The sequence below is a fragment of the Ahaetulla prasina genome, chromosome 2, assembly GCF_028640845.1.
Source record: "Ahaetulla prasina isolate Xishuangbanna chromosome 2, ASM2864084v1, whole genome shotgun sequence".
Taxonomy (NCBI): Eukaryota; Metazoa; Chordata; class Lepidosauria; order Squamata; family Colubridae; genus Ahaetulla; species Ahaetulla prasina.
In genome coordinates, this window is record NC_080540.1 from 195424944 (window position 1) to 195497032 (window position 72089).

A 72089-nucleotide genomic window follows, 5' to 3' on the forward strand; every position below is an offset into this window, starting at 1 on the left:
AAATCCGAAGAGCCAGCGCTGTCCGAAGACGTCTCCGTGGTCATGTGGCCGGCATGACTCAACACCAAAGGCGCACGGAACGCTGTTACCTTCCCACCAGAGGTGGTCCCTATTTTTTCTACTTGCATTTTTACATGCTTTCGAAACTACTAGGTTGGCAGAAGCTGGGACAAGTAACGGGAGCTCACCCCGTTACACGGCAACACTAGGGATTTGAACCGCTGAGCTGCTGACCTTTCAATCGACAAGCTCAACGTCCTAGCCTCTGAGCCACCATGTCCCTTAGCTTTGCTGGCTGAGGAATTCTGGAAGTTGAAGTCCACAAGTCTTAAAGTTGACAAGATTGGAGACCCCTGCATTAAAGGAATATTAACTAAAGCAGCAATATTTTCCAGTAGCAAAATTGATTTAAGGAACAAATCAGAAGCTGTTCTCAATATTCAAAGAAGCATGAACAAATTAAATTATCTATCTGGGTTCATGTTCTTCTGACAGGATAAATGGCTCAATGGGTTCAAATAAAATCCAGAAACTGGAGAAGGGGGAACTCTGGGAGAGAAGTGAAGGGAAAGACTTTCATTAGCTCTTGTCCCACAAACAGGTCAAAATAGTTAGGCCTTCTGCACTTTGGAAAGGAGACCAGCAATGAAACAATTACATCTCAGCTAATGCCAGAACAGGTGCCAGCCTGCTGCCACTGACATACTAATGTGATCCAAATGCATTGAATGGCTATGAGGAAAGCTTATGTGCTTGTTTGGGTTAGTTATTTACTAATCAGAAGTGATGGTGGCTGATGATTGTAGGAAGTAAATCATGCAATAGGCATTAACCATTAACCAGTCTTAATCATAGCTTATCTGTTTAATTGGTGCTTGAATAAGAACAGATCTAATCTCCACATCCCAAGGGTCTGATACTCTTTATAGTTGGTAACCACTGTAAAGTTGACAGGATTGAATTTGGGCAGATTTTTCACTGACTGAATCAAAGCAGGAGTCTTGTAAAATGGATTTGAAGTTTAGCCCTTTCCAACATTTCATTAATATTTCAGAGTTTTATATCAATGTGGGCAATTGCTTAATTTGTGCAAATTGAAGTGTATTTTAGTTCAAGAAGATGGCTGATAAAGGAGAAGAACAGAAGGGGAAATTGGATCTTTATGAACAGAAGTCACATAATTTCCTATTGTTTAAAATCATATTGCCATCATTCCAAAATTATCAGTGTATGGTCCTTCTACTGGTGGTATCATTTATATTATGTGAAGGAGAACCTTTTGCCTAAACCCACCTAATCAGCTGCACATAAAGGATGGTGCCTGTTTTGGATCTGGATGAAGAATCACCAGGAAAAACTAGCATGTTCCCTAGACCAGGGGTGTTAAACTCAAGGCCTGCGAGCCAGATGTGGCCCACAGGGTGCTTAAATCTGGCCCATGAGGCCGGCCTGGAAATAGTAAAGGCCCGGCCCACAATGCCTCTGGGAGCCAAAATGTGGCACGGGAAACACACACAGCCCTGTTTTTGCCGGCAAAGTGCTGCAGGAGGCCACCTAAACCGAAAACAGGGTACGGGGGGGCTGCATGAGACCCCCACACCCTATTTTGGCTGGCAGGGTGCTGCAGGAGGGATCCATCCATCCCATCTCTCTCCCAGCCAGCCCACAGAGGAGAACTACAATGCTGATCCGGCCCTTGAATCAATCCAGTTTGACACCTCTGCCCTAGACTGAGTAACTGAAACAACATCCTGGTAACATCCGGTAATGGCAAACCACTTCTGTACTGTAGTCAAAATACCCCACATGATGTATTCATGAGTAAAGTTTAACTCAAGGAAGCTAGAACTCGTTCATAATCATCTAGAGAAGATTTGAAAGTTCAAGCACCAGGCTAGAAACCAGGAAACCAGGAGTTTGAGCGCTACCTCTGATATAAAACCAGTTGGATGACTTTGGACCCATTCCTCTCTCTTAGCTCCAAGAAGAAGGCAATGGTAACTTCTGAAAAACTGCAGGGACTAGTTCAGGTGGTCACCAGGAGTCAACACACACTCAGAGGCATCCCACAAAAAAAGGGGGGTGAGATTTAGGCTGCAATTGGACAGAAGCTTCAGGTCGAAGTGTGCAACTTCCAAAATTAATGAATAAATGAAGTTTTAATGTAAATTGCATGATCTGTGCACATCCTGGTGCTAACCTAAAGGAATCTTGCCCTGCAAAAAATAAGAAGAGGGGAAGGGAATTCCAAGGGTTGACTTTAGAGTGAGGATATCCCCAAAAGTCGTTTCTACAACATGGCGCCCTGAAAGACATTTCTCATCTAAATTTGAATTGAGCTGGATTTAACTTCTTCTACTTTAATGGTTAAGCAAGCAAGAATATTTTAATTTAGCACAAAAAAATAAAGTGGTTTGGCACCAGTTGTGTCTTCCTGAGACATTTAAATCGGAGAGGAGATTTTTTGTTTTGTTTGGTTTTTGCAAATGCACCACTGATTTCATCTATACAGTACTTAACTCCTCCACCTCTCTCCAATTGCCTCTATCGGTTTCATCAGATCTGGCAGAAGGGGCATGCTCCAGGTCCTGTTGATTAAAGAGTGTCACCAGATGGGTCCCGGGAAGTGGGCCTTCTCTGCAGCTGTGCCTGCACTTTGGAACATCATTCCTGCTGAGATTAGATTGGTCCCAACCCATTTGGCCTTTTGCAAAGCTCTTAACACCTGCCTTTTCTCTCAGGAATGGGGTCAGGAAGTGAATGAGCTCGTGAGTTATACAAATTTATGGTTAGTTGGTTTATCCTAGGCAGACATTTTTCTTTTACTTTTTTATGTGTTTTATCTATTGTGTTTTGTTATTGTGTTGAAGTTTTTATGGTGTTAGCCACTCAAGAGTCATTTTATGTGAGATAGGGAGCCATATAAATTTTTAAAATTTACAGCCCATGAAAAATATCATAGGCCTCGATACCATCCTGTAACCGCTAGATGGCTCCCTGAGTTTTGGATAGTGGAAAAAAAAATCTTTTATGACAATACATTTTATTAAGAGGAGTAAGCTTTTGTGAGATGCAACTAGCTTTATCAGATGATGAATACATATATATTATGGATATAGCAACTCTGATCAAGTGAAGTCTGGAGCAGGGGTCTCCAACCTTGACAACTTTAAGACTTGTGGACTTCAACTCCCAGAGTTGAAGTCCACAAGTCTTAAAGTTGCCAAGATTGGAGACCCCTGGTCTGGAGGCATATTTTTTTCATTTAGAAACAAAGATGAAAAAATAATTTCTTGGGGAGGGGGTCCTTGGTGGTCTCTGAGCTTGCTTGTTTTCTTGCAGACATTTCTTTACCCAAACTGGGTAACATCATACGTGCTAGTGATTGATTTAATTAATTTCTGTAGCAGGCTGCAGTTAGTCCAGAATGCAGCTGCGCGGGTAATAGTGGGAGCGACTCGTTGCTCCCATGTAACACCACTCCTGCGCAGTCTGCACTGGCTTCCTGTGGTCTTCCGGGTGCGCTTTAAGATTTTGGTCACCACCTTTAAAGCGCTCCATGGCTTAGGGCCTGGGTACTTACGGGACCGCCTGCTGTTACCGTTGACTCCCACCGACCCATACGCTCTCACAGAGAGGGCCTTCTCAGGGTGCCGTCCGCCAAACAATGTCGGCTGGCGGCCCCCAGGGGCAGGGCCTTCTCTGTGGGAGCTCCCACGCTCTGGAATGAGCTTCCCCCTGGTTTACGTCAAGTGCCTGATCTTCGGACCTTTCGCCATGAGCTGAAAACGCACTTATTTATTCAAGCGGGACTGGCCTAAAATTTTATTGGGTTAAAATTTTATTGGGTTATTTATATTTTTATATTTTAATTTGTTTTAAATTTGGCCACTTTATAATATGTTTGTTTTAATTTCTTTTAATATTGATACTGTGATTTTACTTGGCTGTACACCGCCCTGAGTCCTTCGGGAGAAGGGCGGTATAAAAATTGAATAAAATAAATAAAAATAAATAAAATAAAAGCATATTGTTAATTAGCTTTCCTAGCTGATCAAAGCCTTTAAGAGCATAGAGTATCACAAGTAGCTAATCCTATTTGTGAGGGCTTTGGTTTAAGTAGAGAAAGCTCTCTAAACTTCACTCTCTGCCATTTTAGCACACCTTTTTAAAAATATATTCTGATTCCACCATACACAGATACTGAATTGATTGCTGAGATAGGGTGTAGAAGGAGTTTGAAGAGCAATACACTTGCGTATTAGTTCTGTTCTTGTTTAGAAGCCACTATCACCATCATACTTAGCCAAACAAAGCTTTAGTAGGTATAATTAATTAAAGAAATACCTTATTCTGCCTGTATCTATTTTAGGGTCCTTTGTAGCTGCTTCCATGATATTTCAGATTTGCACCTTGTGAATCTCCATTGATAAGCTTCAGTTCCCCTGCCAGGGTGGTGCAGTGGTTAGAATGCAGTATTGCAGACAAACTCTGCCCAGAGCCTGGAGTTCGATCCTGCATGAGGTTGACTCAATCTTCTATCCTTCCGAAGTTGGTAAAATGGGGATCCAGATTGTTGGGGGCAATATGCTGATACTGTCAATGGAGTGCTATAAAGTATTATGAGGTGGTATATAAGCAGTGGTGAAATGTAAAATTTGTTACTACCAGTTCTGTGGGTGTGGCTTGGGGGGGTAATGTGACAGGGTGGGCATGGCCAACTTTTTTTTTTACTTTTAAAAGCATTTTTTCTACAACCTCTTTGGTTGAAGAGGTTGTAAAAAAATGCTTTTAAAAGGTTCTGGCAATCCCAGCTGAATTGCCTGATCGTCAGAACCTTTTAAAAGCATTTTTTACAACCTCTTCAGCCACAGAGGTTGTAGAAAAAAATGCTTTTAAAAGGTTCTGATGATCCCAGCTGAGCTGCGCGATCATCAGAGCCTTTTTTTTTTTACTTTTAAAAGCATTTTTTTCGGCCAAAGAAAAAATGCTTTTAAAAGTAAAAATAAAAAACTTCTGATGATCGCGCAGCTCAGCTGGGCATGTGGGGGGGGCAGGGAACTACCCACCACCATTGCTACCGGATCGGGCGATCCAGTCCGAACAGGGAGCATTTCACCCCTGTATATATGTCTAAGTACTATTGCTATTGCTATTCTGGCAAAGAAATCTGAAGTCTCTCTAAATATTTATTTCCTTCCCAAAATGGTGTGATTATTTGATTGCCAAACTTTCCCAGTTCATAATTTTCTAAATATGTTGCAATCTTCACCAACCTCCATAAGTATATCTTGTTGGGCATGAGACAGTTTAGTTGAGTGACTATAAATCTCTTGCTTTCAAGTTTGGCAAAAGCCTAAGAATATTGCATGGTGAATATGATTGCCTCTATGTATATATGTAAGTATGTATGTATGTATGTATGTATGTATGTATGTATGTCTATCATCTATCTAATCTATTAAGTTCATGTACTGCCCATTTCACTGTTTGAGGTGATTCTAGGTGGCTAATCCTTCTCCTTTGCGCCCATAAATTAGAATAAACTGTTGAATAAAGAAATAGTATGAAAAAATTGTAGCAAAAATCAGAGTTGAATAATGGTGGAACCTGATGTAGGGAGGCCTGGTATTTATTTTCCTGGGTCATAAAAACTCTGCAGATAGGCTTCTCTGATTTCAGATGAAAAGACAAGAGAGAATGGAAGCTGATTGCCTTTTTTTTTTTTTTTTTTAAAGCAGGTTTCTGTATCCCTTTCTAGGAAGTACTACAGCAAGCAACAGGGACAATAAGAAGAAAAAGTGGAACGTTAGGCCACAGAGCATTTATTTATGAGAAATCTCCCAGTCTGACCCCTTGGAGATAGCTGAAATTGCTTCTTTTTGTGAGAGGCTATCATCCCTGAAATCCAAACAGTTTTCATAAACTAATACATGAAGAATAAAAGTCAAAGCACCAAATACTACGGTACATCAAGCTTGTTGCCCACAGCCAACTTTGTTCCATAAAATAGGAGTAAGATGGACTCCACGTATAGAGACCATGCAGGTCCTGAAGATATTGTTTTGCACCTCAGAAAGGGAGAATCGGTAATAGACTGTCCAGCATGAAGACCCAGTTTTGGGGGAGAAGCGCCACCTTTAGCTCACTCCCATAAATTGGGTCTTAATTGTATATATTGTGACTCTTCTTTCAATAACCTGTTTCAACTATTCTTCCAGAGTAAACCAGGAGCCTACTTGGAAGAGTTGTTAGCAAGCAGTGTCTTATTGCTCAGTCCCATAAGATAACAAATACCTGGCAGGAACATCAGATCTCCCCACCAGAAACTCTACTAGGAACTTTCAGGAATCCATCAAAAAATAATTCATGATGAATTGGACTCCCAAAAACATGTTAAGCATGTTCATGATTTGTGAACCTCAGTTGCTTAATTCTTGCAATGTATTCAGCCACATGTAGTTTAGCATAAGTGGAATCCACCCAAGAATGGTCTTCAGTGGATTCGGGTTGGAATTTTGTATCAACATAAAGCAGTTGGAGAAATCACTGGATTCATTTCCAGCCTCTGAATTAAGCACATTGTAAGCTGATGTTTGTTATCATTTAGAAATGTTTAAGATCTTAATATTTTAAAAAGAGTTGGTGCTGCATGCAAAAGGCCTGCTTCCAAAGACATAGTAATTTAACAAAGGAACTACTTCATCTCTGTGGTAAGTGTCATGCCCAGCTCTGGTTAAACTAATCGGATGACAGATCCAAAAGCACAATAATGTATGGTGAATGCTGGCAAAGAAGCCACCTCTTTAAATCATTCACTTTAAATTTAAAAGTTGTATTTAAGTTTAAATCATCCATTTTGAACTTCCTAAATGTTATTTCTCTATTAATGAGATTTGTTTTTCTGCAAGAAAGGCCTACAGAACTCCACAAAATTCTTATTCAAACACACATCGTAGAAGACAACCCCAATCTTTTAATCTGTAACATTGGCAGATTAAATCTAAGAAATCTCCTCGGTACATGGATTTGATCTGTTTGATATTTATATCTTGAAAAGTTTGTGGCCCATAAACTAATCACATAAACATCAACTTTTATCTTGAATAACAAAGTTCTACAATGCTTCATTTGTAATATAATCCTTTTTTAAACTTAGGTAATGAGTTTTTTTCCAGCATTCTCTCTTTTAGCATATTCAAGCCAGTTTTTTTCATTATTTCTTGCTTTTGCTTTTTTAAATATCAGTTACCTATAGGAGTCATGTTGAACCTGCCTATGCCTTAAGTATCATTTTAATAAATACTTTTTTAAATTTATGCACATCTCCATGTTTTTAATTATCAGCATGCATTCTCAGTTGTTCTTTGCTTGGCTTTTCCTAACACAGCAGTTTCTATTACTTTGGGCTAAAATCACTTAGCCCAAATTTTCCATAAGTTCCAAACAATCCTAGTACAATTATTTTCCATCACAACATCCAATGCCATAAAAAATTGAGGGTTCTTACTTCTGTACCTAGATGCTCTTGATAAGCAATTTTATGGAGGAACTTGTGTTGCTGTCATTTTATGCAGCAAACTAAAATAGGAATGAATGCATTTACATTCAACCAATACTTTTGTAGCAGTGCTCAAAATTTAACAAAAGAATCACCTGACAAATAGAATGGAATCAGAGCAGAATAATAAGCACTCTATTTCATGTTGTCTCAGTGACATCAGTGTAACTTAGTGTCAGACTCAAACCCAAAGGTGAGACAGTGAGATCTACAATATTTGAGTCCAATCCTTTATTTGCTTATACCTAATAGACAGAAACTTGCCAAGCTATAGGTATATATAGGTTGCGCCCCTTTCTTGACCGGGATGCCTTATGCACAGTTACTCATGCTCTCATCACTTCTCGTCTGGATTATTGCAATGCTCTCTACATGGGGCTACCCCTGAAGTGCACTCGGAGGCTCCAGTTAGTCCAGAATGCAGCTGCGTGGGTGATTGAGGGAGCCACACGTTGCTCCCGGGTAACACCGCTCCTGCGCAGTCTGCACTGGCTACCTGTGGTCTTTTGGGTGCGCTTCAAGGTGTTGGTTACCACCTTTAAAGCGCTCCATGGCTTAGGGCCCGGGTACTTACGGGACCGCCTGCTGTTACCTTATGCCTCCCACCGACCCGTACGCTCACACAGAGAGGGTCTTCTCAGGGTGCCGTCCGCCAAACAATGTCAGCTGGCGTCCCCCAGGGGAAGGGCCTTCTCTGTTGGAGCACCCACCCTCTGGAACGAACTTCCCCCCGGTTTACGCCAATTACCTGACCTTCGGACCTTTCGCCGTGAATTGAAAACATATCTGTTCATCCAAGCGGGACTGGCTTGATTTTTAAATTTTTAAATTTTTGGTTTTTTAATAATTTTAGATTGGGGTATTTTAGTATAGGTCAATTTGATGGTTTTAATTTTCGGCCATCTTTGAATATGTATTTTAATTGTTATTTTAATTTTGTATATTATTGTTTTAATCTGGCTGTACACCGCCCTGAGTCCTTCGGGAGAAGGGCGGTATAAAAATCTAAATAAACTAAACTAAACCTTCTAACCTAGTAGGTATCTCCTGAGAGATTGTAAGGTATGGCTATCCTGAACCTCTTTTCCTGTCCCTGCTCCAGTTTGGGACTGTACAGTTTCTTGATCTGGGTCTCCTCCTGAGAAAGTTCCAAGTAGGCAAAATCCTCCCCCTCTGCTGCTGCAGGTGCACATTCCATCACACTTAAGATATGCTTCTCATTGGCTAGATCATGCCCAACATTTGCAGGATTATGATGACGCTTGTTATGTACATATAGAATAAATTCACATTCCAGCAACGGAAAGGTTTGAAATATTAGCAAAGTAACCCATGTCGGTTCCTTTATATTTCAGATGACCTCTTGGTTGCTGGAATGAATCCATGTGGGCTATTACCTCACTTTTCAGATATGTTCCCGGGTCCAGGATGGTCAACACTGAAATATGACAAGACTTACAAAAACTTTTTGCTGACTTGTAGGAAAGTTGAAATGACACAACCACATCCTGATTTAAAACAGAAAAAAAAACCCTGGGTATTTCCCTGATATGTATTCTATATTCTCTGCTTTTAATTCATTTATTTTCTTAGTGCGAAGAATTAGCAACATCAGCCGTACTATCATTTACTATTTAAAGGCAAATGTAGAGATTACATGATGAGGACACTACAGTCCCAAAGTAACAACAGGGAAGTCTTCTGAAGCAGGGGTCTGCAACCTTTGCAACTTTAAGACTTGTGGACTTCAACTCCCAGAGTTGAACTCCCAGAGAGCAAAGCTGGCTGAGGAACTCTGGGAGTTGAAATCCACAAGTCTTAAAGTTGCCAAGGTAGCAGACCCCTGTTCTGAAAGACAGAGTAAGATGTCACTGAAACCTAGAACATTTGAGGCCACGTTTTCTTTCTTTAAAAAAACCAGCATAGGAGATAGCTCAACCCAAAAAAACCATTGATCCTCTCCATTTACCCAAACACATCAGCAGTAATGTCTAATCCCCAGAAACTTTCAATTTGAAACATTCTGCCTTGTCTTCAGCTGGTGCACCTGCAACATCAATCAAAAGGTTTGAAGTGAAGCAAAAGATGGTGTGATAGATCCAGGCAACAAAACCACTTGCAGAGGTAAGATATGTAGATATATATGGCTATTTAAAAGCAAAGCAGGAAGGATGACAGATCACTGAACCTTCCTACTGTAATGGAACATGTACCATCATAACCACTGCTCAAAACAAACTGTTATACACGGAAATATCAAGCCACATCCTGTTGTGCACTACAAGCCCTTCTTTCTCTTTTTCATACAGCAAAAATGACAGATTGATTACCAGTGTGAAAATGTTTCATATTGTAATACGAAAATAATTTACCCAGGCAAAACAAATTATCATTCCTCTCCTGCCAGAAAATAAAAGATGATTTACAGGGGGTTTTTCCCCCATGTCAATTGAGCTGATTGTAAGGGCATCCATTTTAGCATCACCATATAGCCTACAACTTCTTGTCCATCTATGGTTTTCAGAACAATCACACCTAAAATGACTGTCTTTTACAAAAAAACCTAACTGATGAGGCCTCCCAGACAATACTTGGATTTCTCATTTTAGATAATTATATTATGGTAAACTAATGTAACATAAATAAATATGATGACATCACTAATGGAGGAGGAGGAGGAGGAGGACCTGGGAAATTATGCTAGAATGTTGTTCAAAAATTGTCTTCCTTGTTTCTTCGTTGATAAAATTATTCATATATTGCTATTTTACAGACAATTAGTTCATATTTATATCAATGGGCATTGGGAGGGGTCAGAAGACACAAATCAGCCAGCCAAATTCTAGGAGGGTTGCAGAGGGCTATTGTAAAACCTTGACATTACTAAGAAGTATGCCTATGCGGTTAAATTTTTTCTGGTTTGAGAAGCCAGGGGTCTTGGGCACCTTTAACCACCACTCCAATGGCCCAAATCTGCAATGCCGAAATTTCACTATTTTGCCACCTAATATTAGCCATGTGATGTCAGGATGCATTATGTGAAACACATGCTTTCACCCACTATATTATAAGGAAATAAACGTTGGATATATCAAGAGAAAGAGAAAGGTAACTTGAATGCAGTGGGAATGAGAGGGAGGGGGTGTGAACTTTATGTGATTTTTTTTTAAAAAAACAAAGAAATAATACAGTCAAGAATAAATAGATACTGAAAGAATGTGGATAGAATACAAAAATGAGTGATCCAGATGAAAGAAGAATATTGAGGTGCCTCAGTTTTAAGGGCAGATGAATTAGAAATGAATTGAACAGAGATCGTGCCATTTGCATGAATTTCAAAAAAGGAAGAAGTATAGGGAATGGTTATTGCTGTTTTCTTTTAATTTCCTTTTAATCACTATTTCTTACTCCATTTCTACAGCTGCGCAGTTCCTTTCTCAGAAAAGGAATGGGGTATATATATGTGCTTGTATAAGTACCGTATATACTCGAGTATAAGCCGACCCGAATATAAGCCGAGGTACCTAATTTTACCACAAAAAACTGGGAAAAACTATTGACTCGAGTATAAGCCTAGGGTGGGAAATGAGGCAGCTACTGGTCAATGTAAAAAATAAAGATAGAGCCAAGTAAAATAACATAAATATTTATTTGAACGAAAAACAATAAAAGTGCAAAAGGGGGTCCCCAAAAAGAATATGGTATCAAAAATACAGTATCTTTAAAAGTAACAGCAACCAAGCTAACGAGAGCTAAAATCCCTCAAAACTGGAGTTCTCCTCCTCATCATCTGTTTGTCCAAACAGAGCTTCAGCTACTTCAGCTTCTGTGATGTTATCCGCATATACGTTGTCGTCATCACTGAGTTCACAGTCGTCATCATCACTGCTGTCACTCTCATACAATGCGCTGTCTTCACTGCCATCCATAGCATTACTAATGCCACATTTCTTGAAGGCACGTTGCACCATGTCCTCTGGAATATCTTCCCATGCATCACGAACCCACTGTGCTATTAGTTCTATGTCTGGCTTTCTCAGATTTCCAACTTTTGTCAGACGAGCTTGACCAGATGTCATCCATTCATGCCACATCCTTCGCACACGGTCCTTGAAAGGTTTATTTAAACTGACATCTAGGGGCTGCAATACAGATGTAAGCCCACCTGGAATAACGGCCAAAGTGACTTGAGATGACTTTGCCAATTTTTTTATGTCATCAGATGTGTGGGCTCTGAACATATCCCAAACTAACAGTGATCTTCTAGTCCAGTCCCCACTCCTCAAGCAAGAGATCCTATACTGTTTCAGACAAAGGATTGTCCAGTCTGTTCTTTAAAAACCCTCCAGGAATGAAGTGTCCAATAAGGTTCAAATTGCAAGTAGTCCTCAATTTAAGACTGCAATTGAGCCCAAAACGTTGTTTTGTTATTTTTCCCTAACCGTGTATGTATCCCCCTGCCCCCCATTTTACGTCAGGCTGCCATCAAAGCGAAGCACGGCTGAATATTATTATTATTATTATTATTATTATTATTATTATTATTATTATTATTATTATTATTATTATTATCATTATCATCATTATCATCATCATCATCATCATCATTATTATTATTATTATTATCATTATCATTATTATCATTATCATCATCATCATTATTATTATTATTATTATTATTATCATTATCATTATTATCATTATCATCATCATCATTATTATTATTATTATCATTATCATTATCATTATTATCATTATCATCATCATCATCATTATTATTATTATTATCATTATTATTATTATTATCATTATCATTATCATCATCATCATCATCATCATCATTATTATTATTATTATTATCATTATCATTATTATCATTATTATACCGCCCTTCTCCGAAGGACTCAGTGCGGTGAAGTAAGATTCAACAGCGGCAGGAGGAGCTGGCTCTGTGTTTGTGTGTGTAGTATGCGCGTTGGCGCCCTGTTTCCTGGTGCTCTGCTCCTGACCCCAGTGGCAGTCCTTACTCTCTCTCTCCCTCTTTCTTTCCTTCTCGTTCCCCAGTTCAGAGCTCGGACTGCTCTTATTTTCACTCCCCTTTCTTTTCTTTCCTTCCTTACACCAGCCGCCCACCCATGCCAAGGTCTCCTGGCTTTTTCGCCTCTGTAAGCAGCGGCTCGGCAGCGCCCCCGCCTCCAATTGGTTTGGAGAAGGAAAGCTAATTTGCTGATCTGCGCGAGGGTCGGTTTCTTTGCCTCCTTCTTCTTCCTCACTCGGGAGTGAAACGCAAAGTATAGTTAGCCTGAAAAAACTGAACCGTGTGACTGGCGGGAGAGAAGGACGGCGCTGGAGGGGCGGGGAGAAATCGCTTGTTCTTGCCGTATTTCTCCGCTTTCCAAGAGGCTTTTCTTTTCACCTCTTTCTCCCCACCTCCCCAATTTCCATAGGGGAAAAACCCTGGGGAAAACTTGGCAAAAATAAAATAAAATAAAAAGTACTGAGTGCAAATGTTTTTTTTATACTGTAGTTGGAGTTTTCCACGCTTTCTTTCACATTCCGAGGCGAGAGGAGGACGAGTAAGAGGAGGCGAGGGTGACAACGCCCTCCGCCCCTCCGAGGCGAGAGGAGGACGAGTGAGAGGGGCGAAAATGTCAACGCCCCTCCGCCCCGCCCCTCCGCCGACCACCGCCGCCGCCGCCATCAAAAGCGGCGGAAGAAAACGCCGAGGCCAGCCGCCGCCCAAAACGAGCCGGCCGAGCTGGCAAAGCATGCCGGCAGCATTTGGGCTCGTCCTGCCGGCACTTCACGGCCTCCCCACCCACCCACCCACCCCACTGCCGCCGCACTCAATTTCGGCTTTTCAGAGAGGAGGCGAGGTGACAACGCCCCTCCGCCCCTCCGAGGCGAGAGGAGGCAGTGAGAGGGGCGAAAATGTTGAACGCCCCTCCGCCCCGCCCCTCCGCCGACCACCGCCGCCATCAAAAGCGGCGGAAGAAAACGCCGGAGGCCAGCCGCCCAAAACGAGCCGGCCGAGCTGGCAAAGCATGCCGGCAGCATTTGGGCTCGCCCTGCCGGCACTCCACGGCGGCCTCCCCCCACCCACCCACCCCCACTGCCGCTTCGCACTCAATTTCGGCTTTTCGGAGAGGAGGGCGAGGGTGACAAACGCCCCCTCCGCCCCCTTCGAGGGCAAGAGGAGGACGAGTGAGAGGGGTGCGAAAATGTCGAACGCCCCCTCCGCCCCCCGCCCCCTCCGCCGACCACCGCCGCCGCCTCCATCAAAAAGCGGCGGAAGAAAACGCCGGAGGCCAGCCGCCGCCCCAAAACGAGCCGGCCGAGCTGGCAAAGCATGCCGGCAGCATTTGGGCTCGTCCTGCCGGCCCAGCTGCAAGGGTAGACTCGAGTATAAGCCGAGGGGGCGCTTTTCAGCACAAAAAAACGTGCTGAAAAACTCGGCTTATACTCGAGTATATACGGTATATATACGTTTCATGAGCAAATATCAGATATAAGGTTCCTACTGCTGCTCCCTTGATCCCTTGAGATGTAGCTCAGTCGCCCTCCTCAGAGCTATGCCGTGTTTTTGGAAAAGAGGAGGATCCTAACTCTGTGTGTGTGTGAGAGAGAGAGAGACAGAGAGACAGAGACAGAGACAGACAGAGATCAAATTGTTCTATTTCTAGAATTAATATCTTGTTCTAAGTGATAGCAATATCTCACTGCACATGTAGCTCACCATATATCACACTACAGTATGAACCAATTAAGATCAAAGGGATGCCTCCTCTTGAATGCTGTTTCATGTGCAGTAAAATGTGAAGAAGTCCTACTCGGGGCCTCCTCACTCATAGCATTATGAACCAAATACGCCTAGTTCTTGAAACTTCTTAGAGAAAAGCATTCCAGAGCTGCAAGCTCCTGAGAAAGCTTCGTACTTGTTTTGGTTCTTTGGGGCAGGATGTAACTCAACATTGGTATTAGTTAAACGCGATAGTTTTGAGAGAGAAGGAAAAAAAGAAGGTGAAGGAAAAAGAGAGAAAGACAAAGCCAAAGAAAGAGCCAACCGCAGCAGATATCAGACATGTTTACTTTTGTCAAAATATTGAAATGATGTTGCCCTGTTGCAATGCAAGCTGCACCTGTTTCATATCTATGTGCAACATCACAACACATGTACAAAAGAGGCAGTGCTTATAGAAGTATGCTTATACCACAAGCTCCTTCCTGCAGACACCTCCGGCTACTACAACAATAGCAACAACAAAGATCATATACCTGATCGCCTGAACTGCAGGAAAAAGATCTGGGTTACCAGATTTTATCTATATATAATTACAGAGACAGCTTCATGTTCATTCCCATCTAATTGCCTTTGGTTTTATAACACTTTAATGCCAAAATTTATTGAAAACTATTAGATATGTATTTCATTAAAAACTAGGGCATCTTTGATCATTTAAAACAGGAAAACTGTTCAACATCTCCCTCCACTTGTAAAATGTATTTATCTTAGAAGAATTAGTTGGCAAGATTTTGTCATTTTAAATTTGATACCTCTGGATTTACGAATGAAACACATGAAACTCAGTCAAAAGTTTCTGTTAGGAATGATTTTACTAAAAACAGGTAAAGAAATCAAGATTACTGACATGGGCAAAAGTCAACATTAAGCATTTTAAAGACTATTGATTTCAGTTATGATAATTTTAAAAGGTCACAATGCTTCTATCTTTTGCACTTCAATCTCACCCAGTCACATTCAGCAGAATTTGCATGTACTCCTTCCACTGAAAGCATACAGTCCTGCTTCTCACATCCATTTATTGTAACTCCTCCCTTGATGTTCTTTTCAAGGCCGCTGGTTACACCTTCAAGATCATCTCAATGGTCCGGAATCACCCCTCCGTACTTGCTCTTTCCAAGGCCTTTGGTCGCACCCGTTATATTGGTATAGTCACCCTCATGTTCTTATCACATATGCCTGATCCACCCCTGGTAGCCTTTTTTCTCTCTACCTTTCACCTGACACCCATATATGCTCGTTACCGTTCCCCTCACTGGGGTAGACCATCTAGTCTGGGTGGAGCCCTATTCTTGGCTTTACATATTCCCTTTCTGTTAGGAATGATTTTACTAAAAACAGGTAAAGAAATCAAGATTACTGACATGGGCAAAAGTCAACATTAAGCATTTTAAAGACTATTGATTTCAATTATGATAATTTTAAAAGGTCACAATGCTTCTATCTTTTGCACTTCAATCTCACCCAGTCACATTCATCAGAATTTGCATGCATCTGATTATGTGACATCTCTATAATTCTATGGCATCTCCCTGGGAAAAATGACTCTCATTGAATTCAATGGAGGCCATATTCTATGGTGACAGGTTTATGTTCCGTGTAAAGCTGCAATTCTATGCATATTTCCTTCCAGGTAAACATGGTTAAAATTAAAAACAACAACAACACAGGAGACGTGAAAATACTATGAATGTTTCTATAGAGATAGTAACAAGAACAATAAGATAAAGTTGGGAACAACCAAATTTTTTATTTAAAAAAAAAGAATCAGAATGCCATTTCAGACTTTTAAAGGCAAGAATCATTCTTCTTCTCTCTTCAGCATTCATTCAGCTCAGACATGATGTTCCCAGGTAAAAGGCTTCTGTTGTTTCAACTGCCACAGGACTGAAAAACGGAAACAAGGGCATTAATCCTGGATTAAATACCTTATCTTTTTTATTATCGCCACAATATAAAAATACGGGACTCTAGAAGGAGTGCAGAGAAGAGCAACAAAGGAACTGGGGATTGGAGGATAAAATATAGGAAGAATATAGGGAGTTGCAGGAATTTGGTATGTCTAGTTTGAAGAATAGGGGTGGCATGATATCAGAGTTCATGCCACATGGAAGAGGAGGGGTCAACCTATTCGCCAAAGCACCTGAATACAGGACAAGATGCAATGGATGGGAACTAAGCAAGCAGAAGAGTAGTCTAGTACTAAGAAGAAATTTCCTGACAGAACAATTAATCAGTGGAACAACTTACCTCCAGAAGTTGTGGGTGTTCCAAATCTGGAGGTTTTTAAGAAGAGATTGGATAACCATTTGTCTGAAATAGTATAGGATTTAAGCGGGGGGTTGAACTAGAAGACCTCCAAGATACAATACAATCTTGTAATTCTGCAACCATATTATCTCTAGACACTAGAACAACCATTAAAGGCCCATTTCATACATGACATCTCTTTGATTAAAGAGCCCAGATGCAGACTACAGAATTCCCATAGCGAAAAGGAAGATGTTGGAAGAAACTGAACAATCTGCCTTTTTCTTGCATGATAAGTCCTCTGGTCCAATCTCAGTTCCAACGTCTAGCAAGTCTTGGATAGCTGATTCCATAAATTTGTTTACACTACAACTTCACTTTTCAATATCTGTTCTGAACATGGTTTAGATCAGAGGTCTTCAAACTTGGCAGCTTTAACAGTTATGGACTTTAACTCCCAGAATTCTGGAAGTTGAAGTCCTCAAATCTTAAAACTGCCAAGTTTGAAACCTCTAGTTTAGATTATGATAGCAAATATTTTGGGTTTACTTTCCAGAGCTGCTTATGCAACCTTATATATCAGTGATACACAAAGATACCTTTTAGGAATAACTGATGCCTATAGGGAACCATATCAGAGTCTTGTGGAACCAATTGATTTTGACTATCAAATAACAATTGATTTCAGAAATGTTAGAGTAGAACCCTGATAACACTCCTGGCATCCAATGAAATGGACTGGGAGCCATAACATTTTAAGTAATAATAAATTGGATAGATGTGAAGAGCCAGTTTGACGTAGTGGTTAAGGCATCAGGCTAGAAACTGGAAGATGGTGAGGAGGCAAGGGCAAACCACTTCTGAAAATCTTTGCCATGAAAGGGACTAGTCCAAGCAGTCACCAGGACTTGACAGAAAAACAGCCAAAGTTCTGAAGCTGTCCAAAAGCCTGCCTAAACAGACCATGACTATGGTGAAATAAATTTTCCTTCTTTGTCCTAGTCATCCAAGATTTGGGTTCTTTATGGATGCTATTGTCCAGATTGCTATGAGGGAATTGGGTCGTGTATCCACTGTCTTATCTAGATTAGTCTAATTAAAGGCTTTTCCTCCCATTCCAACCGTATTAGAAGCTCACACAGCAGCCTTGTTTTTTCTGCCATGTCCCCATGATTTTCCTTCATCTCCTCCCCAGCACACATGAGTAAGGCAAAGAGCCCTCAACCTCCATCCAGAGTCAAGTTGTCCTCCATCACTAGGGAGGAAAATCCAGGGACTGACAAAGATTGGGAACTGAGGCAGAATCGAGATTGGCAATCATGTTCTGCCGCTTCAAGAATGGGTGAGGAACATTTTAACTCAGTGGCAGGGAAAGATTATAAGAGTCTACAAACAATGGACAGGGATATTGGTAAGGACAGGATAACACATACATGCATTTTTCTCAGGAATTGGATAAACCTGGATGTAAAGAAAATACATTGCATATTACCTTTTTTCTTATTTTCAAATGCATTATAAATGCCCCATACAAGGCACTCTTGAAAATGAGAAGAATATACACCAGTTTTCCAAGATTGGCTTGTCTGAGATATGATTCTAAATGTGAAGGAAAAATAGGGAAAAATAACAATATAATAATTGTATAATTTATATATATGTGTGTGTGTGTATGTATACACACACACACACACAAACACACACACACACACACACACACACAGGAGGAGGATACACTGTTTAGCTCCAGCAAGATAGATAGAGATAGATAGATAGATAGATAGATAGATAGATAGATAGATAGATAGATAGATAGATAGATAGATAAATATAATTGGTGAAGCTAGACAATGTATTCTCCTTCTGTTGGGCTGTTTTCCTCTTCCTTTCTTCTCCAGCACATTTCTTGAATACATGATTTCACAAGGCAAACTATAAAGTATGCACCACATCTCTGCAATATGTTTAAATGCTTAGTCATGGAATATTACCTTTTTTTAAAAAAGAGAGAGAGGAGGAAACTCTTTGAGAAACATATTCTGGAAGCAAAATCTTTCCTTCTCCCAGGTTTTTTTAAGGATGGGTGGGGAGGGTGAATTGTTTTGTTTTGCTTTTACTGAATAGACAGCCTGTTATCTCACTCTTGTCTCCCATCTTTCCAAACTTCAACCCTATATTTTTCTTGTGCAAACCCACACCTGGAGCCAGGAGGAGGAAAAGTGATTGCATATCTGGTCTAATGGGCACTCTCTTTGATTGCATTTTAAAATGTCAGAGAATTTGCTTGGTTTTTTTGGTTTTTTTTACAAACTGTTTAAAAGAAATAAACCATTGCTGATGCTTCACCTATCATCATCCCAAATAGTAGTAATTTGTATTTCATCTGCCCAAGACTCCAACTAAGTCAAAATAGCTTTTGAAAAATGAAGGCATGTTGTTGTGTTTTACGGTAGGATTTTGTTTTTCCTGAAGACAGGGAAATCCTTAGTGATACTGAAATGAAATCTACACACAAACGCCCTTCCCTTTTGGGTTAAATTTTAAAAGTTCTATTCAAATCATTTGCAAAAATTAAATGTATCTGTGAGGAACGTAACATGTTGAATTTTGCCACACTTAATTCAAAGCTCGTTTACAGTTAGGGGTCCTGGAGAAAGTCACAGATTCAGTGTAATGTACATTTGGAATCAACAGACTGAACTTGACTTACCATTTGTGGGGGTCTGGCTATCACATTCTAAAAACAGAAGGAGGAAAATTCTCGTTAGCTATATTTCATCATCACCGTCATCATGTCTACTACAACTAATAAATCCTACACAAAGAAGAAAAAATAAAAAAGGGAGTAAACCTGTGCTCAAGATTAATAGATATATAATTTCTAAAGTGTGCGTGTATGTGTGTTCTATAAATTCTACCAATTTAATATTAGATAGATACATTCTAAGATTCAACAGCAATGTTTCTAAAGCAAGGCACAAAAACTCACTCCTTAAAGACATTGTTCAGATTGGCATTAGAGGCTACATGTAAATATTTTTAAGAGATGATAAAAATGGAAAAATAGTAAAAGAATTTTGCTAGGTTCTGACATTTTGCCTGGGTCATGGCTGTATCAGAAACTCTTAGACACAGATCAGAAAATTATCAAATTTTGCGAATGGATAAATACAACTGAGAAAGAGAGAGAGAAAGTAATAGTTGATTATGAAGAATGAATCAGTACAAAAAAGATTTAGTGTAAGCTATCACATTTGCTTAGGAACTGAACATGAAAATGTTTTCTAATATTTGTAATTTTGTTCAACAAAATATATTTTAAAATGCTCACAAGGGCAGTGTATGGACAATTGCTTTTCTGAAGTTCAGAAAAGCCCTAGAAAGTAGAAATTGATTTTTCTTTCACTCACCTTCTCCAATTATGGAAGCTTCATAACTTGTGCTTTCAGAAGAATTGTAGAAATCAACTTTGCACTTGAAATTATTTTTTGAATTCTGCCACTGGTTCCCAGTGATTCTTAAACGGCTGATCAGTGAATATTTCTTATTTTCATATTTGGGCTCCTCTGTCTTTATTCCATCTGTTATAGACTTGTCATTTAGGTACCATGTAAGGATGACGTGATCTGGATAGAAATCAGTGGCCAAACAAACAATTGTAGCTTTCTGCTTTTTTTCCAATTCTCTTTTGGATGGAGAAAATACGGTCACACTTGGGGGTGTGAGAATGTGTCCCTTTTCTGAAAGATAAAGCAACATATAATGAAAAAGAAGGCAAGCCTCCTCAAGCTATGGTTGACCTACATATGTCAGCCTGCCAATTGCATCATGAAATAATATTGCTGGCTCCAATTTATTTAAGCACAGGCCGTTTCAGTAGAATGAGCTCATTCAGATGCCAGTCATTAAATGTTGAGAATCAAGAAAGAGATTAATTAATTACCATACACCTACAAATCAATCTTGTGGGGATGGCATGAGTTCTGTGGAGAATCAGCAGAAAAGTGAGATGAGGAGGAATTCAAGTATTGTCTCTGTTTCTCCTGCAGCATCAACTACACAAGCATTACTCAAGCCTTGGTATTCAAACCTATACTCAGAGAATGGTAGAACTTCATGTTTGTTTCCTTGTTTGCTATGATTGTTTATTTATTTGTTTTATTTGAGCCAGTGTTGACTCCTGGAAACTACCTGAACAAGTCCCTGCAATTTTTTTTGGCAAGTTTTCAGAAGTAGTGTGCCATTGGCACCTTCCCAGGGCTGAAAGGAAATGGCTGGCCCATGGTCACCCAGCTGGCTTCATGGCTAAGCTAGGGCTAGAACGCAGGGTATCCCACTTTCTAACCCGATGCCTTAACTATTACATCAGACCTGGCCTTTCCTGAGTTTATATGCCACTCTTCAAAATGGGGTTTTCCCACAGAGACAGGAATGGGCTTAGTTTTTATTGTTAAGGCAGTTCAGTCTGTGAAAGTATCCACACTATCTGCCTATCAAGATTCTCATTCATCCACTAAATGGCAGAAACTGTGGGATAGAAATGTTATATGCAGTTGGCGATGTCAACTGCATATAAAGAAAATTATATTTCTATAGATGGCATTTTGCACCAACAAGATTGGCAAAAATGTATAAAGATAGATCCGCTAAATGTTGGAAGTGCAATCAAACACCTGATTCATATTACCATATGTGGTGGACATGCCCAAAAGCTAAAAAATATTGAATGAAAATACATACTTGGTTGGAAAAAATGATAAAGCAGCATATAGACTTGGAACCAGAAATATTTTTATTGGGCATTCGGCCGGAAAAATATGATAAAACGACTATATATTTGATTTTACATGTACTAATTGCGGCCAGAATTGTATTTGCACAACAATGGTAGAATGATGAGATCCCAACAGATGAGAGTGTAATTAAGAAAATATTAGGATGTGCAGAAATGGATAGACTAATGCTTACTATTAAGGACAAAGAAGAAACTGAATATTTTTTGATATGGGACCTATTTTACCAATGGATAGACAATAGAAACAGAAGTTAGAAATGTGGGGACATAAAAAGGATAAATGTTAAAATGGAGATTTGTTAAAGTAGATAAGTTAAATATTATTGTTATTATAGTATTAATGTTATTGCGATGAATGCTATTGTAAACATTTTGATTATGATTGCCTAAAAACAATTGTACCCAGACAACACACTGTTTGATGGAAATTGAATTTTTATATTCAGTTTATATATTTTATATATAAATAAAACATGAAAAAAAATTCTCATTCATCCAGGTCATGGTTGTCCCAAAGTGTTTTCTCAAAAGACAATTGTACATTCTTGCTTTTACTTGAAAATGTTTTGCTTCTCATCCAAGAAGCTTCTTCAATTCTGACTGAAAGATGGAGAACAACCTTGGAGGTTTATCTTTAAGAAGCCATCTATCTTAAGATTGAACAGCCCTCTCTCAACAGGGGGGGGGGGGGATATGACACCACCTATTTCCTGTTTACAACACGGTCCTTTCAACAATTCCAAGAAAGTTCCACACCTATTTGCACTATTCAGGTGATCCCCGAGGGCACAGATAAATCTCCAAGTGGCCTCAACGACTCTCAGAAAGAGATGACGGCAAGGAATAAAAATCCTTCCATTCTCTATCATTAAGTCAGAACTGAAGAAGCTTCTTGGATGAGAAGCAAAACATCTTGAACAAAAAAAAATCCAGTTGCCTTTTGAAAAAGCACCTTTGGTATATCTATCCAGCCCACATTATTAAATAACATCATTTTTTAGAACCTGAGAATGTTGGCCATATAATCAAGGACTGGTTCCCTTGCCCTATATGCCTTTGTAGCTTAATATACATTGAGTAGGGAAGGGTCTAGAGATTGTAATCTAGAGGTACAGGTTTCTCCTTACAAAGGGAATATATTTGTGACAGGGAGTAGTAGCAGTGAATTTACAGGTAGACAAACCCATTGTTGGACACATGAAATCAATCATTACAGGCTGGTTACTAATTTTTCCTTACAGCATAAGATGCCCAGCTGAGTATGAGTTAATGAAAAGGCAAAAGCAATTTTAAGCTGCCTCAGCAAACAAATTAACTCCAAGTCACAGGAAATAATAACTAAACTTTATTCTGCTTTGGTCAGTTCTTGGCACGGCACTACAGACTATCTAAAAACAGTTTCTGAGAATACCAATAAGAATGACCAGGAGGTTTGAAACTATTCTGAACTGAGACAGAAAAACTTTGAGAAATGCAAAAGAACTTGACATCCATCATTAAAAAATATTTTTTCTGCTGTCTTTCTATATTATAATCTCTTTAGCATTATTCAGGTATTCAGAGAGCAACATACTATAATTCAGGGTGGACTAGAAGCCTCAGATCCAAGGTTATAATATGGAGTTAAAAAGTCATATTGTCCTTCCTTATGAATCACTGTCACTGTAGGATAACTATAATTGCATACTGGCCCTTGAAATGTATACCATACAAGTTTTTTATGCCCTTAATTTCATCCTTACCTAGAACAGTAAGCCTGGTTCCTTGACCAAAGTGCAGTTCTTCATTGGCACACAGTGTGTTTTCCATGAATCATAACAAACATCTCACTCAGAAAGCTTTGTGGTTGTGTTAAAATGGTTCTATTCTCTGACCAAAACCCTGATTTGCAACAGTGCTGTTATTTTAAGATAAATGGATTCACCTCTTCACTGGGTACATTGGCTGGAACGAATAGAAACAAAGGTCCAAAGCAGCTGGAAGAAACCAGTTTGCTTAGCTCAACACCATATTATCTTGATGCATGTGCTAAATAATTACTTCAGATCTCCTTTATTCACATAGATCTTACCTAGTACTGTCAGTCGAGTTCCTTGTCCAAAATAGAGCTTGTCAGACACACACAACATGTCTGTCTTATAAATGAAACCTTTAGGAGCAGCTATGTTGAAGGAATGTCTCCTGTTTATTAACTATCCAATCTGCTTTTGAACATTGCCTTGAATCTAAAAGCAACATCCAAAGCTGAAGTATTAAAATGAACCTTCTGATATTATCTTGATATGTTTATGTTGGAAGTTATGCTTCCTTTTTTCTTGGGGCCCTGTTGTTATTTATAGATTTTATATAGCATTGATAGATTTTGTGTGAGTATTAGAGTTTATCAATGAACATTTATTTTTTTTATTGTTAACAGTTGCAGGCATCTGACTTGAGACCATGCAGATTATAAATTCAATTGTTGAATAAACTAACACTTAGCTAATTGTGTGCTTTTATTGCCTTTAACATAATAATTATAAGTACCCCACAGTACCAATTACCCTGTATTAAATAATCCTTTCAGCTGTTCACATTTTCTATTGTCTAATTTGTATAACTAAAAGAAAAATAATAAGCCATAGATCTACGCAATCATAAAAACAGTACTGCAGAAAGAAAGAAAGAAAGAAGAAAGAAAGAAAGAAAGAAAGAAAGAAAGAAAGAAAGAAAGAAAGAAAGAAAGAAAGAAAGAAGTCCATGATTCTTGGTACTGAATTCTTATATATTTAATATAGTTAAGGAAGATGGTATGGAAGAGATTTCTAGGCTCTTCTGTGTCGCCTAGTCACATCACATAAACCTTATTATAGTTCATGGTGACATTCTTACAAATTATTGATCTGTATTTTACAAAGAGAATCCTTCACATAAGAAGTTCAAATGAATACATATATTTCCATAACACATCCCTGTAAGGCAGGCTGAGGTGAAATACTGTAATCTATCAATGAATCAAAGTCACATTTCTTAAGTCCATTGTATAACCCACCATGCTGTCCCCCTCCTTAATTTTCACATAGTAGCTGCTTCCTAAGATCCTACATGTTATGCCTAGTTTTCATAGCAAAGAATCATTGAATCCACGTAAGACCCCACAGCATATAACTTACCTAATACAGATACTCGAGTTCCTGGGCCAAAGCTGAGTTGAGAATTTATGTACAGCATGAAATCCTAGTGCTAAAAAAGTTGCTTCAGCTCAGAGAAAACATCACCCATATATACTAGCAGGAACTTTTTTCCAGTTACATCCTGGGGAAAAAGCATCTTTCGGCTAAATTGAACTCTGATCCAGTTCTTACATGTTTTGATGCAATTGTGCACACATTGTATTTATATCTTTTTGTTATTTCAAAGATATTGGTGGACATGTAGGGAGAGAAAGCTGAACTGGGAAATTAAATGGGGAATTTTGTACTAAGAATGTCATGTCCAGGTCAAAGTGCTCCACCATTCCTAGTGATCTTCATAGAAAGTGTATGATTTCATGTAATGAGCAACTGGAGTGCATGGAGGTCATTAGGATCATTTTTTCAAAAGATCTTATGGCAGTGATTAAAGCTACCCTTGACTAACAAGCTGATAGAGATGAGCAGGAAGGATTTTGGGGGGAAAAATCCACATGCTGTTCATATTCATCTTTGGCTGTCCATGTTGAACCATTGGTTTATTAAAGTTGACACATTTATAACTCCTCCTTCTCCCTCTCTCCTTTTGTTTCCTCCCAGTCTTTAAGGACTTTGCCTTTTGATCTCTGCCAATATTAGCAAGTTTAACCTATGCTATCTCCGGTTCTATTACTAAAGCAATACAGAACCATGTTTTTTTCAGCATGTTTCTACCAGTTTCCATTAGATATATTTCCTTACCCCAAGCATTCAGCTTGGTCCCTTCTCCAAAGTAGGTCTGCTCAGTATTGCACAGCTGGCAAGGTCATGAAATAAATTCCCCTCTGGATTATCCATAAGGAAGCTGATAGGTTTTTCTTCATCCTATTCCGTCAGTTATAATTAGAAAGCTGTTCCATCAAAGTTGGTTCCTTCTGCCTCTAGTTCATAGTTTTTCCAGTGCTGGTAAAACATGAGGAGGACTAAGGCTTGCAGCTAGAAGGCATACACTTTTGTTTCCTCTTGATTTGTCACAGATAGTTAAGGAGCACATTGTCATCTAAGGCCATCTGTTTCCTAAGAATCACTTTCATGCTTTGAGGCTGAAAGCCAACAAAGCAGAAGTCACAACTGTCATCTATATGAGCATGAATTTGCTCTTATGTAAAAACTGAAATTATGAGGGGGGAATGTTTGATTCATGGATGCGTTTGACCATCACTTGTTGACTACAACATCCAGTGTGATTTCTGTGTGCGGGGGGCGGGGGGGTATGGGTCATAGCAAGACAGAAACAGGGAATGGACCCAAACAGAGTATGGAATGGACCAAACCCAATCTATAGAATTTTTTTAGCACAATGGGCCTCTGGTGGCTCAGCAGACGAAGTCTGTCTGTTATTAACACAGCTGCTTGCAATTACTGCAAGTTCAAGTCCCACCAGGCCCAAGGTTGACTCAGCCTTCCATCCTTTATAAGGTAGGTAAAATGAGGACCCAGATTGTTGGGGGCAATAAAAGTTGACTTTGTATATAATATACAAATGGATGAAGACTATTGCTTAACACAGTGTAAGCCGCCCTGAGTTTTCGGAGAAGGGCGGGATATAAATTCAAATTAAAAAAAAAAAAAAAAACACAAATTTTCAGGCTAAACTAGATGTGGCAGCAGTGAATCTATCAACTGATTGATCACTGCAAAACAAGAGTCACTGCGGGGAAAATCTTAGGTGCAACATGAAAAGCGGGAATCAAATTCTTCCTTTACACAGATTTTTGGTTTACCCATCAGTAATTTTTCTCAATCCGTTGTTTTCTCTAGTGGCCAGGACTTCATAAATGGAAATGACTTCTTTAGGGGGAAGAGTAAAGCACAAATAAAGAATTCAACAACAACTTTAATCACTCCTAAGCTTTCAATCTCTTCTGTCTCTCTTTTATAGAAGGTTGGCATAATTTGTGTTGTAATCACCCCTAGTTATATCTAATATTCAATAAACAATTGCCAAGAGAACTATTGATAAATACGAAGAGACAAATGTTGGCAATCAATTCCAACAGAGAACATAGAACGTTAATGTTTTAATCAGATGATTTTTAGAGCTTTAATATGATTTATATTCTTTTAATTTTTGATTGGGGGCTGTCCAGAGTTGGCTGAAAGATGGGTGGCTATGTAAATGTTTTAAATCAATAAAATAAATTAATAAAAATTTCTACATATTTTTACTAGTCAGCCTCAGCCAAGAGGTTATTTATGTGAAATTTGCAAACAATCTTTCCTCCTTAAACAAATCATAGAAACCCAACAGATTTTCATGGGGCTGAAGGGGAAAGAAAGAGAGAACACAGAGAGAGACAGAGACAGAGACAGAGATCCACATATCCTAACATGCATAATTGATTCTTCTCAAGCAATAGAGCCCATGATGGTCAATGAAAGCCAAAACAGATGATCATGAGATTAACACATTTTATGAGGAGGGATGAATGCTGGAAGCAATTTGTACTTCAGCCGTGTGTGTTTAGCGTGTCAGTTACATGTATTTCTTCATTCTAGACCAAGGATTGATCAGACATTCAGTAACATTTTAAGAAATTCAGTCTTGCTTGAAATAATAAGCTATGGATTTTGTCTTACCAAGTACTGTAAGTTTAGTTCCTTTTCCAAAGTGCAGCTCAGTACACAGTGATGAAGTCACCACAGAAAATGAATGGCAATTCTGGTTGGGGCTGTTCAATCTCCTGAATATTTCTCTCTCTCTCTCTCTCTCTCTCTCTCTCTCTCTCTCTCTCTCTCTCTCTCTCTCTCCCCCCATAGCTTGAATGCATCCTCACATCCCAAGTGGGATTCAGTTGTCAGTTGACATGCAAAGGAGGAGAAATACGAAAAAAAACAGCAACCAAGGCTTGACTTCGCTCAGCTTTCTTCCATTTCAAAAGAATCCACGTAGAAAAACTAGAACTTTCTAATTATGTGCATCCAGGATATTCAATATGTAATTAAAATTAATAATATTAATAATTATGTATAATCTTATGATCAGGGTGGATCTTGGTGATCACTAAAATGTATTTATTTTCTTTTAGAAAACAGTTATCATTTTAAACTTTGGGTGTACAATTATAAAATTTTAAAGTTTTTCTAAGCAAGCTGAACCACACACTTCCATTAATCTCATGTATTTAACAGAGTTCAGGCAAGAAATCTTCACAAAGTAATCTTTGGTGAACTTACCTAGCACTGTCAGTCTGGTTCCCTGGCCAAAGTGCAGCAATGTGTTTGACACAGTATTAAAGAGCATTACAACAATATCCCAGAAAGCTTATCAGCTTGAGACAAATTCACTAGTGTGTGAATCATCTCTCATTAACACACAAGATAAGTGTATAAATGAACAAAGTTTTTGGAAAATGTTGGGACTTTTTATCTTTTAATGAGGAGAAATTAACTAAATCAGAGGTCTCTGTCAGTTCAGGTTCTCCCTCTGGGAGATTTTTCTCTTCTTCTATTTCCAGAACCTCATTTATTCTCGTAATCTTGAGTAATTTCAACTAAATCTATTGATCTTTTCTCCTTTTTTCTAAGAAGAATGTGAAGAAAATATCTGGCAAAGCAAAGAGCCACATTCCAGAGGGACAGCTGTGTTGGTCTGTTGTTCCATAATAGCCAAAAATCTTAAGGTGTTTTAGAGACAGATGGCATCATCTTGAAGCAGAACCCACTTCATAAAATATTTACATTATTAACTGCAAATCACATATACAGTCATATAGGCAAGCACACAATGGCCCCCAAACTAAATTAAATATAAGGGTGACTATGATAAATTATATATAGTACTGTTGCTACTTTTTTTTTTCATTTCCTGATCTTCTGGTCATTCTGTTTATAAAGTTTTCTTTTGTCTCTTTATATATCATTAAATGTATCTATCATGCCAACCTGGCATAGTTCCAGGCCCTCAAAAGTTTCCGTACAGCTATTTCATCTTTTCTTCCCAAATAAACTTAGTCTGCCAAAATACACAAAAGAAAGATATAAAAATACAAAAGAGATCCAAATGGAAAACAATTGTGTCTGGATGTTATGAACGAGACAGGAAGGTTGTGTATTAAAAATCTCTTCTGGAAACACTGTTTGGATAACATGTCTGCTCTTGATGAAGTGGAAAGCCATAGGGGCCATTATTGCTTTACATACCTACTGGTATTTTTTCTGTTTATATTTTAAACAGACTTTGCATTGTATCTCTGTGTCCCTTCTTATCCAACACTATCCACTGAATCAAGTTTCAAGAAAAATGTTCTTTGGTCTTTTATGAAATTATTGATTTCTACAGTTATTATTTGTCTCCTAACCAACATGCACACATATCCAGTGTGGAAATTCAGAATAATGACCAAGGTAGGGTCAAAGACTCACTAAATTAGTAGACCGGTGAAATACTGTGGTAATAGAGTAATATGCTTAGACTGCAGCAAGGCATTTGACAAAGTAGACCACAGCTATTTCTTGATAAACTAGAAAAAAGTGGGATAGATAGCATCACCACCAGATGGATTCATAACTGGCTGAAAAACTGTACTCAATGAGTAATCCTTAACGGGTCGACATTTACATGGAAGGAAATAAGTAGTGGCGTACCACAAGGTTCCGTCTTAGGCCCAGTACTCTTCAATATCTTCATAAACGACTTAAATGAGGGAATAAAAGGGGAATTTACCAAATTTGTGGATGATATTAAGCTGGAAGGAATAGCTAACATCCTAGATCCGTGATGGAGAAACTATGGTATGCGTGCCACTTGTGGCACACAGAGACATATCAGTGGGCATGTGAGCTCAGCTCTGGCGCATATGTGCACGCCAGCCAGCTGATTTTTGGGCCTTCTGGGCCACCCAGAAGTAGAGACTGGAAGTCAGCAAGCAGGCCATTTTCGGCCTCCTGAAGTCCTCCGGGTGGTGGTGGTGAAGAAGGCGTTTTCACCCTCCCCGGGTTCCTAGAGCTAGCAGTATGTGGCGGCAAACAAAAAAGCTGGGATACAATACAAGAAAATGCAAACGGACCATTTTTGGCCTCCGGAGGGCATCCGGGGGATAGGGAAGACTGTTTTCGCCCTCCCCAGGCTCCTAGAGAGGCTCTGGAGCTTGGGGACAGCAAAAAACGGACCTATCAGGCCCACTGTGACATCATGTGCCAAAAGCAGGGAGAGCATGGGGGGTTGCATGCGCATGCACGAGGAGGCAGGGCGCATAGAATTATGGATATGGGCACACGTATGTGCTCCCCGTACTTTTGGCACACAATGTCAAAAAGGTTAGCCATCACTATCCTAGATGAAAGGCTCAAGATTCAGATGGATCTTGACAGATTTGAACACTGGGCCCTAAAAAAATGAAATTCAATTTAGAGAAAAGTAAAGTCTTACACTTAGGCAAGAAAAACCAAACGTACACATATAGACTGGATGAAACCAGGCTTAATAGCAGTAACTATGAGAGGGATCTTGGAGTCTTAGTGGGCAACCAGTTAAATATGAGCTAGTAGTGTGCGGTGGCAGCCAAAAAAGCTGGGATACAATCAAGATCAAGTGAGGTACTGATATCACTCTATAAAGCCTTAGTAACACCACACCTAGAATACTGCATCCAGTTTTGGTCACCACACTATAAAAATATGTTAGAAAAGTTAGAGAAAAGACTCTAGAAAAAGTGCAGAGAAGAACAGCCAGAATGATTAGGGGACTGGAGACTAAAACATATGAAGAACTGTTACAGTATTGGGCATGGCTAGTCTAATGAAGAGAAGAACCAGGGGAGACATGATAGCAGTGTTCCAATATTTGAGAGGCTGCCACAGAGAGGAAGTGGTCAAGCTATTTTCCAAGGCACCCGAAGGCCAGACAAGGACATGCAATCTAGAAATAAGGAGAAATTTTCTGACAGTGAGAACAATCAACCAATGGAACAGCTTGCCATCGGACATTGTGGGTTCTTCATCACTGGAGGCTTTCAAGAAGAGATTGGACTGCCATTTGTCAGAAATGGTGTAGTGTCTCCTGCTTTAGCAGGGGGTTGGACTAGATGACCTACAAGGTCCCTTCCAACTCTGTTAATCTGTTAATCTTCTCAACCATATCTTAAACATGTTCCACTTGCTGCATCTCAGATCCTCCTCGCAGGAAGTTTTAATACTTGGTCTTCAATGTTTTGCAAGAGAAATACAGATCAAGACCAAATCTGCTGGTAATACCGAGATAGTCAGGCTCCTGCTATTGCACTGCCTTTTCTATAGAGGCAAGTGTGCAGATCTAAGAATCCTCTTCTATGAAATTGTTCTAGTCAGAAAAGGAGAAGATGCTATTCCCTAAGACAGAGGTCTCCAACCTTGGCAACTTTAAGCCTGGCGGACTTCAAATCCCAGAAAGCTTTGCTGGCTGGGGCATTCTGGGAGTTGAAGTCCTCCAGGCTTAAAGTTACCAAGTTTGGAGACCCCTGCCCTAAGAGACATGGTGGCACAGTGGTTAGAGTAAGTATTGCAGGATAACTCTGCCCATAGCCTGGAGTTTGGTTCTGATGACTCAGTCTTCCATCTTTCTGAGGTCGGTAAAATGAGGATCCAGATTGTTGGGGGCAATATGCTGACTCTGTAAACCGCTCAGAGAGGGCTGTAAAGTGCTGTGAAGCGGTATATAGGTTTAAGTGCTATTACTATTGTTATTTGGCCAACAAGCACTTAAAAATCCTTTGGAATGGGGACCAAGTTCAGTGCCTTACTGCTGCTGCTGCTGCTGCTGCTGCTGCTGCTTAGAGACTAATTATTCAACAGCATACATTGTCCACATAATCCTCCACCACCATTGAAGAACATGATCTTTCCCTCCCCTATTTTATACTTTTTTTCCTTTGGTTACTAGATTGTATGTTTACATAGTCATGTTCAAATACTGCTTGACTTGTGACTGTTCGGAGTTATGATGGACACACAAAAAAGATACTTATGATCCAGATTTGAAGTTCCAACAGCTGCCCTCCCATGGTCATCCAATCACATTTTGGGCACTCGGCAATCAGGCAACATTTACAGCTGTTTGCAGGATTCTGCAGTCATGCAAATGCGACTTATGATATTTTTTTGCTGGAAACTGGTATTTATTTTCGGTTTCTGGCAAAAAAATGCCCATTGTGGACAGTGGGTTCACTTAATGACTGCAATGTTTGCTTAACAACTGCAGATTCATTTAACAACCATCATGATTCACTTAATGACTACTGCAAAAAAGGTTGTAAAATAAGGTTAGTCACATGATGACCTGTTTAACAACCAACACAAGTTGCAACCATAATTCCAGGCTCAGTTAAGGTCCTGTTAGAGGAGAATATTTGTAGTTCAGGATTGAAATGAGAGGTCCTTGGTACTCTCTGAGCTTGGTTATTTTCTTGCAGATCTTTCATTAACCAAACTAGGTAACATCATCAGTGCTAGTAGGAAGTGGGGTTTGGTCTCATTTTATATTCTAGTAGCTTGCCCTGTCAGTATTGGTGGGAACGGTCTTGATAGTTCTTTGTTGGGCTGTTTATTGTTAGCTTGTTTGGTAGTTACTTGACTGGAATATTGCTTATTTCTTGATTGTTAGTCTAATATTAATTTTGGTGCTAATCTTTTTGCTCCGTTTTTGCCTTGTTGATTGTCTCTTTTGAATGGTATGTATTTGTTGTTTATGTCTATGTGCCTGTTGATGGTCAATTTGTCAGAGTGCCAGGTTTTCTCTCTAGCATTTTTGGTTTGGCCGAGGATGGTCACTGTTTCCCAGTTGAAACTATGATTAAGTCTGTCCATGTGTTGTGGAAATTAAGGAGTTTTCACAATATCTTCTGACTGCTAGTTAATGTCTATGAATGCGCTGTACTAGTCTTCTGCCTGTTCATCCTACACCGTGGCTGTTGCAATCCTTATACTATACGTTGTAGATGACTCCTGTTTTTTCTTCTGGGGCTGCTGGATCTTTTGGTTTATTTAGTATGTTTTGGAGGCTTTAGTTGGTTTGTGTGCTATGGCGCCATGTGGTTGTAATAGTCTGTTGGTGTTTTCTGAAATGTTTTTAGTGTATAGTAGTGTTATCCTTTTTACACCTCATGTTGGTTGTGCTATATTGGGTTGAGTGATCAGGCACTTTTGGATGAAGTTACATGAATATCCATTTTGTTGAAAGATGTTGTATAGAAAATTTGTTTCCTTTTTTCTGATGTTCAGGGTTGGTGCGGTGTGTTGGTGCTCATCTAAATAGTGTTCTTACACAGTTTCTTTTATGGTAGGATGGGTTGTTACTTGGTTTGTGGAGCACTTGGTAGGTGTGTATAGTTTTTCAATAGACTTGTGTTTGTAGTTTGCCATCAAACTACACGTCTCCGTTGATGTGAATATCCAGGAAAGGTAGAGTGTTGTTGTCTTCTTCTCTTGTGAATTTTGTCCCTTTGTATATGTTGATGGCCCTTTGTTATTATAACAAAGGTGTCATCTACATACTGGATCCATACTTTGGATTGTATTTGTAGGAGACATAAGAGACAGAGATATTGGCAAAAAAAAAATACCATCCAGTTCTGTACTGTACAATTTACTATGGCAATTAGTTCATGAAGGTAGATACGATATAGTTGGAATAACAGAAAATTGGTGGGATGTAACCCATGACTGGAACATACTGATAGAAGGATACAAACTCTTAAAAAAAAATTAGACCCCATAAAAGAGGAGGTGGAGTTGTACTGTATGTAAAGGATCACTATATTACTATAGAAATGCATGAAACCAAAGATGAAAACCTTCTAGAATGCATATGGGTCAATATAAAATAAAAAAAGAATGACATGGTCATAGGTATATACTATAAGCCACCCAATGAAGCAGAAAAAATAGATGTCCTTTTTGCTAAACGACTAGCAAATATATATATTTGGGTTGGGGGATATATATATTTGGGTTGGGGGATGCGGATGTAGGCCCAGCTAACTGGACTGGGGGCGGTGGGGCCTGGCCGTTTTTCGGCGGTTGGCAGTGGCAGCGCCTGAAGAGGGGTTTATCCCCCGAAAAAGATCACGGTTAGTTGGGGCGAGGCGTGGGTTTGGACTCCAGCCCCCACGGACTTGACGAGCCTTTGAAATCGGCTGATGCATGGGGAGGTGGGCCCCCCCCTCCGCCACTTTGGTGTCGGAGGTGGTGTGGTGTTGATGGCGGTGATAGTAACGCCGTCTCCCCCCCCCCCCATGGCCTTTTTAAGGCCTATTTTACTGTCATCTATGTCATCTTTGTCATCATGCACTTTTACTCTCCACCTTTTGGATTATTTCATCTTTTGAACATCTTTGGACCATCTCTTCTCACCCTCGGACTATTACACTCTTGTCTCCCGGTTTGAGACCTACCATGTAGTATTATATCTGCATTACCATCGTATTTAAAGACTGGTCTGGGACTGGATTCGGCCATCTACATATATTTCCGAGATGTATCTAACGAGATTCTCAGTCTGCGAGATTCCCCCCTCTCTTTTTTTTTTTTTTTTTTTTTATAAAAAAGTTTTATTTTTACAATCTTGTCAAATAATTCATCCAATGTACAGTTATATACAATTAGTCGGGCCTGCCCAGTCACCACCCCCCTTTTTAACCTTCTTCCCTCTTCTACCTTCTTTTACTTTCCAAACCTTCCTCTCCTTCTCTTATCTACCTCCTCTCCTCCCTCCACCCTACACTCTTCTCCCTCTTCTACCCCTCTTCCTTCCTCTTCTCCTCTTTCCTACCTCCTACTCTCTCTTTTTTCCCTCCCCACCGTTCTAAAATGGCAACTGGTCAGACCCGACCCTACATTAATTATATTTATACATCTTCAATAATCCCTGTACATTAACCATCACTCCATCACTAACCTCAACCCCCCAATTCCCTTCCCCTTTACCCCCACCCCCCCTTCCCACAACAAAATGCAGGGTATCAAAACTAACAATCATAATCTAAAATAATTCCTAAATTATAATCTCTAGTCTCTCCACGCTTATTCACACTCTCAATTCCCCTCTCCTTCAAAAATATATCTAATACAAATTATTTCCTAAATTTACTCATATGCTATTTGATATTTTTTTATCTGATACTTATTTTGAATATAATCAATCCACATTTTCCATTCTAAAATATATTTTTCTTGTGTATAGTCTTTCAAGTAAGCAGAGATTTTTGCCATTTCTGCCAGATTTGATACTTTAAGAGTCCATTCTTCAATTGTAGGTAATTCTTCTTTCTTCCAATATTGAGCAATCAAAAGTCTTGCGGCTGTTATTAAGTTCAGAATCAATTTAGTCTCTATAGCTGTACAATCCATAATTATTCCTAGTAAAAAGAACTGCGGGGTAAACTTAATCTTCTTTTTCAAAATATTCTGCATGATCCACCATACTTTAATCCAAAATGCTTTAACTTTTTTGCAAGTCCACCATATATGATAATAAGTAGCATCTTCACAATCACATCTCCAGCATTTAGCCTGTACATTAGGATACATACATGACAATTTTTTGGGGTCTAAATGCCATCTATAAAACATCTTATAAAATTTTCTCTCATATTTTGCGCTTGTGTAAATTTAACATTCCTCACCCAAATTCTTTCCCAAGTTTCCAACATTATTGGTTGCTGAAAATTTTGTGCCCACTTAATCATACAATCCTTAACCAAATCAGTCTCTGAATCTATTTCTACTAATACATTATACAACCTCTTAATATGCTGTTGACCTTGATCTCTCATTTGTTTTAACAAATTATCCTCAATTTGCTTAACACCTAATTTTGATCTAATTTCCATCTAGCTTGTAGTTGTCCATATTGGAACCATGTATAATTTTTCCTTCTTCCCCATCTTTTCTCTAGATTTTAATTGTAACTCCCCCTTTTCCATACAAAGAAGTTCTTTATAAGTAACTACCTCCATCTTTTGATATATATTTATATTTTCTATCATGTGTCTCGGGTTTGCCCATATTGGAATCTTTCCATCTAATTTGTATTGATATTTCCTCCAAACCCTCAATAATGCATTTCTAATTATATTATTTTTAAATATTTTATCAACTTTCTTATCATATAATAAATAAGCATGCCACCCATATAACAAACCATAACCTTCTATATTCAGAACTCTTTCCTCAGTTAAATTAATCCAATCAGTAATTGATGATAAAACAACTGCTTCATAATACAATTTTAAATTAGGCATTTTAAAAAAAACCCTTTCCCTTATATCCTGCATTACTTTTAATTTTATTCTTGGTTTTTTGCCCATCCATACAAATTTACTAATCCCCTTTTGCCATTCCTGTAATTTAATATCATTCTTAAACACCGGTATCATTTGAAACAAAAACAAAAACCTGGGCAAAACATTCATTTTTATAGCCGCTATTCTTCCCAGCAAAGATAGTTGTAACTTCTTCCAACTCTCCATTTCTTTCCATACCTTCTGCCACAATACCTCATAATTATTTTTGTATAATTTAACATTTGAAGCTGTAATATATATTCCTAAATATTTAACCTTTTTAACGATTTCAAAACCTGAAGTTCTTTCTAACTCTTCTTTTTGTTGTATATTCATATTTTTAGTTATCATCTTTGTCTTTTGCTGATTCACCTTAAATCCAGATACTTTACCATACTGACCAATTATATCTTTTAAACCAGTTACTGAGTATATTGGTTGAGATACAGTAACAACCAGGTCATCTGCAAAAGCTCTTAATCTATAATCTTGATGTTTAACTCTAATTCCCTTTATTCGATCGGAACCACGATGTTATTCAGAAGAATTTCTAAAGTTAAAATAAAAGTAATGGGGACAAGGGACATCCCTGTCTCGTCCCTTTCTCAATTTTAAAAGTTTCTGTTAACCCACCATTTACTATTATTTGTGCTGTTTGCTTCTGATATATTGCTTTAATTGCGAATAAAATAATCCCCAAATTGCATTTTTCTATTACTTTAAACAAAACTGCCAATCCAATCTATCAAAAGCTTTTTCAGCATCCAAAAAGGAATGCCGCTGATACTTGGTTGTTTCGTTCCAAATATTCAAGTAAATTTACGATTTGCCTCACATTATATCTCATCTGCCTACCCTTAATAAATCCTGACTGATCATTATGAATTATTTGATTCATCACTGGCATTAATCTATTAGCCAATATCTTGGTAAATATCTTGTAATCAGTATTTAAAAGTGATATAGGCCTATAATTCTCTGCTTTAATACCATCTCGATCTTCCTTCGGTATTAACGAAATAAAGGCTGTCCTCCATGAAGGGGGAACATCTCCTCCCATTTGAATTTTATTAAATAACTCTTTAAGTGGTTCAACCATCTCATTTTGTAAATTTTATAATAAACAGCTGTTAAACCATCTGTTCCTGGTGCTTTACCGATTTTAAGTTGTTTAATTGCTAAGAAAATTTCCTCTGAAGTAATTAATTGATTCAATTCTTCTCTTTGATTTTCTGTAAGCTCACAAATATTTTGTTGTTGTAAATATCTTTCTATCTCTGTATCATCAACCATATCCCTAGAATATAACTTACTATAATACTCTAAAATGCTTTTTAATCAAGTTCTTTTGATAAACTTCCTTACCCCTATATTCTATTTTATCAATCGCTCGTGATTTTCTGTTTTTCCTTATTAAATAGGCAAGCCATCTTCCTGGCTTATTGGCATTATTAAACTTATTATGTTTTACATATTGTAAATTAATTGCTACTTGATCTGCCATCAACATATTAAACTGACCTCTCAATATATTTATTGATTCTTTTATTTTACTATTTCCTGGGCTATTTATCAATAATTGTTCTTTCTTTTAATTTCCTCTTCCAGTTCCTTTTTCTTTTCTGCAATTTATTTTTGTATTTAATATTCATTTGTATAAGATTTCCTCTCATATAAGCCTTACTGAGTCCCAAATCATCTCTATAGATGTCTCTTTTTTCATATTCATAATAAAAAATTCTTTCATTTGTTTTTTACATTCATTTACATTTTGTTCATATTTAAACAAATTCTCATTCAACCTCCATGATCTCCTAGCCTCCTTTTCCCGATCAAATTCAATCCAAACTGGACTATGATCAGATAAAGTTCTTGAACAAATCTTCGTCTTCTTCACTCTAGAATACAAGTCATTAGTAATCAAAATAAAATCAATCCTCGAAAATGATTGGTGCCTATCAGAAAAGAAGGTAAAATCCCTCTCTTCTGTATTATGTTCTCTCCAAATATCTCTTAATTCCAAGTCCTCCATCATTTCAAAAAAAGCCTTTGGTAATTTCGCCCGGCTTGATATCTTCCTTAAGCTTTTTTTGTCTTTTTGAGTATCCAACACACCATTCCAATCACCCATTAATATATATGATTTATAATCCCAAAATACTATTCTTTTATGTAAAACTTGAAAAAATTTCTTGTTGTTGATTCGAGCATAAACTCCTATTAATAATGTCTTCTTTCCTCCAACAAGAGTTCAATAGCAATGTATCTTCCTTGCTTATCCACCTCAATTAATTTTGCTGATATATCCTTCTTTATATATATAACTAAACCATTTTTCTCCAAAGAGGAGGCAACAAAATGTACTCCCAGTTTTGAATTTATCAAATATTTCTGGTCTAAAGATCTAATATGTGTTTCTTGTAAACAAGTAATGTCATTTTAAATTGTTTCAAATAATGAAATACTTTCCTTCTCTTCTGTGAATTCAAACCATTAACATTCCAAGATAATAGTTTAATTGCCATTATCGGCCAAAGGAAACTTTTGGAACACTAGCCGCAAATCACATTTTGCTTTAGGCCTTGCTCCTCCCACTGTTTCCGTTGTAGTAGTTGCCAGTTGTTGTTGTGCCTTCATCTCTTGTTCCTTGCGCTTAGCAGCAGCTCTTGTCAGCCTTTGTTCTTTTGAATCTGGACCCGTCATAGGTATTTCCAACACTTGTAATAAATCTTCTTCCATCGCAATCTGTTCTTGAACCTGCTTCACTTCTCTTTCCTTCACTTCAGTCTCCTTTCTTCTAGCATCCAGTGGAGAAAGACTTCCAACTTTTAATGCCTCAACATAAAATTCTCTTGCTTTTCCAACTGTATTGAGACGATGTACTTTCCCTGCATAATATACTATTATACCAGTTGGAATATCCCATCTATATTCAATCTGACGTTTTTTAAGTTCATTCACCAGGAAGGCAAATTCCTTTCTAGCCCTTAACATTTTTGGTGGAATTTCCTTTAATATTAAAATATCCTGACCAGCAATCTGAATCTTCTCCCCCTTATATGAGGCTTGCAAAATCTGATTTCTCACTGTTCTATTTGTAAAATAAATAACAACATCCCTTGGCAACTTTTTGCCTTGCTATCCAAGAATTCACACGATATATTTTATCAATTTGATAAGCCACATCTGCTGGACGAGCTGCTAATATCTCAGCAAATACTTCAGAAAAATTTCCTTAAATCCTCTTCTTTATTCTCTTTCAGACCACGAATTCTTAGAGCAAATTCCATATTTCTGTATTGTATCAAAACTATTTCATCATCTGTTTTTCCATTTTACTTTGAAATTCAGCCATTTTATTATCTAATTTTGAATTATGTTGCTTAATTTCTTCAACCTCCTCTTCCAATAAAATCACATTATTTGCCAAACTTTGTACTGCAATTACAAATCCTTCCTTAACTTCTTTATTTCCCACTTGAATTTCTGATATCTGCTCTTTCATTTCCAACATCTCCTCAGTTATTACTTTAAATTTTTCTTGCATAAAGTCTTTTAAATTCTCTTGTACCGCCTCTAAGTTCAATGTTCTAGTCTCCACTGTATGAGCTGGAGAGGCACCAGCTGAGGAGATTCCAGAGCCCTTTGTTACAGTAGACTTTAATTGTTTGGCTGCCATCTTCTATAAAATTATTTATTTATTTCCAACTTAATATTCAGTTTAAATCTTCTTAACCTCTGAGAAACACAGTCCTTTAAAGCTTTTTTAAAGCAATATTTAAAAAGAAAATCTCTCCTAGATTCTAGGCAGCAAAGAGTTAAAGAGTTGAAGTAGCAAATAACATGCAATTTACCAAGAGCAGACGGCAAGCTGTGAAAGTATCACTTTCGCTTTCCACTCGTTAACTTGTTAACAATTCGCCTCCATTTTCTTGCTGTTTTCAAACTTGTTACAAAGTATCGGGGAATCGGCTTGGCTACTTGCATAAAGTTCTCCCACTTTCATTCTGTCCGGTATAATCCTTTATTGTCCAAAATAAATCTCGGCGTTTGGTCGTGGTGATTGGTTCCGCCCAAGCAGAAGAATCCTCGGATCTGGAGCTCTTCGGGTTGCTGGAGGGAACTTAACCCTTCAAACCCCTTTTTTCTCAGGGGCTTTAGGGAAATTCAACCTCTGCCCTCAGCTCACCCCTCCTCTTCTCCCGAAGAGAGGGTTTTTCGAACCGCTGGACAGCAGATTTAAGCTGTCCTAGCGATTCCACAAAATCCAGAGGTTGGTGATCGTAAAGATCACCGCCATCACCTACGGTGCCAAACCGGAATTCCCCCCTCTCGTGGACATGGCCCTCTACGTTATCGAAGGCCTACCTTGATGACGGATTTTGGAATCCCGAGAGGTGGCATGCGGCTAAAAAGAGGCTTAGGGGTTTTTTAAATTCGTGTTTTACTAAACTTTTAAATAAATCATCTACGGGGAGGGAAGGATTTTTAAAGGGTGAGTTGGGTGGGGGGGACACCCACGGAGGGTTAGGCTGGTCCCTGCTAGGGTTCCTGATTTGGAGGTTCTTGATACGGAGATAGTTATGGAGGTTAAAACTCAACCATTTATGGGTATGTCCATCAGCACGCTAAGAGGGAGGGGCAGATATGGCGGAAGCGGGGGCTCATATCATGTTCGGGGAGTACACTCTCGCTGTTTGCGAGCGATTGCGTGCTCCGGGCCCCCAAGCTTGCCTCGTTCCCTGAGTGGCTATGCCTCCAGGAACCTGGACCTTCGGTTGATGCTATGCAATGCCAGGTCCGTCGTGAATAAAGCCCCCCTCATAGCCGAACTTATTCAAGAGGGGGGGGCGACCTGATGGACATTTCAGAGACCTGGTTGGGCGCTGAAGGGGGGGTTCCCCTTATCGAGATGTGCCCACCAGGTTTCCAGGCATTCCATCAACCAAGGGCCCAGGGTAGGGGTGGGGGGGTAGCGGTTGTTATTCATGAGGGTGGCGAGGCCCCTCCTCAAGAAGCCTTCCTTGGACCCAGCTGTATTGGCGAATTATCGTCCAGTTTCCAACCTTCGCTTTTTGGCGAAGGTTGTTGAGAGTGTGGTGGCGTATCAGCTTCCCCAATACCTGGAGGAAACTGTCTTTCTAGATCCGTTCCAGTCCGGCTTCAGACCTGGTTACAGCACCGAGACGGCTTTGGTCGCGTTGGTGGATGACCTCTGGAGGGCTCGGGACAGGGGATGTTCCTCTGTCCTGGTCCTGTTAGATCTCTCAGCTGCTTTTGATACCATCGACCATGGTATCCTGCTGCGGTGGTTGGAGGGATTGGGAGTGGGAGGCACCGTTTATCAGTGGTTCTCGTCCTATCTCTCTGACCGTTCGCAGACGGTGTCGGCAGGGGGGCAGAGATCAACCTCTAGGTCTCTCACTTGTGGGGTGCCTCAGGGGTCGGTTCTCTCACCTCTCCTGTTCAACATCTATATGAAGCCGCTGGGTGAGGTTATCCGTGGTTTCGGGGTGGATTATCATCTGTACACTGATGATACTCAGCTATACATTTCCACCCCGAACCACCCCAATGAAGCTGTCGAGGTGATGGACCGGTGTCTCAAGGCCGTGCGGATCTGGATGGGGAGGAATAGGCTCCAACTCAACCCTACCAAGACAGAGTGGCTGTGGGTTCCGGCGTCCCGGTACAGTCAGCTTACCCCTTCGCTGACTGTGGGGGGTGAAGTTCTAACCCCCAGGGGAAGGGTGCGCAACTTGGGCGTTCTCCTGGATGATCGGCTGTCTTTAGAAGAACATTTGACGGCTGTCGCCAGGGGAGCATTTTATCAGGTTCGCCTGATGCGCCAGTTGCGCCCCTTTCTTGACCGGGACTCCTTACACATGGTCACTCATGCCCTCGTTACCTCTCACCTGGACTATTGCAATGCTCTTTACATGGGGCTCCCCTTGAAGAGCACCGGGAGGCTCCAGCTAGTCCAGAATGCGGCTGCACGGGTAATTGTGGGAGCATCACGTTGCTCCCATATAACACCTATCCTGCGCGGCCTGCACTGGCTGCCAGTAGCCTTCCGGGTGCAATTCAAGGTGTTAGTGCTCACCTTTAAAGCGCTCCATGGCTTAGGACCGGGCTATTTACAAGACCGCCTTCTGCCACCGATAGCCTCCCAACGACCTGTGTGCTCCCACAGAGCAGGCCTGCTCCGGGTGCCATCAGCCAAACAGTGCCAGCTGGTGACCCCCAAGGGGAGAGCCTTCTTTGTGGCAGCACCAACCCTATGGAATGAGTTACCTCCTGGGTTACACCAACTTCCCGACCTCCGTACCTTCAAGCGGGAACTGAAGACTCTGCTATTCAATCGGGCGGGACTAGCCTAAATATTATTTTAATTTGATATTTTAGTTTAACTTAGTTTTAATTAAATTTTAAACTGTGTTAATTTATTTATAATTTTATAGTTTAGGGTTTTATATCGGTCGTTTGACTGTTTTAGTTTTAAATTGGCCGGTTAAATATTTCATTTTAAATGTATTTTAAATTTATTGTGTTCCTATGTGTTTTAATAAGGCTGTACACCACCCTGAGTCCTTCGGGATAAGGGCGGTCTAGAAATCTAATAAATAAATAAATAAATAAAATATAGGAAATACACTACAATAGTTATGGGGGACTTCAATTATCCTGAAACCAATTGGAAGACTAATTCTGCACCAAGTGAGAAATCAAATAAGTTCTTAACCAACCTATCTGACAACATTGTTATCCAAAAGGTAGAGGAGGAAACTAGAGGGACAGCCATACTGGACTTAATTTTTACAAATAGAGAAGATGTGATAGAGGGAGTTAAACTGCAGGAACCTTGGGTGAGAGTGACCATGTCATACCAGAATTCACCATAACACAACCAGAAGCAATAGAACATAATGATACCAGAGTCTTAGATTTTAAAAGAGCTGATTTTAATTAATTCAGAAATAACTTGGGAAAGATTCCTTGGATGAAAATCCTAAAGGGGAAAACAACTCAAGAATCTTGGGAAACTCTGAAAAATATGATCATAAAAACTCAGAAAGGGACAAGATGGCTCAGTGGCTAAGACACTGCGCTTGTCAATCAAAAGGTCAGCAGTTCAAATCCCTAGTGCCGCGTATCGGGATGAGCTCCTGTTACTTGTCCCAGCTTCTGCCAACCTAACAGTTTGAAAGCACATAAAAAAGGCAAGTAGAAAAATAGAGACCACCTTTGGTGGGAAGGTAACAGTGTTCTGTGCACCTTTGGCATTTAGTCATGCCAACCACGTGACCACAGAGACAGCACTGGCTCTTTGGCTTTGAAACGGAGATGAGCACTGCCCCCTAGAGTCAGGAACGACTAGCACATATGTGCGAGGGGAATCTTTACCTTTACCTAAAAGCCCAAACCAGCACAATACCACCGAGAAAGAAAACCAAGAAATCCAAGAAGAAACCAGCACAGCTGCACAAAGATCTCTATGACAAATTGAAAGATAAAAAGGAGAAGTACAAAAAATGGAAAGAGGGACACTCAACTAAGGTAGAATATCAGTACATAGGCAGAATCTGCAAAGACGAAGTCAGGAAAGCAAAGGCTCAGAATGAACAAAGACTTGCAACAAAAGTCAACGATAATAAAAAAAGAAGTTTCTTCCAACTTATAAATAACAAGAAAAAAATCAAGGAAATAGTTGATCCACTAAAGAGAGAAAATGGCAAGGAAGTAACAGGCAACAGAGAAAAAGCAGAGCTGCTTAACTCATTCTTTGCATCGGTCTTCATGCAAAAAGAAACTAAAGCCCAACCTACCAAAAACATAACTGTAAAAGACAGACTAGAAACAAAAGTTAAAATAAGCACACAAAAAAAATTAGTAAGAGAACACTGTCTGATCTTGATGAACGCAAATCACTGGGACCTGATGGATTATATCCCGTAGTTCTAAAGGAGCTGTCAGATGTCATCTCAAAACCACTGTACCACATCTTTCAAAAATCCTGGAGCACCGGGGAACTATCAGAGGACTGGAAAAGAGATGATCTGGTTCCCATCTTCAAAAAAGGGGGGAAAAACAGACCCAGGAAACTATAGACTAATCAGCCTAATATCAATATTCGGGAAAATACTGGAAAAGATAATAAGAAAGCAGATCTGCCAACATCTAGAAACAAGTAAAGTAATAACTAGCAGTTAGCATGGGTTTGTTAAAAACAGATCATGCCAAACCAATCTTGTTTCATTCTCCAACATAGTGACTAAATTAGTAGACTAGCGAAATACTGTGGACATAATATACTTAGACTTCAGTAAGGCATTCGACAAAGTAGACCACAACCTACTTCTTCATAAACTAGAAAAAAGTGGGATAGATAGCATCACAGAAATGGTGTAGGGTCTCCTGCTTGGGTGGGTGGGGGTTGGACTAGATGACCTACAAGATCCTTTCCAACTCTTTTAATCTAATGTTATCTAATTCTGGCTAGATCCTATTTGGTAAGCAAGGCAGGGTTTTTGTAAAGGGCTTTCCATGAAATGAATCACTGTGCCCCCTGTGCCCACAATGATTGAATCTCATACAGAAAGACTTCACTTTTCTACTCTATCACCACACCCAGCAGTGAAGTAAAGGTTTCCAGCAAGAGTGACAGCTGTGGAACTGGTGAGAACCTTCAAAGTCTCGCAGGCAGGTGCAGAGCTTCTGAAAGCGCTCTCTGTTCAGAAAGACATAACAGACAATTTTTCCTTTCTCCTTTCTTAGTGCTGTTTCAAACTGGTATCCTTTCTTCAAAATATTCTTCATGACTCTGTTGTGAACAATCTGCCAAGAGATGGACAAGGAGATACCTACCCAGTTTTCTAAAAGGGTCTTTGACCAAAATCAGCTTTGACTGACTGATTAACTGTCTACTTTCCTGGACAGAAAAAGAACTCTCTACAGAGAAGTTAAGAACAACAGCATAAAGATTAAAAAATTAGCTAAACAAGAGGGATATAATTAAGACTGTGTAGTGCATCGTCAACATGATCGCCAACGTCCAATGACGGATATGGCACAAGAAGAAGAAGTGATGAACTGGAGAATCCCTGCTCAAAATCTTGGCCATTTTTCAAGGTGGAAGCAATACAACTAGTCTATCTAACAGTAAACTAACCATTATTGAGGCAATATGAAACATTGAAAAGCATATAAATTTGCTAGGTGTTCTTACAAAATACCTATAAGCACTCATTAAAACCTGGAAGTAAAATACTTGTCTTCTCTGGCTGTCTACTCTGGAATTATTTGTGAACATCTATTGAACTACATGACTATTGCTTCTTAAGAAGCCACATCATTTGGGGTGACATCTAAACCAATCTGATTCTGCTGTTCAGGTGGGAGGAGTTTGAAATTCTCTCCTAATTTGTTGCAAGACTCATGTGACTACCTTGATTTGTAAACATGCACAGTGGCCAAATCATGTAGTCCAGCTATACCATCCATTCAACAGAGAAGTTGGGTACTGCTCTTAAAAACGCTTTAAGTTAATAAGGAAAAGGCAAACAAAAAACAAACGAAAACCGTGGCTGTCACTTTCAAAAACTGTTTTCTTTTTTTTCAAAATGTTGTGTAGCATGGCTAGATTGATGGAAAATCTAGTGCTCGTCTTCCTGGTATGTGTATAGGAGAGAGCAGAGGTGTTGGGAGCAGCACAGTCAAAGCCCCATTCTTTTCTTTTTATGTGATAGAGCTGTGGTCACCATCTTAACTTCTTTTCTCTACCTTCTGCAGACACATAGGAGAGAAGAAAGAGAGAGGTGCAAATTTTGACTCCAAGCTTCCATGTGAAGAGTCTACTGTGATGATTCTTTCAGTGTCTCCTTTGTCTTCTCTCATCCTGTCCTTCATGAGGCAGTTCTTGCAGGGAGCTCCTGAAGCATTCTAGCACTGTGAAGCTAGAAGCACAGAAATAAACGGCAGCATCCTCAGAGCTCATTTTGTTGATTTGCAATGAACAGTGTTTACCATGCGTCTGCTGAATCGTAAAACCTCGATCTTCAAATTCAGCTTCAATGGTGGATTTTAGTGCTCCCTTAGTTATATAACCAATCAGTTCCAGCTGCTGTTTTGCTGCTGTTTGCCGATACCAGTACATCCAGTTGTGATCTATGTTGTTCTGGTAGCAATTCATTTCAATCTGGTCTCCAAGTTGCCCTGATATCCAGGTTGGTTTCTGCGTGAGCAGTTCCTGCTCTGCTCTGATGCAGAGTAATAAGAAGGAGAAATAGAAAGAAGAAAAGAAGGAAGGCTGAAGATGTTGGTAAATTATACTCCATAACATCATAGCAATAGCTGCTCAAAATGCAAGAAAATACAGTTATTTCTTGAATGCTCCTTGCTATGGTGCGGTGTTCCTGATCCAGTTTCTACCCTGTAGAAACTGCCAAACCAATTTTATCCAAACAAAATTTATGGAAATAAAGACTTTCCCCAACCACTTTTAGACTGTTGTCTCCAAACTTAGATTGTTATATTCTCTCCCTTGCTAACTGCCTTTCTACAGTACTTCCCTTGATGAAAATGAAACAAAAAACCATAAAAGAAACAGGTCTCAGTGAAACATCATTTGATCTGTACAAAATATCCTGTTGAAGTGATGAAGGAAACCAAGAAGTATTACTGTCAGGTGGTTCATACTTCCTAAATCCCGCCCTTCCCAAAGTGCTGATAATAGTCCAAGTTTCCTCTTTAGACAGGTCCTGGAAATGTTCATAAATAAACTTTTGAACTTGGTTTTATTTGCCTGTTTTACACAGGCAAATAACACACTACAGCTTGTAATGTGGAAGCTCAGATAAAAAGTCATGGGTTTTGCACTTGTCAATTATAAGGCATCATCCAAGCTGAATTTGAAGGCATGAAGAGGCAATGAAAGATCAGAACTCAGTAGATGAACTGAGGCTGCCAGATTTTGTCCTGGATTGCTGGTTTTTGACTTAAATCATAGTGATGAAAGACTGCATCTAGTGATAGGAATTTTTATTTATTTGTTTGTTTGCTTATTTGTTTATTTATTATGCTGCCCATCTCACTGTCAAGCAAGTGGGAGCTAAATTGTTTATTGAATCTCTCTGTTGCTCGGAAATAACAGTTGCTTTTAGAGAATAATCAATCATATGCAGTCGGGGTTTGAATTCTAAGTATCCTCTGTGTGTGAACATTCTTGAAAGTGGAAATCTCACACAAGCACTGATTACCGAAGCAGGTTTTATAACTGTAACAGAATGGATATATATCTATTTAAGGAAATACATAATAGGAATAAGCAAAGCCCACTATGTAGCTAACTCCATCATGCCAAGGAAGAACCAAAAGGCAAGTATACTGGGAACTATAGCAGAAGGAAATCAACCTGGTAATATTTTAGATAAAGAGGAGGCAGACTAATAGACAAAGAGGGCATCCAAAGGAAATTATAATTCTCTATCTACACCCCCTTGTCCCCTTGGAGTTAATAAGTCATGAGGTGCTGTAGAGTCTTTGGTATTGGCTTCACACCTCCAACTATGTAAAACATTGATTGACAGATCATCTGAAAATGAATACATTTCCCAGCATTCCATTCTCTTATTTCCACCCTGATATGTTTATCTTTGGCAAAGGGATCCTCCCAAAATCTGATTTAAGGGAATTTTAAGTGAATTGTTTTAGAAGATATTGCTGTGCATTGTGTACAGAAGCTTGTAAACCTGTGGCTGGACTGGATTTGACCCAATGGCAATGGAGTATAGAATAGAATAGAATAGAATAGAATAGAATAGAATAGAATAGAATAGAATAGAATAGAATAGAATAGAATAGAATTTTTATTGGCCAAGTGTGATTGGACACACAAGGAATTTGTCTTGATGCATATGCTCTCAGTGTACATAAAAGAAAAGATACGTTCATCAAGGTACAACATTTACAACACAATTGATGGTCAATATATCAATATAAATCATAAGGATTGCCAGCAACAAGTTATAGTCATATCCAATCTGGGTCGGTCACCAGGGCCAGAGGTTTTGTCTTCTCAGCTTTCGGACTCATGTTAGAGCCCATCTTCAGGCAGTTTCTTTTCTGTGTGTGGTATTTATGTGGCTTTTTAGTTGTTGACAACAGGACAGCTCACACTTGCTAGAGAGAAGTTCCCTGAAGATGGGCTCCAGCACAAGTCCGAAATCTCAGAAGACAAAACCTCTGGTCCCGGTGACTGACCCAGATTGGATCCTGCAACATTATCCTGGGACATGTATATTCACCTTCATTCATGACAGTATATGCCTTCTGAGACTGGTGAGATAGAGGGCAGAATCACCTTAACCAAGTTGAATTACACCTTCTTTTCTTATAATGACCCAAAGGACACTTCATTTGTGCAGTGGATGTATTTACTGTCTGAGTTAATTGAAGACTAATTTCTTAGAGACAAATAAGGAGTGAAGACATTAGGTCCCCCTGGAATTATATGCTGCTAACATAATGAAGAGGGCATGGAGAAAATGGGGTAGCATATAGTGTCCTAGAAAAGGGCACTTTTGGAATAGTGACAGATGCTTATCATGTTGCTGAAGAGTTTGCAACTCCAAAAAAGCTGAAAACGTTTCAAAAAATAGAATTTATCCTTAGGGTTAGCAGGCAAGCAAATCTCAGCAAAGGACAGTCTAGTTCTGATCCTTATTGTCTCTATTGCTCTGTTTCCTTTTTGTGTTAAGAACGAAGAAATTTTAAAAAGTTAATTTCAAGAATACTAAATGGAGGGTTGGTGGGAAGGAGAGATCCACAAAAGTAATACATAAACTATTCCTTTGATCTTGCATGTCCGATGCAAATAGATGGTTTGACTGGGATTCAAGTTATGCTGGGATCAAAACCACATTGGTCAAAGCTGCTTCTTGAGGGGTTGTTCAGATCCAGCAATTTGGCCCTCTTTCTCCTAACACCATCAGCCCTGTAACTCTGTCTCTTCTGGTAAATTCATTGTCCTCCCCACTAAAATGCTGTACTCTTCCTCCAATATTACAACAAACTTCATCACTAGAGGTGCTCAGCTAATCTGCAATGCATATGTGACTGTGATTGATCCCACAGGATAGGATGTATAATCATGAAATCACCAAGGAACAAGTATAACATGTAGGAGATTTGACTTTGAACCAAAAAAATAAATTTCTTTTAAACCATTGAAGGATTTTGCTACTGTATATGTTGCCATCTGCTGGCTACAGTGAGTCTTAAAACAGCTTTGGCTTGAGGAACATGATTTAGATCAGTATTTTTCAACCTTAGCCATTTTGAGTTATGTGGACTTCAACTCTTAGAATTCTCCTGTGCATGTGTGGATTTCAACTCCCAGAATTTCCCGTGCTGGCTGGGTGTGGGAAACAGAGCCTATTGTTTTTACAAAAACTACAGAAGACAGTGCCAAATAGCTCTATTCTTCCTCAACTCAATAGATGGACTATGTGCATACTTTTAAAAAAAACTTTCAATTAATATAGCTGAACCCTTAAGCATAATCTTTAATAAAGCCTTCAAAACTAGTTCCCTTCCAAAACTCTGGTCTCTAGCCACAGTCATCCCTATCTTCAAAAAAGGAGATCCAAGCCTAGTTGAAAATTACAGACCTATCTCTCTATGCTGTGTCTCATGCAAAGTAATGGAATCTATCATAAACCAATCCATTACACTCCACCTTGAAACAAACAACCTTCTCTCTAATAAACAATTTGGTTTCAGAAAAAAATTGTCTTGTAACTTACAACTTCTTCATTGCAAAAACATATGGACTACCAACCTTGATCAAGGTAAAGCAATAGATGCAATCTATATAGACTTCTGCAAAGCTTTTGATTCAGTAGTACATGATAAACTACTGCTCAAACTAAAATCCTACGGCATTTCGGGACCTCTTCACAATTGGATAAACGCCTTCCTGTCAAACAGACAACAAGTGGTCAAAATTGGTAACGCTATATCAAATCCTGTTCCTGTCAAAAGTGGCGTTCCCCAAGGTAATGTTGTTGGTCCAACGCTCTTCATACTATACATAAATGATCTCTGTGACCTCATCTCAAGTTATTGTGTTCTCTTTGCTGATGATGTCAAACTATTTAATACCACTAACAATACTTCTACCCTTCAAAAAGACCTCGACTTAGTTTCCGATTGGTCTAAAACTTGGCAACTCCAAATCTCTACCAGCAAATGCTCAGTCTTACATATTGGAAAAAAGAATCCTATCAACAAGTACAAACTTGATAGTCATTACCTTACTGATGACCGTCACCCTGTCAAAGATCTTGGAGTTCTCATATCAAATGACCTAAATGCCAAAGCCCACTGCAACTACATAGCAAAAAAGGCTCTTAAAGTAGTTAACCTAATTTTATGCAGCTTCTTTCCCAAAAACTCTACACTACTAACTAGAGCATACAAAACATTTGCCAGACCTATTCTTGAATACTGCTCATCAGTCTGGAACCCACATCACATCTCTGACATAAATACAATAGAACGCGTCCAGAAATATTTTACTAGAAGAGTTCTTCACTCCTCCAAAAACAACAAAATATCTTATGCCACCAGGCTTGAAATCCTGGGATTAGAAAACTTACAATTACGTCGACTTCAACATGACCTGTGTTTAACACACAAAATCATCTATTGCAATATCCTTCCTGTAAATGACTACTTCAGCTTCAATCGCAATATTACAAGAGCAAAAAATAGATTCAAGCTTAATGTCAACCGCTTCAAACTTGATTGCAGAAAATATGACTTCTGCAACAGAGTTGTTACTGCTTGGAACTCATTACCTGACTCCATAGTCTCTACAAAAAATCCCAAAATCTTCAATCAAAAACTGTCTACTATTGACCTCACCCCATTCCTAAGGGGACTATAAGGGGCGTGCATAAGAGCACAAAAGTGCCTACCGTTCCTGTCCTATTGTTCTCTTTATTATTTCTAATTAATATAGCTATCCATATCCTATATGTGTGTGTGTGTGTGTGTGTGTGTGTGTGTGTGTGTGTGTGTATATTTCATGATGTTTGTCTTTTTTTTACTATGACAATGTTTATGTATACTGTTGTGACAAAATTAAATTAAAAAAAAACAACTATCAATTCCCCCAATTTCCCACCATAAAGGTATTCAGCAAAATGCACATTTGTTTCCACCCTCCCTCCCCCATTGATGTCAGAACACCAGGAAGGCGCCAAGCCAAAGCTGGTGGTTCTGACAAACTGTCTTTTCCTGGTCACATCTACCTGACCCACTAGAGTGGGAAGGCAGTGAATGCTGCTTGTCCCCTCTCCTAATGAGATTGAGAAGAAGGGCCTTGGAACGTCATCATTGCACAAATCAAATTGGCCCCCCACTTTGACATTCTTTCACAAGGTCATGAAGACCTGGTTTTGTCAATAGGGCTGAATGGAATGGAGCACATTGATTGTGATCGCCAGAGGGTGGGTGGTCATTGCTTTTTTGGGAGGGGTCATTTATTATTGTAAGCTTCTAGGAGTCAGTGAAATATTATTAAATAAATAAATTCCTCAAATAAAACCACATCAAAACACTAAACTAAACCAGGTAGTCTTGTTCCAGGCTTTCCTTATTGTCAAGGGAAAGGGATGCCTTCTAGAATTTGGATTTACTTTAGAGTGTAGAAATGTTGCTCTGCAAAAGTGATGGGAAATTCATGTTATTCTTACTTGGAAAGGGCCATCAAGTGCAGGCAATACTTTTTATAAGGGAGCTTGATATAACTGGAACATTGAAAGGCACAAGGATTCAAGAGCTCTGGATTATAACTACAACCTTCCATCTACACAACTCCCTGCTATTAAAATAAAAACAATGATCCACCAAATAGTTTTGAAAATCAGCCTCTATTTATTTCCTATTCTATTAAGGGGAAGCACATGACAAGGTTGGAATAAGAGGAAAGTGGCTGCTTCAGTTAGCAGCAATGGTGTCATGGATCCAGTCAACGTATTTGCAGACTTTGGTGTAGACTCCAGGATAGCCAGGCAGGGCACAACCTACTCCCCAGGAGACAATGCCTTGGAGGAACCCATCACAAGCCACTGGACCACCAGAATCCCCCTGCAAGATCAAAAGAAAGAAGAAGAGTTTAGGGAAATGCTGAGGTAGTTTCTCCTTTGACCTGTTTGTAATGTCTTCCTCTTTTTACTCCACTGTAACAAACTTATGGCACTTGTCCTTGTAGTATAATGGTAGCATTCCCCAGCATTTCTTAATTCCTTTAGTTGCTTCATTTCTCAAAGCGTTGTGGTGCTTCATCTCAGATCTGGAGTCCAACTTCTACATTTTTTATTCAGCTCATTGGGGGTGGGGGTTGTTTAATTTTAATTACCAAGTGGTACTTATTCTGATCTCCTGTTTTCATCTCCTGATAGTATTCATATAATTATTTCTCTATTCTTCAGTGACCCACATCTATTGCTAAGCAAAATCTCTCCTCTTGTCATGTGTGATACGACATCCTTCTCAAACTGCTGTAGGAAGAGTTTTGGGCTGTAAAGGGGATGGCTGGGGTTTTGTACTTTCAGCCTTGCAAAGTTCTGTTCATGTAACTTTACAATAAAGTAGAATTAGATCATCAAGTTGTGTTTCCTTGTTTCCAAGTCTGGTCTATCTGGGAAAGCCAACAGGTACTGAGGGTAGCGGAAAAGCCAGTTTGACATAGCAGTTGAAGGCATAAGACTAAAAGTGAGAAAACCTGATTTTTAGTCCTCCTTTAGAATGACTTTGAACCGCTTATTTTCGCTCAGTCCTAGATTGGGAAGCTTTTTAAAGTATCCTGGAAGTAAGTTCTAGCTAACCACTTCTGAAAATGTTGGAAAGAAAAGTACAAGGACCTGCCCATGTAGTCATCAGGGTCAATATTGACTTGAAGGTGTATAACAATAACAACAATAATCATAATAAAAACAAGAAGCCAAGTGCTAACAAGTGCTTAGAATTAATGCTGGGATCCTACTTCCTCCATACATAAACAACACTGGTAATGTGAAATGAGCTACATTGGAGGCTTATTAATGCAGGGCTAGAAATTAGCCAGAAACAAGCCAAATACCGTTTTTTTCAGAGTATAAGACGAACTGGAGTATAAGACACACCTTAGTTTTTGGGGAGGAAAATAAGAAAAAAGCTGATTAGCAAGTGGATTGGCCTCCCTGAATACCCCCAATTAGCTGTTCCCAGAGGTGAATTTTAGCAACAGGTTCCTTGGTTGTGAGCTCTGTGCCTTGCTTTTTTTTTTTTTTCCCCTGCCTCTGAAACTTCTGAAACTCCGTTTCAAAAAAAACTTTTTTTTCTGCCTCTGAAAGCCTCCGAAACAAGGCTTTGGAAAAGAAGCCCCCAAACAGAGCTTCAGAAAAAAAAGCCTTTCAAGCTCTGTTTGGGGGCTTCTTTTCTGAAGCTTCGTTTCTGATGCTTTTTTCAACCTCCGTTTGAGAAGCTGGGCGGGGCTACATTCAGAGTATAAGATGCGCCCAGATTTTCACGCTCTTTTTTGAGGGGAAAAGGTGCATCTTATACTCTGAAAAATATGGTACCCCTAATTACCCTTTTCCACGTACATCTTGATACAATAGATCATCTTTGTGGCTTAGCAGCCTGGTTGGAGGTGGGGGGGGGGGAAGAGGAACTGGACCACACAAGTGGTGGCCAGTTTGTATGTGCAGCTCAACTCACATGAGCGGCAGGCCAGCTGGATTACAAATTGAGATGTATGCATGTGTGTGCGCACTGGCCTGCCACTCATGCAAGTTGAGCTGCGTGCACATGCATGCTGGCCTGCCTCTCACGCAGCCTGGTTCTGAAAGGACCCCTGCAATAGATACCCATAAAAATGTGTAACCACATGCAGCCTCAGACTGTTAAGGAAAGCACATCGAATAGCTGGCCAAAATATTTTGTGATTGGAGGAAAATTCTTTAAAGTAAGTCTTGCAAACCTTTTTTTTCAAATATATAGACAGCTTTTAAACCATCCATACCTGTCTCCAGTTCAAATAGAAATACGACAAAGATGCTTGTATGCCCCAAACAAAGACCACTATTAAACCACTATGCCCCATTACAAACAGCTGGAAAATACACTAAATCCATGATTTTCTGTGACATCTTTTCACATTTCTCTGTACCATACTGGTCAGAATATATGCATATCTATTATGGCATAAATGTGACATTTGAAAACTGCCCAAAGTTACTTAGGTGAGATGGACAGTATAGAAATTTGATAGAGACATAGAACTTTTTCTCTAGCAATATGATTCCCCTCGATGCCTCATGGGAAAAATTAATGAATAAGAAGATCTAATATAATATGGCAAACTGAACCATTTGGCTTCCAACTTAGTGGAATACTATAAAAACTGGGTGTCAGTTTTGGAAGGCAATTTTCTTTTTGCTTCTTAACTGCCACATATTTTAGCTGGGGAAGTTGGGAGGGGGTTGTTGTTGGAGCAGCAGAAAGTTAATCATAACAACATTCCGTATTCAAGGACTTTTGCCTGCGTCTGATGTAGACTGCCTGAAGATTGTATCCAATTGAGTGTGAAGAGTTGATTGGACAATCTGATGAACTGGTGGGGGGGGGGCAGGGCTGTGAACTGTCATCTAGGTGTGGAAAACCTGGAAGCTTTCAGTTTCGGGTTTTCCCAGCTGTGCCAACATGACATCTCTAATAAATTGGAACTTTGAGGAACCTCAAGCCTCAGAGCTTTATTTCGTTGGGGGTGTTCCTTGGAAACTTGACACTGGGCTCCTGAACCAATGGAAAATGGTTCTAGCTATGAGATGCAAATTTCACCTTCAAACAAGCTTGTTTTTTGATTCTTAGCACTTATTTTTCTCTAAAGAAAAAGGAAAATGGGTGAAAATGCCAACTACAAATGTGAAGATCAAACAATTTGCACATATTATATATAACCCCTTATAACTGCGTGGCTGTTTTCAAACAAAAGCAAATGGGTTGAGCATTTCTATTCTGTTTTGTTTTTACAGATGGTCAGAAGGCTAGTGTCCTCACCTGACAAGAATCTTTGCCACCCTCTAGATATCCAACACAGACCATGCTTTCAGTAATTTGTCCTGGATAAGCAGCTTTGCATGCCTCATCACTGATGATTGGAGCATGCAGACACTGCAGGTAATCAGGGTAATTTACTAGATGGAAACAAAAAGGAAAAAATAAGGAAGATAAGAAGTGAGCAACAGCTCATGAAAATATATGCCTTATATTAACATTTGTATCAGTGATGGGATTCAAGGAATTTAACAACCGGTTCTCTGCCCTAATGTTTTCTTCCAACAACCAGCTTGTCAAACTGCTCAGAAAGTTAACAACCAGTTCTCCCGAAGTGGTGTGAACTGGCTGAATCCCACCACTGATTTGTACTCTTAAAAATTGCCACTCGACTCTTTCTGATTAAAAGAATAGCGGCAATCCTGGAATTCTAGACCAGTAAAAGATTGCTATATGGTTTTATGTAATATGATGTCTGAGATGAAGTGTCCAATTCAATATATCAAAAATGTCTGAAAATTCCCATAATAAAAGGAAAAGTGGAATTCGATGCACCTTCATCTACAGTGCTCTAGAACCATCCAAACCAGCATGCTTAAGTTGGTTCAAGGCTTGTCCAAGAAAAATTTTCTTTTTAATGTTAGGGCTTAAAATTGGAATTTCAGAATAGAGACAAATTGTCACTGAGCATATCTATCCCTGTGAATATTTAAAGCATGTGGTGATTCAACAGTGATTGGGGGAAAAAAACACATTTCTAGATTTAGAAAGTGTTGTTTGCAGAAAACAGACTCTAGCAACTGCAATTCTTCAGTTGTGTACTTGGGAGTCAGAGTGAGTTCGCCAATTCTTGTCAATACTCACCACCTTCACTGAGGGTATTACCCCATCCTGAGACAAGGCAGTAGGTGCCAACAGCTGGACATCCATAGCCGAGGGTGATGGGTGCGACACTTTTGGAAAGTTGAGCCGTTTTTTCCAATTTGATGAGCATGATGTCATGATCCAAGAGCCAAGAGTTGTACTTTGGATGGACAATTACTTTTTCAGCCTTGATGATCTGTTCATCTCCTTCCGGGTTCCTGATATTGTATGCTCCCAGTTTCACACTGAGGCGGCTATAAAATCAATAATGCAAATTCTATATTGGTTGCACTGTGCAGAGTTTAATCTCAAGCTTAGCAACAGTTGCATTCTTCATACCAAAGAAGTCAACGATTTCTTTAGCAAGAGTTCAGAGCTGAAATGGAAACTTTCCCATTGTTCAAAATCAATATCAATTTCCATAAATACAATTGAGTTAGGGATGTATCTGCCAGAATTAGGGCTGTATCTGAACACTCTACTTTCTTTTTATTCCACAAATGCTTGCATCAGACTTTCTTTGCTGATCTTTGCTTATCCTAATGAAATTCTAAACAAATTATGTTTAAAAAATCCCACATGAAGAAAATACCTGTGTTAAAGTCATATTTAAAGCAAAGAAATCCACCTTTAAATTATTGGTGAAGCGTTGTGTTTAACAGTTACTTAATTTAATAAAAGATGCATATTGTGAGCAGTAGTACTCAGATCTTCTCAGTACTCAGATCACAAGCCACAACTTGATACAAGTTCAGTTTGACACCAAGACAAGGAAGGTGGACATTCCCACCCAGAAGAGTTGGACTTCTGGTTCACTGCATCATATTGGTGGAAGAAAGAAATGCAAGAATTTGAACCTCAATTACACTATCAATAAATCTTGCATTTGATTCATAGCAGTCACTGCTACTTTTTTCTAATGGCTTCATAAGCTTTTGCTTTAAAAAAAAACACCACCCAACCCATGAGCTTTCACATACCTTGAAATATCATGACTAGCTAGTCAAGAAAAGTCAAAACACACATTAAGTCCAGTGGTGAAATCCAATTTTTTTTACTACCAGTTCTGTGGGCATGGCGTGGTGTGGCGGATGTGGTCTGGCTTGGTGGGCGTGGCAGGAGAAGGATGCTGCAAAATCCCCATTCCCTCCCCACTCCTGGGGAAAGAATATTGCAAAATCTCCATTCCTATCCCACTCTGGGACCAGCCAGAGGTGGTATTTGCCAGTTCTCTGAACTACTCAAAGTTTCCGCTGCCGGTTTTCCAAACTGCTCAAAATTTCCGCTACCGGTCCTCCAGAACTTGTTAGAACCTGCTGGATTTCATCCCTGATTAAGTCCCCATATATTGCAGATAAAAGTTGGTGGGACTTCATCCAGACTACAATATTGCCTTTGTAATCTGGACAATTGTGGATACAATTTTTATTGTTTTTCAAATTCATGATGATAGGAGAAGTAGATTTTTAAAACTTGTAAATAACTACAATATAAGGTTTAAATAATTTTTGCCGTAATACTAAATAATTATTAATGAAATGTAAGAACTCAAAGTAGGAACCTCAGGTTTTAAAGTTAGACTTAGTCTTAGCTCTAAGGCTGCAGCATAAGTCTAACTTTAAAAACCTAAGATGCCCATTTAGAAACAACTACTTGTTTCTAACATTCTACCAAACATTACTATACAGTACTTAGGCTACAGAGCACTCTTAAGGTATGAAAAAACAGAAAAAAATATTTCTTTGATAGATGGTGGAAAGCTTCAGAATGTTACTAGCTTGTTATAATTTTAGGAGCTAACATTACCTCTTTTTCTTAACCAAAAAGTACTGTCTGCTTGCTACATTTTAATTCTGGGTCAGTTCACTGTCTTTGAAATATCTGAACAGGACTGTGCTATCACAATCTACCATGCAGACATGCATGTGGCTATCTGGTTAAAAAAACATGTGCTTTTTGAATTAATAGCCCTGAGATGTGACTTTCAGATAATGAATAAGATTAGCAAACTGATGTAAGAAATGGAAGGAAAACAGTCTCCATAAGTGCTTTTTATGCAATCTTTTAAATTACTTTTCCACTTAATTGTCATTGGTTCATTTAAGTCATTTACTTTTTACTATCTTAGTGTAGGCAGTTATCATAGGATAGATGGGCATTGATGGGCATTATTTTGATATCAGAGGTGAGGAATTTTCTCTACTTTAGCATTGTTTTAACAATGAAAACAACAGGCTAAAAAATAAATAAAAGGATCAAAACTAGGAAAGATTTTTTCTACGTAAAGATGATTGATGTATAATTATTAGCAAATTTTAGCTTCCTTAGCTTAAAGATATCTTCTTTTTAACCAGAAGTTGCTTTAATAATAATATTAAAAATACTCACGATTGGAAGCAATGAGCAGCTGAAAGAACCCATTGGTCATGGATAAGGGAACCACCACAGATATGGTAACCAACATTGAGTGAAACCTGATAAGGGACAGAATTTCGCCGACAGGTAAATCCTCCAACAATCTTGTCATCATCATCCTCATTCAAGGTGGCAGCAACTAATGAGAAAAGGAATATCAACATGTAGAGCTAGCATGCCAAACAGAGTACATCTTTGAAGGCACAGGGGCCAGTTATAGAAGGAAAGCACATATATGTTTTTCTATATATCATAGCAGTTTGTAAAGGTAGTCCTCAACTTTCAACCACAACCAAGCATTGTTTTAACAATGAAAACAACAGGCTAAAAAATAAATAAAAGGATCAAAACTGGGAAAGATTTTTTGCTACGTAAAGATGATTGATGTATAATTATGTATAATTATTAGCAAATTTTAGCTTCCCTAGCTTCCATTGCTAAGCAAAAGTGAATTTTGCTCCATTTTACAAGCTTTCTTATCACAGTTGTTAAATGAATTGCTGCAGTGGTAGCACGGTGGTTAGAATGTAGTACTGCAGGCTACTTCTGTTGACTTCCAGCTGCCAGCAGTTCAGCAGTTCAAATCTCACCAGCTCAAGATTGACTCAGCCTTCCATCCTTCCTAGGTGGGTAAAATGTGGACCCAGATTGTTGGGGGCAATATGCTGACTCTGTAAACGGCTTAGAGAGGGCTGTAAAGCACTGGGAAGTGGTATGTAAGTCTAAGTGCTATTGCAATTTGTTAAGTTAGTAACATAGTGGTTAAGTGAATCTGGATTCTCCATTGATTTTGCTTGTCAGAAGGTTGCAAAAGCAGTTCACATGACTCCAGAACACAGCAATCGTCATGAAAACATGCCAAATGTCAGGAGTCCAAATTCTGATCATGTGACCATGGGGATGCTACAATGGCCATAAGTGTGAAAAACAGTCATAAGTCATTTTTTTCAATGTTGTTGTAACTTCGAAGGTCACAAAACAAATGGTTGTAAGTCAAGGACTACCTGTATTGCAGCTGCTGAATTCCTATTTCACTTAGTTATTCATTCATTGGCCATGATTTGTCTACTAGCCACTCCCAACATCCTTGATGGCATGGAAGAAAACAATAGCAGAAAAGAGGCATCTTACATAATGACACTTACTAATGGAAGGGTCAAGTACACCTCTGGAGGTATCTTTCCCCCTAATTTGGGGGCACTATGGAGAAGACCTGTCTTGCTTCTTACAAAGGCTTGACTTCAAGCTGACAGCCCAAAATACAGATAGTCCTCAATATTGACCACAATTGAGCCCCAAATTTCTGTTGCTAAGCAAAACATTTGTTAAGTGAATTTTGCCCCATTTTGCAACCTTTCTTGCCACAGTTCTTCAGTGAATCACTGCAACTGTTGAATTAGTAACACAACTGTTAAGTGAATATGGCTTTCCCATTGATTCTACTTGTCAGAAGGTCACAAAAAGTGATCACATACCCATGGACACTGCAGCCATCATAAATACAAGTCAATTGCCAAGCATTTGAATTTTGATCATGTGACCATGGGGATGCTACAAAGATCTTAAGTGTGAAAAACGGTCATAAGTAGGGGTGGGTTCTACTTACCTTTACTACCATTTTGCATCGTGCTCGTGCACGCGCGCTCGCTTTGCTCATGCACACGTGCGCTCTTCTGTGCATGCACAGAAGCTTCTGTGCATGCACAGAAGAGCTTTGATGACGTTTGGGTCAGTGGGTGGATCCTCTATAGAACCGGTCCAAACTGGGGGCAACCCACCACTGGTCATAAGTCATTTTTTTCAGTGCCTGTTTTGGCTCTAGCCCCCGAACCTGGCCCCATGCCTGAAAGTGAGTCTGAGAGTGAGGGGGAAGGGCCGGTAAGGCTTACCTCAGGAGCACCGATTCCTTTGGCCCGGCTCCAGGAGCCAGAACCAGGCCAGTCGGAGGACGTAATGAGGCCGACATCCCCTGATTCCTCCCTTCCTCAGGCTACGCCTACAGACACAGCTGATAACCATATTAATCAAGCCTGGACCGACCCGCGCTTCAGAAGATTAGAGAGGCGGCATCATCAAAGGGAAGGGTGTGGCAGGAGCCCCACCCCACAGGATATATAAGGAGCTTTGGGACTGCTCTCACTTCTATGGGAAGCAAATTAGCTGAACAGTGTCGAAGTGAGCTGAAGTCTTAATCTGTTTGAACTTTTTGGCAGGCAGCTGCGTTTTCTTGGCCAGGACTGATAGGAGCCGTGTAACCACTGGTTGTAGGCCAGCTCATTACTCCAAAGTGAGGACAGAGACAGAACAGTGTAACTTCAAAGGCCACTAAATGATCTGTTGTAAGTCAAAGACTAACCTGTTCCTGTCTCAAGTTATTATATTCTGTGGGTTCCGTAATAATTGAGGCTCCACAGATGTTCACACATAGCATTTATTTTTAACTCACAGAGACCAGCAACAACACAAGAACAGCGCGCCTGCTTTGACAGCCCTTTTTATCTCGGCTGTCAAAGCGGGAGCCAATCAGAACAGAACAAGAAACCATCTCCACCACTAGGGGCCACCACTGCCGGTGCAGGACATAACACAAGTGTTCCTAATTTATGAAGCCTAAATCCAAATATACTGGTGATAAACTGTGATCTACGCTTTCTCAACATATAGGTACTTCTCCAGCCATGTAGTCATGGGTGGCCTTGAGGAGAATGTCAAAAAAAGTAAAAAGTGAGCAGATAACACAATTTTGGCATCTTTACTTTTATAGATTGAAATATAAATAATTTTTATTAGATACTGTAAATTTCTAAAAGAATAAATATTTTGACAGCGAAAAGTAAGGAAACTAAAGAAAAGTAATAAATAAGTGGGGAAAGCTGCAGAGAAAGAAACAGACAAGAAAAAAAAGAAAGGAAGGGAGGGGAGGGAAGAGTTTAACTTTCAAAAAAGTGGCTTACAATCTTCTTAAAAACAGTTACAATTGCATTTATATTTTATCATCTCTCTCTAAAGTTACAACATATTTTCCTTCTTTCCCTCATCTAAACTTTGTAATCATCAAACCTTTCTATACATCACAAGTTCATTTTTTTCTTTTTCAGCAAAAAGTCCATAAGGGGTTTTTGATCACTAATAGATGTAGTTATTGTCCCTCAACTCCCAGCTGCTCAAATAACAAGTCAACCACAAGAATATTTAATTCCCAGGGGTCTTCTCATGTGGAGCAGCTGACCAGAGTGAAAGCGAACAATCACGTGGTCTCTCCTTACCCAGAGAGGCTCTGCTAGACAGAATTGGTCATTTGATCTCTTGTCACCACCACAATGGCATTTCTGCTTCTTCAGAATCATCTTAGTCCACTATGAAGCTCTTCCAAAAGCCCCCATCTTGATTTTTTCATTCCCCTTGCAGACATCTCTGTATGTACTGGTAGTCCTCAAGATACTAATGGAGCCTACCACTACAGTTGCATGTCACGATAGCCATTAAGCAGAACGGCCTCACTTAATAATGAACCTCCTCTCCAGTCTCTCTGATGTAGCTATTAAATGAATGTGAGGGTCATTAAGCAGAGCAGAGATACCTAATGGGAGTGGGAAGCCCTTGGAGACTAGCACAGGCCCTGGTCTGTCTGCCCCAGGCTTCCCAAGGCCTCTCCCTCTCCCTGAGACATCCCATGCTCCATTTCCTGCCCCTTGGGTCCCCACAAGTCTTTTCCCACTCCCACTGGGTCCCCATAGCCTTAGGTCCCATTCCATCAGACCTTAACCCTATTCTCACAATGAAACTCCATTCCCACTTCAAATAAATGATAAGCCCCACTATATTTGCTAAAGAAAAGAGGTACTGAGATAGAAATATAGAAGCCATGAGGAAAACCAGAACAAGCAACACACATATAGAAACCCCACTCCAATAATACCAAAATCAAAATATAAAACTTGATTTATTCTCAACTAATTCTAAGAGGCATTAGAAAGCAGATTTTATTTATTTATTTTTATTTTATTTATTTATTTTGTCACAACAGTATATATAAGCATAAGCACGAAATAACTATACTATATATAAGCATATATATAAGCATAAGTATGTAATAACTATATTAATTGGATATAATGAAAGGAAACAATAGGACAGGAACGGTAGTCATGCTTATGCTCTTATGCATGCCCCTTACAGACCTCTTAGGAATGGGGTGAGGTGCCTAAGTATATCTATAAGGAGCGCAGTGGCTCAGTGGCTAAGATCCTGGCTTGTTGATCAAAAGGTCGGCAGTTCAGCGGTTCGAATCCCTAGTGCCGCATAACGGGTGAGTTCCCATTACTTATCCCAGCTTCTGCCAACCTAGCAGTTTGAAAGCATGTAAAAAATGCAAGTAGAAAAATAGGGACCACCTTTGGTGGGAAGGTAACAGCGTTCTATGCAGCTTTGGCATTTAGTCATGCCGGCCACATGACCACGGAGACGTCTTTGGACAGCACTGGCTCTTCGGCTTTGAAACAGAGATGAGCACTGCCCCCTAGAGTCGGGAACGACTAGCACATATGTGCGAGGGGAACCTTTACCTTTACCTTTTATATCTACATAGACTGTCAGTAGATTTTACCTCAAGTACTAATTGTGATCATGTGACCCTGGGACAGTGCAACTGGCATAAATACATGTGAGTTGCCAAGCACCTGAATTTTGATCACATGACCACGGGGATGCTGCAGCAATCGTTAAGTCTGAAAAAGGGTTGCAAGTCACTTTTTTTCAGTGCCATAGTAACTTTGAACGGTCACTAAATGCATGGTTGTATGTTGAGGACTACCTGTACCAAGCAAATCTAGAGTCCTCTCTTAAGTCAGACATCCAAGCAATTTAATTTAAAGTGAATCCATAGGAATTTCACAAAGACCATTTTGTGTCTCGAGGGAGGTTTCTTTGTCTTTTTTTTTTGCTACGGAAAACCATCTCTTCTTAAGTCATAGTGCAGGGGTCTCCAACCTTGGCAACTTTAAGACTTGTGGACTTCAGCTCCCAGAGGTCCTCAGCCAGCTTTGCTGGCTGAGGACCTCTGGGAGTTGAAGTCCACAAGTCTTAAAGTTGCCAAGGTTGGAGACCCCTGTCATAGTGGACTCAATACAAGTTAGAAAAATATGCAAAAATAACAACGGATTAGGGGAAAGTTTCATGCCTTAGGTTTGAAACAGTACCTCTTTCATTTTACTGCATTTTGCTGCATATGTCCACTACAACATAAAAGACAGTACAAAGTCAAATACGTGTTTTAAACTCACCTGCTGCTCCAAAGAAGGCGAAGATCCACAGCACTTTCATTTTGGATCTTGGTGTCGCACAAATCTGAGTGGAACTTTCCAAAGGGCTCTCTCCCTCTTTATATCCTTCTTAGGGATTTTATCTCTTCAGTCCAAGGCCCCACCAGCTCCCCACTTCCCAGGGTCTTGCACAATTACACAGCTGCACATGTGCTTAAGGTGATAGCATTATTCCACGTGGCTTAAGTCTAAAGGAAAGCACTTGTAGTAATGGAAAAGACAGGCAGGTGCTTCAGTGCCATTCAGCTTGCATGCTAGGTCTTGCCTTGAAACTCTTCCTGCCTTCTTGAATGGTGATGAAACCTTTCAAAGGTCTTTGTTTTGCAAGAACTGGGCCAGAGTTAGCCTTAGAGAGCCTTTCAGAGACAGAGGGTAAAGACATGGCTGCCAAAGTTCAGATCTCAGCTTGGGCCAGACTCAACAGATTGCAGGAAATCTTCCCATACTTATGACGGAATACAGGTTACACTGAAGAACCATTGCTTTTTGTTGCTGCTTGTTTACTCTACACTAAATACACCATGGAAGAGGCTTTTGACAGTTTGCTCTAGTTATTGTCCTGATCTAGGAAGCATGCCGGCAGTTATCCCAGTTCGACAGGTCCATCTTGGTTTTGGGATGGTTGTCCTACCTAGAATCACCTCCCAGACCAAAAAAAACCAAAACTGGATTTGATTGCATAATGTGAAAATTCTGTCCAATTAGTGTCTTATCCATCTGCAACAGCACCATGACAGCCATCTGCAACAGCACCCTGACAGCCACCCATGGTTCATAGGATTCTTCTGGTTTTCCATAGGTAATCTGTCCGCCCCCAAAACTTCCTGGTCTTGCCCTCACATGTGATAAGAGGAAGGAAATATGGGCATGGCCAACAGCACAATTTATAGGACATGGAGACCTGTTGTAGTCTGCTGCTTGAGTGATGGCTTAAAGCAGGGGTCTCCAACCTTAGTCACTTTAAGACTTGTGGACTTCAACTCCCAGAGTTCCTCAGCCAGCTTTGCTCCCAGGGACTCTGGGAGTTGAAGTCCACAAGTCTTAAAGTGACCAAGTTTGGAGACCCCTGGCTTACAGAATAGTGAAGTGATTGTCAACTTTTAGGATCTTAATTCCCACTAAGAGAATTTAGAACCACTGTGCTTTATTCAAGGGTGTGATTTCTACAGTTATATCCCTTGGTATATTGATTACTTATACTAAGCGTTGGGATATATTACATGCAAATAAAGCAGTGTTTGGTTCACAAATTTACATGTAATTAACATTAAGAGCCAGTTTGGCATAGTGGCATTAGGCTAGAATCCAGGAAACTATGAGTTATAGCTCTGTCTTAGGCGTAAAATCAGTTGGATGACCTTGGGCTAGTTCCTTTCTCTCAACCATTAGAACAACGGTGTCAAACTCAATTTCATTGAGGGCCACATCAGGGTTGTGTTTGACCTTGGGGGCCAATGTGGATGAGGCCAGCTTGACGTCACTCGTGTCGGGGGCATCTGTGGTGGCCTAAGCGCTCTGTTGATGAAAATGGGCTCCCGAGCTCTGTTTTCAGCCATGATGGCCTCCTGCTGCCAGCAAAAATGGAGCTTGAGGGGGCACATGCTTGTGGTGAGATCTGACCGGATCTATCCGGCTCACGCAAGGTGGTAGGGCTAGCAGCGGGAGGCTCCGCTCACCTGCCGGGACATCATTATGTCCCATTTTTTACCCTCTGCGCATGCCTTCTGCACATGCGCAGAAAAGGTGCACATGCTCACATTTCTGATCTGGTACCGAAGGTAAGTGCATTTCACCACTGGCATATGCCCCCCCCGATCTGTTTTCACTGGCAGAGGGCAGCAGGTGGCCATCGCAGCCAAAAACAGAGCAGCCCTCCTAAGCTCCGTTTTCACTAGCAGAGGCACCGTGGGCCGGTCTTTTCTTTTCTAGGACAGCCCAGTGGGCCAGATCTAAGCACTGGATCCGGCCCGCAGGCCTTGAATTTCACACCCCTGTTTTAGAAGGAGACATGATTGAATGAAAGAAAATAATAAGCGGTATAGGTGTATCCTCCTAGGATAAAATAGAAAAAGGTAGGGTTGGGGGGGAAAGGATGGGCAGTGGAACAAAACTGTGATTTTTACTATAGATGTAATTTTAGATGCTGGCCTAAGAGAGAAAACTTTACAAATACAGTAGAACCTCTGGTCACGACCATAATTCATTCCATAATTTTGGTCGCAATCCGATTTGGTCGTGACCCAAACCTAATTTTGGAAATTTGGCGCTTACATAAAAAAATGGCATGGAAGGGAGACGACTTCCGGTGTCCAGAGGCAACGGTCGTCTGGAGGCTTCTCCTGCCTCCAGTGCCCGAATCCGGCCGCCGCCGAGGCCCCCAGGGGCCAGGTGTTCCGAAAAGGACACCTGCCGCACGGACGGCTCGCCAGGGGTCTCCCAGCCGACATACAGGACTGGGGGGACCGATGCTGGCGCGTCCTAGGCTCGGCGGGGTTCGGAGGCCACGGGCCACGGCCATTACTTTGGTCGTCGCCTGGGCCGCTGTGCCCGGTGACACCGGGGCTTTGGATTTATAACTGCAGCAGCCTGGTGGTGAACAGGGAACGGAGAAGAATTGAGGAATGGAGAAGGGAAGGGGATATCGGTAAACGCGAGTGGAGTGCTCCGGAGTGCGGGGGGGTTTTTCTCCCCTGCGGCTGGAAGGAGCACGAGTTATTCTGGAGAGAGGAGAACTTAAAATAAGAAGATTACCGGTTTTGTGGAGCTCTGGAGAGAAGAGGTGATGGAGAAATTTAGGAGGGAGGGTTTGAGGCCCCCCCTCCCTCTGGGGAACAGTGGTGGCGTCCAGCTTCCGCCTTCACTATGAGAATTTTGATGACATCACTTCCCTTCGGCTTCCTGGTTGACTAACTGTACACTGGACTCGTTGCTCCTGTGAGTGCCCCCTGGTGGATCCGGAGGAAATTACAAGGATACTGTGCTTGCCTGAGGATTTTGAATTTTTTTTTTTTTTAAATGGCAAAAGGTCAGAGACCAACTGCTGGAGAGATGGAGAGAATTCTGGAAAAGTTATCCAATATGGACAAGAAACTGGATGATTTGCAAAGAGGCCAAATGGAAATAAGAGCAGAAATTGTGACTATCCAAAAGGATTTAAAGGATACTCAACAAGTCTCAGCAGAAAACAAGCAGAAAGTGGAAGGTCTGCAGGTGAGATGCGGGCAGTGCAGAAAAGAGAGGAGATGACAGGCAATGCTGTGCTTGGACTACAGATGGATAAAATGTCTTATTTCCTTAGGTTTCAAAATTTGGAAGAAGTGGACCAAGAAGATTTGAGAGATGTTGTGACTAAATTGTTGGGAGAATTTCTTGGGAGAGGTGTTGATTTCATGAATTGGGATGTGGATCGAGTTTATAGAGTTAATTCACAATATGCACGCATGCAGTTCCCAGAGAGGTTCATGTCAAATTTGTGAGAAGAGAGACGAGAGATGAAATTCTTAGAAAACATAGGAGTGGGGCACTGACTTACAGGGGCAGGGAGATAGCCATTCTGAGGCAGATTCCCAGACAGGTACGTGAAATGAGAAAGAAATATTACTTTTTGTCAAGCAAATTGTACCAGAAGGAGTAGGCTTCAGATGGCTGATGCCAGAGGGATTGATGATTTTCCGGGAGGGCATTACGAAAAAATTAGTACAATTGCGGAGGCTACGGCCTACGTGGAGGAATACAAAGCCTCCTGGAATCAGATGACCCAGGAATTGAAGAAGGGAGGTTATAGACCATGGGGCGGAGGCGGCTGCCGCTGTTGCGGCCCTGGAGTTGGGTCAGGCTGAACCCAGAGTTCTGAGATCCAAAACTAGGAAGTGATAAAGATATTTGGTATTGTGTTGGTTTTCCTTATTCTCTTTTGTACGATATTCTGTTTATTCTTGACCCTTCTTTATTGCGTATGTAAGATTTGTAAACTTAGCTACTTCGTGTCACCTGTTTGCCATATGGCTGTTGTATGTGTTAAAAAATTTGAGTTAAATTCTTATCTTGTATAAGAAAAATGAAAATTTACCATACCTGATATGTATTTGTATAAACCTTTTTTGACCAATAAAAACTTTTTGAACAAAAAAAAAAAAAAAAAATGGCATGGAAGGGGAAATCGTCCGTGTTAAAAAAAAAAAAAAGTGAATTGGTTGCGGTCAGAAGCGTTCGTGACCAGAGGTTCTACTGTACTGTGTTCTTTTCTTCACACAATAGCTGAAGCACTCTAGGCAGACTCTTCTGTTTAAAGAGTATCCTGTGTAAGAATAAAGATTGCACAACTGTTATGCTAGATTATTAGCTCCGTTCAGACAGCAGACTCAGATTTGGTATGCACCATGCTGCTGAGATTAGACACCCCTGCACTAGCTCCTTGCAAGAACAGTGAAGGAAAGATGCTAAACAAAGAACACTAGACAAAATACCATGGTCAGCATGTCCAATTCTGGAATGGGAGAATACAGAAACAGAAGGAACCAAGGATTAGATAACACCTTAGATCAAGAATTTTAATAGGATTAGAAAAGGAGAAGGAAACATCTGGCTGCCTTATACAAAGAAGATGCTACCATGGAAAGCATAGGTAGCTCACCCCACCCTATATTTGAAAGGATCCCTTGTGGATTCCCAGAAATTATTTGCATGGTTCCTTCCATCTCTCTCTCTCTCTCTCTCTCTCTCTCTTTTTGCTGTCCTCTTTCTCTTCCAGGTTATGGTTCAGGTACACCTGCAGAAAAATATTGGTACAGAACAAAATATTTAATCATCAAAACATCACAAAGGGTTAGGTTGTTTGATTTCAGTGTTACATACTATTTTAATTGCAAAAGTGTTTGGGTATTCAAGTCAGTGGGCTAGTTTAGACATAGAATTTTGAATTGTTTAATATCTACTGCAGACCAGAAATTACACTTTTTTCTCCATATTGTTATCCAGAATAGGATATTATCTTTCAATCTCATTGTTAAACTACTAGCCTTTCTTCAAGCGCCATCTACAATCTTGGCAGACAACTATCCCAGTATAAAATTTACTGTCCCCCCTGGCAATCCCTCACCTGCCACTGATTTGGCAGCTTGTCAAATGGCAGCGCCATGATTTCACTTGTAGTTGGAGTATTAAAGCAAAGTGATTGGTTAAACCACCCTCTCTTGCTACTCTCCTGTTTTCCCCAACCAGTAGAAATCCATCTACCAATCAAGGATGGTAATGTAGGGATGAGCCTTGGGCCAGTGGCAAGTTGAATCTGGTGGCTGATGGGTACCATCACAGAAGAAGGCACCTGTTTAAACAGGGGAATTTCTGCAGTAAATCAAGCAAACAAGTTCTGTCAAAACCCAGCAGCCTCCCTTCCTTGATCTCTGCTGTTGTGTAGGCTGGGGAAACTGCAAGAAGAGTGCGACAACTGAATGACACTCAGTAAATGACACTCAGTTCCAACTCATTTAACAACTGTTCAACCAGCTGGGAAAATGTAACCTGGGGAGCACTACTGTAAAACAGATTTGCTTAAGCCTGTCTCACTTATGAGCTGAGGTGAGACAAAAGCATAATCCTAATTATGTCACTTTTTCTTAGGCAAGATGGATTCTTCTTTCTATACTTTTTTATTCTTAAGTAAAATTCCTCTAATCTATCAAAAACACAAAGTTGATTTTTGTATCCACTTTTGATCCTATAGTTATACATAAAAGTAAACCAAGGAGAGAAGTAACCTAGAACTAAGGAGAAAATCCCTAACAGTGAGAACAAATTAAACAATGGAACAAGTTGCCTTTGGAAACTGTGGGTGCTCCAACATGGAGGCTTTTAAGAAGAGATCGGACAGCCATCTATTAGAAATAGTAGAGATGAGAGCATGGGGCTGGACTAGATGACCTCCAAGGTCTCTTCCAACTGATTATATGAAGCCCTTGATTTCAAATGATGCTTTAAAGAAAAGTATATTTTTGTGAGAGGAATAGCAATTTTACATTTGAATTCCTTAAAGAAATTTAAGTAGCTATTGTATTGATTTGATGATTTAATTTGTTAATAAGATGTCAGTGAAAGTAGTAGTTTCTTTGTTGATTGACTCAAAAACCATGAAGATCTCCACCATAAAAGGTTGGGAAAGAAAATGGACCAAGAACCTTCGTCTCTCCATCTCTTGCTTCTTAAGTTTACTCAGTCCTTTGAATTCAGTCCTCTGAAAAAGAAATCATCCAAGCATAAACATTTGTGCTACAATCTCTTTAAAGAAAGCTGACTATTGAAACTCATTTGGAATTTCTTTATCATCCTTCAGCACATCCCTGAGATCCCTGTTGTTCAACCGTTCAATAAATTCAACATCTCCAAGAGCCCTCATGCGCAGTGGTTAGAATACAGTATTGCAGGTAAACTCTGCCCACAGGCTAGAGTTGAACCTCACGAGGTCAAGATTCGCTCAGCCTTCCATCCTTCTGAGGTTGGTAAAATTAAGACCCAAATTGTTGGGAACAATATGCTGACATTGTAAACTGTCCAGAGTGTTGTAAAATGGAGTGATATATAAGTGCTATTGCTATTGCTATTCTTACTTCAAATATAGTTAACATTCTTTAAAAGTATTGGCTGTCATGACTTGTGATGTTAAATTAGTTGGTTTTAAATGAATTTTTTTTTTAAAAAAAACCACAGAATTCCTGAAAATACAAAGTAACTTCAATGTGATACTACAAAGCATGAAAACTTAATCAGAAGCAATAGAAAAATATTTTTTCTCCATTATGTGTAAACACGATGTCTTGTTTTTACTTCTTTTTCTTGAAACAGTTCCAAGGCCTTTTGCTGCCAATAAAGTAATTAAGAGTCACCTCTCTTGATTTGTCCTTGATGTGACAGGATATTTCCAGATATGGGTCCTGGAATTTCACATTACCTTATATATAATATAAAAGATGACGTCTCATGCCTCTGTCAATTCCAGAAGTTTCTTTCCCAGAGATTCTTGGCATAGCCAGCATACATATGCCACTTTGGCATACATAAACTCACAAGGTCCTTTAACACATGCTAACTAACTTTTTCTCCCATACATGTATGTGAATGAACATACACATGGCAGAATTATTGTAAATTTCTAGAATATTGATAATACAAACTGTATAATAATAATAATAATAATAATAATAATAATAATAATAATAATAATAATAATAATAATAATAATAATAATAATAATAATAATAATAATAATAATTTAATTTTTATACCGCCCTTCTCCCGAAGGACTCAGGGCGGTGAACAGCCAAGTAAAACCATACAATATATTACAATAAAAACTATTTAAAAAACTTATTCCATATGGCCTAAATTTAAATATAAAATACATAATATAAAAATAAACCCCATTTAAAACGAATTAAAAACCCCTATTAAGCCAATCCTGCTCGGAAGAATAGGTATATTTTCAGCTCGCGGCGAAAAGTCCGGAGGTCAGGAAGTTGTCGAAGTCCTGGGGGAAGCTCGTTCCAGAAGGTAGGTGCCCCCACAGAGAAGGCTCTCCCCCTGGGGGTCGCCAGCCGACACTGTTTGGCTGACGGCACCCTGAGGAGACTCACTCTATGGGAGCGTACCGGTCGGTGGGAGGCATGTGGTAGCAGAAGGCGGTCCCGAAGATATCCCGGTCCTATGCCATGGAGCGCTTTAAAGGTGTATGGAATGTATATGTTTTTAATCATGTAACAAAATATTTCTCATACTATTATGAAGGATGTTCTGGGGACTCCTCTCCAAGAGGGCTACTGAATGGTAAGGGATTTTTTTGTCTCTTGTCTCTTCTGATTTTGTTGCCAACACTGGTTCTGTGGCAGTGATGCTCCTTGGATTAAAATGGGAGCATTTAGGAATGACCCAAGATGCCTTTTGGACAGTCGTGGATCCACCTTAGACGGGGAGTCTTGAAGATTCCAGTTTCCTTTGGGAGCAGTGGGAAAATCACTGGTCATCCATCTTCCTTTTGACAGTTATTTTCTTAAGCATGCCTGGGTTTTAACTTTAGTTTTTGAATTTTCTGGTTTATTCTGCTTTTTATTTTTAAAAGTTGACCAATTGGTTGAATGCTGATTTATTTTAACCCCCTGCTGGACTCTTAACTGTTCTCCTTTTTCTTTTTCCTTTTGATGTATGTTGTCGTTTGAATAAATTTTGCTTTCCTGTAAGGAAACATGGCATGCTCTTGGATGGTGAATTTTTGCATTTCTTAAATTTGCAAAATATTTGGAGTTTATTTTTTTTATTATTTTTCTTTTAATCTTGGATCAAAATATCCCAAAAATATCCTCCTCCTCCTTTTTGCTTCAGCATTCTTTGTTTTCTGGCTATGTTACACAGAGCAACAATGTATCAGATTATAGACAACCAAGGATGGCTGAGATCCGGTAAAAGACCTTTTGGTAACATGCAATTTTTTAGTCAAAAGCTTTTTTAAAAAGTTTGATGAAATA

The 72089-nt window shown here is 39.7% G+C and overlaps 2 protein-coding genes across 2 annotated transcripts; both read right to left on the bottom strand.

Annotated features, from left to right (window-relative positions):
- Positions 1 to 16143: 16143 nt before the first annotated feature.
- LOC131190668 (M1-specific T cell receptor beta chain-like) lies at positions 16144 to 46214 on the bottom strand. Its single transcript, XM_058168025.1, has 7 exons — positions 45826 to 46214; positions 42011 to 42026; positions 23480 to 23543; positions 20024 to 20353; positions 19324 to 19350; positions 18106 to 18212; positions 16144 to 16250 (listed from the first exon to the last, which is right to left on the bottom strand). Exons 1-7 carry the CDS (start codon positions 46212 to 46214, stop codon positions 16236 to 16238), a joined length of 948 nt encoding a protein of 315 aa, XP_058024008.1. The 3' UTR covers positions 16144 to 16235.
- A 5613-nt stretch (positions 46215 to 51827) lies between these two features.
- On the bottom strand, positions 51828 to 63678 carry LOC131190772 (anionic trypsin-like). The gene is made up of 5 exons (XM_058168131.1): positions 63541 to 63678; positions 58232 to 58397; positions 55844 to 56097; positions 54983 to 55119; positions 51828 to 52027 (listed from the first exon to the last, which is right to left on the bottom strand). The coding sequence occupies exons 1-5, from the start codon at positions 63578 to 63580 to the stop codon at positions 51878 to 51880; spliced, it is 747 nt and encodes a 248-aa protein (XP_058024114.1). The 5' UTR covers positions 63581 to 63678; the 3' UTR covers positions 51828 to 51877.
- Positions 63679 to 72089: the final 8411 nt, after the last annotated feature.

Bases quoted from the DNA above. Each gene is read 5' to 3' on its own strand.
- LOC131190668 (XM_058168025.1), bottom strand. From the start codon at position 46,214: ATGTTATGGAGTATAATTTACCAACATCTTCAGCCTTCCTTCTTTTCT. The intron at 20,354-23,479 runs GTAAGATCTATG...TTTATCTTTCAG, and splicing joins AACTCGACTGACAGTACTAG to AAAAGGGACACATTCTCACA. The intron at 18,213-19,323 runs GTAAGTCAAGTT...CTTCACATTTAG, and splicing joins TAGCCAGACCCCCACAAATG to AATCATATCTCAGACAAGCC.
- LOC131190772 (XM_058168131.1), bottom strand. From the start codon at position 63,580: ATGAAAGTGCTGTGGATCTTCGCCTTCTTTGGAGCAGCAG. The intron at 58,398-63,540 runs GTGAGTTTAAAA...TTTTCTCATTAG, and splicing joins CGCCTTCTTTGGAGCAGCAG to TTGCTGCCACCTTGAATGAG. The intron at 52,028-54,982 runs GTGAGGACACTA...TTGATCTTGCAG, and splicing joins GTGGCAAAGATTCTTGTCAG to GGGGATTCTGGTGGTCCAGT.